Raw genomic sequence first — 67567 nt, 5'->3', positions numbered from 1 at the left:
CTTGGTCCAGCTATATAATAACTAGTAATCATCGCTTGTTAAAAAAAAAAAACTAGTAATCATCGCCTGGCCAAATTTTGAGGACTACACACAATATAGTAAGTAACTTAATAACTTCTTAACTGATTAAAGTTCTGTTTTTGCATATATTAGCTTTTAAAAATTTGGAGATCTATGGATGTTTCAGTTGGTTGTGCCCAAGAACGGTTTTGTTAGTAATAACATGTGGCATAGTCAAACGAATGAATGGTCTAACGACAAGAAAATCTTGAAATTTGGACCACAACTCGTTGCTAATCAAAATGGTTAAAAGGTATTATACTCAAAGCTTTTCGTTTTCATGTATTTGCGACAGAGTTTGCTATTCCAATGGGTTGCGTAGAGCTTCGTCCGACAAAATTAGCATCTAAGATACATTTTTTTCGAACGCGTACGATATTTTAACTTTGTCTTCTTCTTTTTTTTTTTGTAACTAATGTGATTGTAGTTTACTAGCAGGTGTGAACTTTGAGAAGTTAATCAACCAGATTCGGAACAGCCTTCATACTATACGTATGTGACCATACTGATATAAAACCATACTTTGGAGTTCATTAAATGAGAGATGATCGTTGCCAAAAAAAAATGATCTATCAGTAAATTTTATTTTCTTTACGGAATTAGTGAACTTCTTGTATAAGTTTGTAATGACCCAAATTATTAATAAATACTTTTTATCCTTTTAAAACTTAAAATTTTCCACTTCCAAAAGACTACTTTTTTTTACTAAGTTCGTGAACTCCATAAAATTGAACTGAATGGATATTCGTATGTAAAATGGTTTTGTTTTCATATTTCACTAAATTAATTGATTACTTACATAAATTAATAAAAATGTTTTGTTTCAAGTATCTATATATAATAGCAAACCTGCGTAGATTTAATTTGGGCCTAGATCTGTCAGATTAAAGATACAAAAAGCAGAAAAAACTGCGTAGACGAGTAAAAGCGTTGCTGTATTTGAAACGTGTACGGCGTTAATTGTTACTAATTTAGGAAAGAAACGATTCTATGATGGTCAAAGAAGCTGCCCACGTTGAGCCACACGTGCAATTTCGGGAAAATCCAAACAGTCCGATCTTATCTCCAAACTCCAATTGGTCTTTAAGATTTGGTCGTTTAATAATGTATAACCATCACAATCATATTCCCATTTAACAGTACACATATCTACTTAGATATACACAGTTTATCTAACAAATTTTGAACTTTAGTTTTAAGCTTTACGTCTGCCCAAAAAAAAGTTTTAAGCTTTACGACCTACAGGCTACAGCTGTACATGACTTCTTCAAACATTGCGTCTTGGTATATTTCATCGTACATAAATATATGCACAACTATCTCGTGCTAAATTGTTATATGCATATGTTATATAAATAGTTTTTTTTGTTTTAATATAAAAGATATACTAGTGGTTTAGGCTAGCCAGGTTTAGGCTAGCCATCATCACTCAGTGGTGGACCCACGTGATGAGTAATGGTGTCACCACAAGCAAGCTATATTTGTTAAGTGACACTGGTGCATTTGGTTAGGTAGTTAGCTTCTGAACCCACAAACCTTGGTTCAAACCCCACAATGACTCCTTTAATTCTTTTCTTTTGTATTTTATTGATACTATGACCGCATATAATTTTTTTTCTGGGTTCGCCTCTGTCATCACTGATGAAGATATGAATTTGGTCATTTACTCTGGCTATTGTTACTTATTAGCGTCAGCTAAAGATAACAAATCATCTTGTTATTTTATTTTGCCGGCGTTTATAACAAACGATGAAAGATATCCATCTACATCTTCGTTTGTTAGTTACTAGTTCACGGATGTATGTTTATGAATAACGCTTAAAATTTATAGGAATGAAGTGTTTTAAGTGTTAATCCATCACTTTTCTGCATTAAAAAGTGAACGATCACGGTTTCTTGTGTTATAGGTTATTGTTTGTCAGTGACTGTATGAAGCGAGGAGATCAATTATCAAATATCGTATAACCTGTTTTATAACAAATCAGAAATTTGAAAAATTGTATTTTTGAGGACAAATGATATGCAAGGCGAACCTAAGCTGCCCCCCCCCCCAAAAAAAATATATTTACAATTTCTACACTTACTTAATTAATCTGATACACAAAATTACAATTGTTTCTTTTTTTTTATTATGTCACCACTACACAACTAAATAAAACCGAAAGCATCATGTTGTTGATCCGAGTTCGGGAATCCGTTAACCGGGTCAACACTGAAACCCTCAGCTTGTTGCTGATTCCTATCGTCTTCTTCATTTGTCTTGACACTTTGAAAATAACCACTACCTTCGCCGTAACAGAAACTAGGAACGTTATGACTCGGGGTAAGTTGAGGGACCGAGGTATGTCCACCATAACTTGGCCAGTCAAAGCTTGGCTCCCTAGCTAAATTAAGAAACCCGGTTTTCTGTTCGGTCAGGCTTGTTCTTTGACTATGATGAGGAGGTGCGTTTGATGAACCGGCCGCAAACCCCAAACTTCTGTTATCGATCTCGTGTAACGACTCGAGAACATCATTGTATTGATGAGACGAAGATGACGTCGACGAATCATCGTTGCTATATTCTCTTACACTCGTCATTAGATTACTATAAACCTGTTTTTGTGCGCTTGATTGCTTCTTGTATATACGGCATAAAACCCAATCATCAAGCTGATGAAAAAAATATTTTCATAATGTTATACATTTAAATAAGAAATTAGTTTGATATAAATCATATAATTATCTTTTAAGCTTACTTTGGTGCTTCCGTATCTACGAGAGGGTTCGATGAGACGGTACTCATGCATGATCCAATTAGTTTTGGTGCCTTTTGGTGCTTTTCCAACGTAAAACACCAAAGCTTTCTTGATCCCAACTCTTCTTCCCTCCGTTGATATAACCTTATCCGTACCGGTGGCTTTCCAGTAACCCGACCCGGCAACCCGGTTAGGTCTTGACCCGTTAGGATACTTCCTATCCCTCGGGCTGAAGAAATACCATTCTTTTTCTCCGAATAACGCCTTACCTACAAAACCAAACATCAAGAACTAGTTAAATTACATCTACCTAGCTATATATATGTATATATTCTTTGGGTTAAACCAAGCCGGTTAAGGCAACTTACTCGGTAAGACCCACGCGTCGAACTTATAGAGATCGATCTCGGCGATGAGCTGGAGAGAAAAATCGTGACCGGCAGCTTTTCTGCATAGATATTCAACCATCAGCTCTTCGTCCGTCGGGTAAAACCGGAACCCCGGTGGTAAGCTTAGTTGGGCTAACGGGTCCACTTCTTGGATACCCATTTTTCTTTATCTCCTCTCGTGACAAAGAAAGTATTACAACTTTTTTGATTCTTCGTTAAACTTTCTTCTTTTTTTTTCTGGTTTGTTTTGAACGTCAAATTTTTTGAAGCTTTGCTACTTGTGAGTGCGTATGTATATATATATATATATATACGTGGACAGAGATGCGACGCCGCCGCCCAATCTTCGTTAACGTGCAGCCTCGATATGGGTCCCACCTTTGAGTTTATCAAGAAACGTGTATCAATTAGAGCGTCGTGATTTATGCCATCCCTTGCGTTCGTTGAACATGAAACCTATGCAAGAAAGTTTATAATACTGTTTTCAAAAAAAAAAGAGTTTATAATATTACTAATAACTTAATTTATTACTTTCAGAGTGCATGCGTATAATTGTAGGCACTCGAATGATTTTTACTGTCTTTTCCAAGATTCAGGGAATTAATATTCACACATTCAGAATCAAGACAGGGTGATTGTTTAAGACTTTATTTGCCTGCAACTTACGCTGTATGTTTTTCTTGTTTGACAAACTTACGTGCGCTGTATGTAATTCGTTGACAATATAACGAAAAGAAGCAAAAGAAAAAAAAAATATACGAAAAGAACAAAAGAACTATTCATTTTTTTTATAAAAATGGTTATGTGCCAAATTAACTTTTTAGTCAAGAAAAAAGACACGTGTAAGTGAATGATGGGTGTGAGTCACGAGATGGTAACATGTAGTGTAGAGCATTTTTCATACGTATAAAACTACTACGAAATGAAATGTGTTTGGTGACTATAGGTTGAGTTAGGCGGGATATTTTCCTCGTCAGAAAGCCATTACAGATGAGAGAAAGAGGAACACCAAACACGAGCTGATGATTTAGACCCTCCATTTTTCTCTATTGTTTTTTCTAGTACTCCCTCTGTTTTATGTTTTTTAAAAGGTGTCAATTTGGTATTTTTATATAGAATAAATGAGTTTATTTTTATCAGTTACACATATTCAATTGTATTTGAGATGAGTAAAACTATTTATAAGATCAACGATTTTCTAGTTAATGTTAATTTTAAAACTAGTATAAATTGCATCTAAAATGACACTTTTATGTAACTTTTAAAAATTGTAAAATAGAAGGAATATTATTAATTAGATTGTAAATTTTGGTTGAATGCAAAATCAAATATATTTCAAACGAGAGTATATAGGACATAGCTCCGAATAAAGTATCTGAAACCAGTTAACATTTTACTAGGTTCAAAAGAAAAGGTGAACATATGGCTTTTTTTTTCTCTTAGAAAATTAAGTGGCTTTTGTTATATGATTTTCTTATCACTAGAGATTCACTACAATAGTACAATATGAAATTCGTGTATGTGAAAGTTGAAATAAAAAATTATCCAATGTTTTAATTTTATTAAAATCTTGTACTCACAAGTACATGATGCTATATATAATTGAAGCGAATAGAAGAACTAAGGAATATGGGTTTCTTTCACAGAATAGCTTTCGTGACACGGCACATCTAGTGTTAATTAATTATTTCCTTTGATATTGTTTTTCTCTTCGAATAAAAATTCATCTAAATATCTAGTGATAGGTTTGACAAAAAAAAAATCTAGTGATAGAGAATGGGCTGGTCAAAGTTGTTTTTAATCTTTTTTTTTTGTTTTCGTTTTCACGATGAAATCATGCATATCGCATAACATGTGTGTCATGCATATAACATAATATGTACACATAACACACTGGAGACTATGCAAAAAGACTATTTTTTTAACTAAAAAAAAACTGATGACGTGGGATTTCAAAATGGTATAGGTTACAACCTTTTACATGTGGTGTGAGCGTAAGTAATGGCTGGTTAAGTAAACAATGACAACACCAATATACTGTTAATGATTTTCCCAAATTTTGGTTAGTTTTATATATTATAAGGAATTTCATACTTTTTGTCTGGCTGTTAAGTCTAGATTTAGCACAATCTCCACAAAAGTTACAATACTCAGTTGAAATTTGAACACAATCTATGATGCTGCTTTACGTTTCACTGCTTTTCTTTAATATTACTTTTTACCATATAGAAGTGGCTCATCTGGAGCATATATATGAGATCCAGAAGCATATGCCAATATATGACACAAGCATAATCCACTATTTTTTTTGTTCTTGTGTAGTACTTTCTACGAGGGTTTAAGAGGCAATCAGGATCACTTCAGTTCATCTCGTACATAAGGGCTGACTTTCAACATCACATTTTGTGATTATCTTTCTGCTGTCCGACTTTGTTTAAAGGTTACATAGACGCATTCAAGATTCGCCTTGTTTTTGCTATCATCTTCTTGTGAAAATTATCTTAAAAAAAAAACTTATATTGTTGTAGTTTATGTTTGTTGAGACCATGTAGCTGACACTTGAGTTTGATATTCGTTTCAGTTTCATAGGTATCAATAAATTTCGAGTGCCAGAAGAATTATTTAGGCGAACACACTTCCTTTCAGACCCATTGGGTTGAAACACCTGTCTCGGCGATCTTAAGTACAAACGTTTACTTTTAGGATTGGACAGATAAATAATGTCGGAGAGCAAAAATATTGACATAGTGGAGATGACAAGGAACAAAAGAGGACAAGATAATGAGATGGAGTAAAACAAAAGTTCGACAGAGATTGAAGAGATACAAAAACCAGAGAACAGGTGATTGACATAACTCAAATTTTCAAAATACACTTTTAATTTATTTTCGTAAAAGAATGAGAAATTGTTTTTTTTTTCTTCAACTTTTCAATTCTCTCAGACTTTGTTGATTTCATTTTTACTTCATCAACTTTCAAATAACAGTGTTCAGTATATATTTTATGTTTTTACCTTTAACGGGTGTGTACTCAAATCAATCATAAAATATCATCAAAGAAAATGTATCATATACATAACATGTTATATGGTGTATCGTGTTATATATACTTATTCAAGTATATGATTTCAAAGAGAACCCTACTAACTTGGTTCCTCAGGACTTTAGAGAGAAGTATACCATAGACTAATGGAGATTAGATATAGAAAAAATTCAAGAACAATACTATACCGTTTAGGCGTATATGATCTAAATAGACAACTCTTTTGTGTTATCATCAATAAGTTAACCGCAAAAGGAGAAAGAGTTGTGACAAAACACACTCCGTTTCACATTTTTTCAACGATAAATCATTATTTCGATGATGCTACCAATATGGCAATTTTAACTCAAGTTTTAGTAGTGCTGGTATTTTAGGACCCTTAATAAGTTTAGACAACTTGTTTTATCAAATGAGAGTGATTGCCACTATCTCAAGTAATAAAACTTCTCTTGAAGTCCTTTTTCTATTAGCTGACACTTGAGAGTTGGGACCAATAATAGTCTCAACTCTCGACGGAACTAAGTCGCCTCAAAATCTACGTCCAATGTAAAGGACACTATATATGCAGAATATACAGTACCGTAATGCAGATGAGATGCAAATGCATAGATGATAGCCAAACACCGTTATTGGCATATCCACAAGAGACGTATAAAATGATAATACAAACACTTGTCCAATGAATTTGGAGAATAAAAATTTCTATATTATTAAAACTGAAATACGTTTTAATCTATCTTATTAAAACAGAAGTACACATAAGAATTACCCCTTAAATTTACAATTTATTTACAATCATATGCCACTGATGTATTAAATGAAACCATATTTAAGTATGATTGTATTTTCCTAATTTAAATAATAAATTTAAGTATTTAATGTTTTTTCTTAATTTAAATAATAGATTTATTTAATAAAATCTTAACCAAAATATATTTCCTAATATATTTCGTATTAACATATTAAATTTTATTATTTATTACTAATAAAAATCACACATCATAATCAATTTATATAACATATAAATAAAATATAAAATACTTTTTAATATATTATTAGCGTAATGCTTCCATATATAAGTCCAGTTAGTTATAAATATAAGATTTGTTTATATGATACACTGTAATATAATAGACGATTAAATCACAAAATATAATTATTTTAAAGTAATAAATAAAATTGTTATTTTTTAAAATGTTATATTAAAAATTATGTAATACATTTTAATTTACAAATATATATAGTATAACATTAGTACAAAGAAAAAATTTAAAGTGAAAGAAAATATTTATACGGTCACGGGTCAAGTTCTAGAAATAAACAAAAACATAGCAACAATTATGACCCATTTCTATATTATTTTAATTAAGAAATTTAAAATTTAAATTCAATTTATTTTAATATAAATTATAGTTCCAAATATGATTATATATTTTATGTATTTATAATTTTTTCTCTTTGTTTTTGAGGGATGCTAAGATTTTTGAATTATAAAAAATTATAACCCACTTCAATATTATTTTAATAGGGAATTTAAAATTTATATCAGAATATTTTATTAAAATTTTAATTTTAATTTTTATTATAAGTGCAAAAATTAATTTTCAATCTAAATTTATATTTAAATATTATAAATATATCATTTAATATTAAAAGAAAAATTAAAATATAAAATAAATATCTGCCCGGTCGGGCGGGTCAAGATCTAGTACTGTTTGAAAACATGAATAACTGAAAAAATGAAAACTATTTGGAAACAGGGATATAGCTGATTAATTAATTTCTTTTATTTATATGTTTAGCCATTGCATTTACAATAAATTAATTATTTCCTTTTTGTGTTTCTTTTTATTTACAAATTCTACTACTACATTAAAATCAATTTAAATTAATTAATTACAATAGTTGTTGTTTCTTTGTGGTGAAAATAAAAACACAAACTGGAATATATAGTATATATTATATAAAACAATTTTAAATATAGTATTATCTTATTTAGTTTAGTATATAAAAAATTTCAAAATTTCAATTCTTTTTTAAAAAAATATCATAAAATTAATAATAATTCATAGAAAACTAACGTAAAAATTAAAATTTTAGTATGTTGTTTCATTTTAAAATAAATTAACAAAAAACAACAAATTAATATATGAATAAAACAATTACATCAAATTGCATGAGGTTATAAATATTTTAATATAATATTATGTACAAATAAAATAAATTATTATCAAACATCTATATCATAAAATAATATAATCTACTATATACGTAAATTACAAAACATAAAAAAATATACATATGATTTTTTTATAAAATAGCGATTTATGAATTTACATTGAACACAAGTTAAATCAAATACCAGTGCGGGGGTGCGGATCAAATTCTAGTATAAAATTATAATTATAGATAACATTGTAAAATGAAGAGATAATTCTTGTTTTCTTAAATTGAACAAAAAAAAGAATCTTAATAAAACATCAAACCCATACTAGAATCAAAATCAAACTTCTTCCTCATACACAATGACTGATCTCTTCCCTGAAAACCTTCAATATCAGAATCCAGAAACTTTTAGTTCTTCTTCGTAAAAATTCCCCAAACACCCGTTTTTGGTTTCTCTTTTTCCGCAATATCAGAATCCAGAAACTTTGAATTCTTCTCCCCAACTGTCTTTCCGCTAACACTCGTTTTTGGTTTCTCTTTTTTCGCCATATCAGAACTGGCAATGCCAAGATTATTACGTGAAGCTGAATCCTTAGTTATTGAATCCACCCAAGTAGTATTGGTTTGGTAGTTTTGGAAATTTCAAATAGGTTCTCTGGACTAAATGCATCTCTCGGCGTCTTCGTCTCTAGAATCTTCACTATCTCCGAACTCACCAAGTGTCCTGGACGCAAATATACACAATCTTTGTCAAACTCAAGCCCAAATCTTTCAACAAACAAGCTCCTTATGATTTGAAGCTCCTTAAGCTCTCCGATTCTTGATGCGGCAAATATCAGTCCGGCCATTGCTTCTTTAGTTTCTTCTGGTAATAGATGAATATCGCTAGAGAGAGAAACATAAGTGATTAGGGTTATGGAACCATTCAACTTTTAAAATGGTACCGTGTGTTACAAGTCATATGGAACAAGAACAACTAACCTGTGACGATCTAAAGGAGAAAAATTCTGCAATATGGATGTGCAGAAGTACTCGACCTGATTGTAAGCTGATAACCTTTTCTCATCCTCATAGAATTGCTTCGCCTATGGTTTCAATTTAATTATCATGGAAAATTTAATTGTCAGATTTAATTATCATGGAAAAATTAATTGTCAGATAAGACAACGAGTGATCATCAATATATGGATCAGATAAGAATATTTAAATGGTGACTAAAAGTCAGAGCCGATCCTAAATATAATCAAGTGAAATATTAGTACTGGATTACATACCTTAGGAAGTGCTTCCGGTAAGAGATCGTTATTAAGGAGCTTAGCCATATCGGACCGGGAATGCTTAGCCATACACTCTCTTCGTCCCCGATGAATTTTGACAGAACATTGGAGACTCCGGATATGGCGTTTGCTACAAATAAGACATAAGATTAATCAAATACTTTAATAATAAACAAAGCCCTTTTATCGTTTGACGTAAGTAAACCAGGCTTTACCACTTTGAAGCTTGCCGCCATCTTGAAGAACGAAACCAAACAGCAAAAATGTTACTATAACATCCAGGCTCCGGTTCTTTGTTCTTGGCACACGCCGTTTCCTTCATTCGGTGGGAAGGTTGAAAGGCCATTTTTAAAGAGAAATATAATAATGAGATGTTAACGATCTATTGAAAAGACAATCTATTATATATTACCCTTATAAAGTGGAAATTTAAAACTATTTAGTATTATGATTTATTTATGGTACTAAATCTGGGAAACACACATTTTCTTTTCCAGTATGGAATGTGGATATACTATTGTTTGACCAACAAATAAAAGATATACTTAGATTACAGCAGCGAGAATATTATTGTTTGCGGAAATACTCATATGAGCGCGCGTGGTCACTGGAGTATTTAGAGCATCTTTATCGGTGAATTTCAACGCATCTTAGAATATTATAATAAAAGGAAAAAATTGAAACAGTGATCAGAAGCGTTTTGGCGAGATTATTAGAGTGACGTGACATAATTTCTATATCTTCTGCGTGATAATTATTAAGATACAAGTTCTATATCCTCTCACTTATCCCACTACTAATTATTACTAAACTTCACCTTTTACATTATTTTATTAATTTATCCACTTAAACTATATTCTCCCATTATCACATCTACGCTATATCCTCTCCTACTTATCCCATTAAAAATGCTCTACATGGCTTCCAAGTCTTCGATTATCAAAAAAAGGTAAAAATCCAAATACATTTAACGTGGTTGTTTTAATAAATGATACTTCCTTCGTATCATAAAGTTACATGTTTTAGAAAAAAATATTATTTTATACGTTTTCGATGTATGTTTTATTAACTTACTACAAACTTCAAAAAACTTAATTAAACTTATTAGATTCTCATTGGCTTAAGATTATTGGTTTAAGATTATGGAAAAAAAATCACAAAAAATTATGCATATATAAATAAATTAATATGTTTATATACAAACTTAAAAAAACTTAATTGCACTTATTAGATTTTCACTGGCTTAAGATTATGGAAAGAAATAATCACAGAAAATTATGCATATATAAATAAATTTTAATATATTTTATTAATATGTGTGAAAAATCTAAAATATACTGTTCTAGAAAAAAAATGTTTTAAAAAAGATACATTTTTACCTTTTTAATGTATTATTTAATGAAAATTTGTTAACTTCAAGAAAATTAATTGTGTTTATTGGATTTTTATTGGTTAAAGATTATGAAAAATTGTTATTCACAAAAATCAATGCATTTTTAATGTGATTTCTTAATATATGTGAAAAGTCTAGAATATGTATCTTTAAAAAACAGAGGGAGTATATAACATTTAGAAACAGAAAGATTAGTACATTGATACATCTTCAGTAATAATAGGAACACAAAAGCTTCGCATAAGATTCATCAATCAGCGGCAATTCAATCGTAGTTTGTTAAATTAATGAAAGCAACATTGTGTGCAGTGTGTTCTACCATTGTAAATCTGTAATATCGTTGCGTTGAAATATATCTTTTACTTGACTAAACATAAGACATATATATATATATATATATATATATATATATATATATATATATATATATATATATATATCCCACAAAAAGAACATATCTATTTAAATATTTTGTCAATATACCTATCAGGTAGTAATCCGCATCTAACGCAAAATAAAATATCTAATTAAAAAGAGATAAAATTTGTGAAGATGAAATTCTTACATAAAAATATACAACACTTAAAGTAATATATGCTCCTACATTTTAAAGAAATTCTGGACAGATTAATTTCATGTCATTTTTTTTGTCAACAACTTCATGTCGTTTAGTACATTCATTTACATTTATATACTTGCTTGTGTATGTATATAAACTTACATATTATTATGTGGATTTAAAACCAAAACTATATTTTGACCCGCCCCGAGAGGTGGTATATTTTTTATTTTTTAAAGAAATTTAATTTTATATTTGTATCTGCAATTATTTTTAATTAATATTATTTAATTTAATATAATTTTGTAACTATATTATGTCAAGTTGTATAACTATACACTTGTGCCATATGCATTTTAGAAATTATTTTTAAACTATATTTCCAAAGTTTGCAATATATTATATTTTTTTTGGTAGTCAACTATCATAATTAGTCAAGAATATATTCGTATCCAAATTTTTTATTAGGAATTGACCCAAATATCAAAGTCTCATATTCAGTGTTTTGAAACACAATCCAAATCCGCGGTTAAAACGATAAATCCGATGAACCAAGATAAATCTGGTTTGAGGTTTGTAAAAAATATATATTTAAAAACCCAATAGAACCCGCAAAAATCACTAAAACTCGGTTACGGGTTGAACCACTGATTGAATATATATATTTTATGTTTAAAACATAGTAAATACTTAACTCTAGTTTCCATGTATTTGTTTTCATAGCTAATATATTTTATATACTAAATTAATCTATTTATTAATTTGTTGTTCACCTGCGGTCGATCCAATAACGCAGTGATCCAGAAAATCATCTGGTTCAATATTCAGATCGGCTTTAAAAACATTACTCATACTCTATTAGACATCGCCTATATATTCAAATGATTATTAAACTGTCATATTCACTCATAATAATTGTGTTTAATTTCTAAATTACTAAATATACTAAAATACTATCTATTAACCAGATGATACGAATATTTTTATCCATAAATTTAAAAAATAGTTATTAAAAGTTGGTATTTATTTATTTATTTTATAAACATAATTATTGATACTACAAATGTAAATGATATTAATGGTTATTGAAATATATATATATATATATATACAGAATGGTATTACTCATGGGAAAAACAAAACATCCAATAGATGAATTGCTTATTATTTTTTGGTTAATGTTGATTAATTATGTTATGCACAAATATAATAGTGACAGCATTGTAACTATCTCAAAAAACTAACGAAAAATTTTACGAGGAATTCTGATATAGATTCAGTCAAATATTATTTCCACCCAATAACCTAGCTTGGTTGGAGTGGTACATCTTTGTTTCAAACTTTCATGATCTCTATTTAGAACTTTGCCGCATGCGAGTTTAAAGAAAACATTTTTATAAATCAATTCAAAGAAATATCAAAATAAAAAAAGTTCAATATTTTAGAAGAAATCGATTATGTGTAATACTTCATTCGTTTCACAAGTCATTTAAGATAATAATTTTTATTCAAAAAAATACTTTTCTATACGAATTTGTAACCGATATTTTAATTTTGACTTCGCTTTTTGATGTATTAATTGGAGAGAGAATTTTTGTTGTTGTGTTAATAATAGACATTTAAAAAAAAATTGTGTGAAAACTGAAGGATTAATATTTAAAATTGATACTTCTTCCGCTTCATTATAAGTGTCACGTTGACAATTTTCACAGAAATTAAGAAAATTATAGAATAGACTAATATATCCTTATTTAATGCATGATTAATTAAATGAGAATGATTTAAATAAAAATATATTGGTGATGACAAAAAAATAAAATAAAAATATATTGGTGGTTCAAAAAGTAAAATAGATTTAATGTATAAAGTCATATGCAATTGTAGAATAATACTTATTTTGAAATGGAAGAGTACATCTTTGTTTTAAACTTTCATAATCTCTATTTAGAACTTATCCGCATGAGAGTTTGAAAGCAAATACTTTTATAAATCAATTCAAAGAAATATCAAAAAAAAAATTCAATATGTTTAAAAGATCTCGATTATACGTAATACTTCATTCGTTTCACAATTCATTTTAAGATAATGATTTTTATTAACAAAAAATAAATATTATTTTTCAATACAAATTTTTAAATGATATTTTAATTTTGACTTCGCTTTTTGATGTATTAATTTGAGAGAGAATTTTTGTTTTTTTTTTTTTTTTTTTTGAATGAATGTTAAATTTTATTCATCAAAAAAACCTTTTTACAAACTAATGCATACTTTTTACTTGAGAACAAGAGAAAGAGAAGCAAAACAAATCATAAAAGAAACCAAAACTTTAGAAAAAAAAACCAAAATTTTGTTATTGTGTTAATGATAGACAATTTTTTTTTAATTTGTGTGAAAACTGAAGGATTAATGTTTAAATTAATACTTCTTCTGTTTTATTATAAATGTCATGTTGACAATTTTCAAGGAAGTTAAGAAAATTATATAATAAATTAATATATTTATATTTAATGAATGATTAATTAAATGAGAATGATTTAAATAAAAAAGTATATTGGTTGTTCAAAAAGATAATAAAAATAAACTTAATGTATAAATTTATATGAAAATATAAAATGACACTTATTTTGAAATAAAATAAAAAATAAACTGATACTCATGAGTATAAAATAGAGAGATTAACTGATAAGTAAATCAAGACCATCATTATGCGTGCATGACTATATAATTGCAATCAGGAAGTACTATTGACCATCTATCTTTGTTGGGTTATTGTCCAAGTTATTTCTGAACACTCCCAGCTAATGCAGTGAACAGCAGGTTGTTGTGTTGGTTTAGTAAATTAACAACATTTAGTCATTTACTGTACAAATCGGATATTCAGGTTTATTGTTGTATTCATTATCCCATTCGTTTTTCCGAATAGTTAAATATCCGATTCGATCCGTCACCATTCAGATATTCGGCATCCCATATATCCATAAAATTTTAGATTTTTGATTGGATATCTGATTTGATCCATAAAAATAAATCAAAGAAAAATTAAATTAAAAATAAAAATAAAATAAAAAATACAAATTAATATAAAATAATAATTTTTTATTGCAAAAATAAAATTTTATTTACTTTTATAAATTTAGTAAATAAAAATACTAAAAAACTTATATTATATAACTTATATATATATAAATCTTCAAATATATGTATGCATATAACTGATCAGATCGGATATATGTTCTAAGATATTGGTATTTGTCGGATATTGCATTTTAGCATTTATTTTTTTGAAACTTCATAAATCTGTCCAAACAAAGAAATTTATTGAAAAATATTAAGAATTTTTCGATTCGAATTTTTGCTTCATACAATTAAGGATATTAGAATTTTTCGATTCGAATCGAACGAAAACCGAATCGAATCAAAATTTACTGATATTTTGTCCACTCTATCAACCTTTAGCTACCTTGAAGGGAAAAAAGATCAAAATAATCAGGAAGCTGCATGCCCATATATTTGAACTTTAAAAGAATCGAGAAGCGTTGGTGGCCTAGTGGTTACCAGCGAATCTTCTCACACATGCCTGTCCGAGGTCGCCAGTTCGATTCTCGGAGACAGCAGGGTGGTACTATGCCTCTCCAAATAAATCCTTCTTCATACGAGTAGGGGCAAGCGGTGTATACCAACCGTAGGTCCAAGCCGGAGGGGTTTCCCCATACGAGTAGGGGCAAGCGGAATATACATTAATCCGTAGGTCCAAGCCGGAGGGGAGGGATTTCCTGGATTTGGGGCCGCGCAAGCGGTGGGGCTAGTCACTATAAAAAGTTAACCCTAAACAGTTTTACAGCAGGTTGTTGTGTTGGTTTAGTAAATTAACAACATTTAGTCATTTACTGTACAAATCGGATATTCAGGTTTATTGTTGTATTCATTATCCCATTCGTTAACCGGAGCTCCTAGCTCAGTTGGTAAAGGGTTCACAGCTGTGAGTTCCGCCACCTGGGTTCGAATCCCGGCCACTGGGGAATTAACATTTCGGCATCGCCAGGGACAGAGGACCGACATGTGGCAACACGTGACTAGTCTGGACCACTTCGGTGGGGCCAGGATACCTCTGTATAATTCAAAAAAAAAAAAAAAAAAGAACTTTAAAAGAATCAAAATAGGGTAGGGAAGGGGTATCTACTACTAAATGTACTCTTTGTTAGCCTTTTACTTGCCCATATCTTGTTTAGCTTTAGGCCCATCGTATAACATCGAAACGCTGTCGTTTTGACTCGCCAAAACAAGCTCAAGCAGCTTGTCCCGTAGGTTTGACTTCTGTCCTAAAACCCTAAACAGAATTTAGCTGCTGTTTTACGCAAAAAACAAAAAACAAAAAACAAAACAAAAAAAACAAAATGGGGAAGAAAAGAAAGCACAGCGAGACAGAAGCGGCGGCGCCGGCGAAGAAGGACGACTCTGCTCCGGAGAGACCTAAAAGGACTCTGTCGGGTTGGAAAGACAAGAACGAAGATGCTGAGGAACCTAAAGCAGCGTCTGCGTCAGGGTTCAGGAACAAAGAGAAGGTTCTCGTTACTTGCTCCCGACGGATCAGTTTCAGATATCGGCACCTGATGTTGAACATTGTGTCGCTTCTCCCTCACTGTAAGAAGGATAGTAAGGTTGAAGCTAAGAGCAGTAAAGGCGCCACTCTTAATGAGCTTGTTGAGCTTAAGGGCTCTTATTCGTGCTTGTTCTTTGAGGTAAAGTTTCAATCTTTATCACTTCTATGGGCTTAGTAAACTGTAAAGTCAATATCTTTTTGTTGTTGGGTTCAGTGTAGGAAGCATAAAGATCTTTTACATGTGGATGGTTAAGTCTCCTAGTGGTCCCTCTGTTAAGTTCTTGGTTAATGCTGGTAACTTCTCCATCCCCTCCTCGTACATTTGTTACAAGACGAGATTGGTTTTAGCTTTATATCTGACTTTGTGTTTCGTTGATTCTGTGTGTATGGGTGAAGTTCACACAATGGAGGAGCTGAAACTCACTGGAAACCATCTGAAAGGGTCACGCCCTCTCTTGACCTTCTCTTCCAATTTTGATAAAGATGTACACTGGAAGCTTTTGAAAGAGATGTTAACACAGGTCAGGTCATTCCCTTATACCGTTGGACTTTCTGTTTCTAAATTCATTTTGTTTCCCATCTCTTGCAGGTTTTTGGAATCCCCAAGGAACATAGAAAGTCTAAACCGTACCATGACCATGTGTTTGCTTTCTCAATTGTTGATGACCATATATGGTTCCGTAATTACCAGGTTGGTTAACCATTCGTTATTAGCATCTCAGAGATCATTTCCTTTTTTTGATTTTTACCTTGAGTTAGCTAGTGAAGGTCTGTTTTTTTTATTGTCACATTGTAGATATCGGTACCTCATAACGAGGCAGACAAGGTTGCAAGAGGTGGTCTTGATAAAATGACTCTTGTAGAGGTATGACTATGTAACCTATAACTAACAAGAACACTCATGATTTTGATTAATTGTTTTTGATTGAAATATAATTTTGTTGACAGGTTGGTCCAAGGTTCTGTTTAAATCCGATTAAGATCTTTGGAGGAAGCTTTGGAGGTCCAACTCTTTACGAGAACCCATTCTACGTATCTCCAAACCAGGTACTATAGGCTTCTCTCGCCACATTTTAATCACATGAAAGTCAATACTCATTTCTTTTGTACTGTCAGATCCGAGCATTGGAGAAAAGGAATAAAGCTGGGAAGTTTGCAAAGAAAATAAAAGCAAAAACGAGAAGAAAGATGCATGAACTCTCCAACCCATTGGAGCCTGACGAGTTTGCAGACATGTGGAAGGATGAATGAATGATAAAAGTTCGATCAAGTTCACATTTTTGTCTCTAGTTTTTCATCTCTCCCTCTTATGCATCAAAATTGTGTACTGTTTTATTTGCAATATAAAGTGCTTTTGCTTCTTCATTGATGTAACACTAAAGATGCTATTTACACAAAGGAAGTAGGTAAAAATAAAATGCAACAAAGACAAAAGAACCAACTCAACAACTGAATCAACAAAGAAGAAGACATTTAACGTGAATTAGCGAGAGCCCAGTTAGCTTCACTTCCTCTCCTAGGGATGGCATTGACCTTACTACAAGCATCCACTTTGAAGTTAGCTCCACATATCACACCTTCACTGTCAATCCTCTGCATCGCCTTCATCTTGTTCTTCGGATGCTCAAAGCTCTTAAGCCCCGTCTCACTGTGAAACATACACCCTACAACAAAAATTACACAAACATCAAACACTTCACATCTCACCTCTCTCACTCTCTCTCAAATGTTGTTTCTTGTGTCTTTTGCACTTACCAGTAGGGAAAGGAGCAAATGACTTCGCACATCCTTGCTTTATGATCTTCACATCATCAGACATCACAACAGATCCGTCGTCCCCGGAGATTCCCCAGTAAAGACTCTCTCCTCCATCAGAGCTCAAAGCTGAGAAAACAGAGGAGGTTTGAGTATCGTAGACGACAAAGGCGTAGCTTCCTTCTAAACCTCTGAGGACTTGATCTGCTGGGTAAGGACCACGGTCACGGAGTGTTCGGTATGCTTCGATCACAAACATGGCCTCGCTCGTGTTCTTCCCCGTGAGTCCGTACTGGCGGTTCAACGTGCAGAGATTGCTTAACCTCCCAAGAAACATACAGTAGACTCCGTCTATCCCACAGAACAACCTGAAACACAGATTGTAAGAATGTGTTTACATTTTTTTTTGTTACATTAATAATTTCTGTTATATATTTTGAATAACAACATACATTATTCTTTTCAGCAATTTATTCATTCTAAAAAACTTTGGTTAGGAAAATGTATTCCTTAAAAACATAAATGCATTTTAATAATTTTTTAATCTGTTTTAGAAATGTAAAATGATATTTTTTTTCTTCTTGAAACAGAGTGAGTATATATATACCTCTGGCGAAGAGAATTGTTGGGGCGGGAGTAAGCTAAGACGGCGGAGGCGCCGAAGTTCATGGAGAAAGCTGTGTCCTTGTGGAGGGAGAGGAAGTCGGAGAGAGTTTCTCCGGGAAGTTTTGGGGTTTTGCCGGAGAAGTGAGACGCCGGGCTGTTGAGCTCCTCTGGTGGGCAGGCCCGGCTCTAACCCATGGCAACATGGGCAATTGCCATGGGTCCATGGGTCTAAATTTTTTTAATATTAATTTTACTTATTAAAAAGGTCTATTTTATTTGTTAAATTATCAATTAGTTGGTAAAATTATAATTAAAAGGTCCATGATTAACTAAACCTAACTGAAATACAATAAAAACAAAAAAAATTACCTTTCACTTTTCTCATTTTCCATTAACAAAACCTAATTTACACACAGAAACTTATTTTCCAAAAAAAAATTTGAATACCACAATTTTTTTGTTTTAATTTACAGAAGTACAATAAATAAAAGTTGATTTTTTTTTATAAAAGGGTCTTTATTTAATATTTTGCCTAAGGCAAGAAAAAAATTTAAGACGGCACTGCTGGTGGGTGAACAAACGCTTTCTGAAATATTGCCAACATTTTGATCAAAGTTTGAATCTTTTGTTGTTGGTTTGTTGTTGTAATGAGGAGAATGTGTTTGATGTAAGAAAGTATTTATATGGGGTAATTCCACGTGATGCTGACTTGGATTTTAGTTTTGGATAAGATCATTTCTGATTCTCTGACCTGTCCGACGTGTTCTTATCCGTCTTAATTTATTCTATAATCATCTGTCTTTTCCAAAATCTAGTAAATAATTAACTTGTAAATCCAACAACTTATTTAGATGTGATCTATCTTTGTAATGATATGATCTCTTACCACGTTAGAGAAGTACCAATAGTATATATGATTATATATGATCTCTGTCAATTGCATCTTTTGATATTTGTGTCAAATCTTGAGGTTATGAATCTTATGATATTAAAATATATTGTTATTGGCAGAGCATTATTTTCAAGTTTTTTTAACCATCCCTGTTCATCTCATATTCCTTTTTAAGCAAACTGCAAAACAGTATGTTTCTATCGAAAACGTCACTAGTTGATATTTGATACAAACCGGCACTATGCTAAGACTATTATTTCTCTTTGAGATTTGCGCTCTAACCAATTCAAACTGGAAGTATCGTCGATACACCAAACCGGAAAATCTTTGATACAGACACAAACATATAAAAGAATACACATAACCAACATACTTTTTTGCCGTGACTGTTCCTTGTTCTGTTTTCTTCTCTACATAGAGGAAACTTATTGTGCTCTATGCTTCTCAGATCGGAAATTCCGTAGATGCGGTATGTGGTTGTAGTGTAGTATAGATCTGACACTACATCTTGAAGATGGTTTGCTTTGTTAGTTGGATGTTTGATATGTTGTTTGCTTGGAAAATCGTTCAAGTCAAAAGACTGATTATTGCTCTCTCTCTCTAAGAGAGCTTATATAGTGGATACCTTGCTTCATTCATGTTAACCTTTGGACTATGTTACGCTACTTAACAGTGAATTGTCTAGTTACTACTGGTAATTGCTATAAATGTCAACATATAAATTAATTTATTTTTCTGACAGCAAATCTTCACATAAATTGGCTTCTATTGCATCTTGAAAAATGTTTTGTAGCATTTTCCTTTTTTTGGGATCTTTTCCTTGCATAACATGTCTCTTATGTTTTGACAGACGTCATACAAACAACCACTCCAGTGTCTCCTGAGAAATTATCCAAAGAAAAAAGTAAACCAAACTGCTTTCCCAAAATGGTATATGTACAAAGGATGTACTTTCCAATCACTTACTTATGGGCCATCGGTCAAAATTTATGTCCTAAGGCAAATCATAGAAACTCCAAGATAATTATTGTTTATGCAGGGAAGACTACATTTCTAAATCACCCTTGATATAGAAGCGACTCCTACACCTTTGCTACACCTAATGTTATATGATCAACCATGGCTAACTCTTTTGGTGGGAAGCATATAATGAGTACCACTGGGCCTGAACACGATTTTGCATGTTTGTATCACCACAACAACATAGTTTATAATTTACAATTTACAGTAGAAACCCTTCTCAAACTCGAGGCCTTTTATGTTTAGTTAGAAAATGAGATATTCTGTTTTTCTCTCCTTTGAACATCAAAGTAGCGAGAACTTCACCAAACAAGACAATTTTTTTAAAAAAAATCTACTGTTAGTTTGATTTCAACTTGATATATATATATTTGGAAAGTTAACAAACTATTTAAATATATATATCGAATAAATAGAGAAAATAAAATAAATACAAAATTAATAGAAATTAGATTAAAAAGAAAATCATAAAGAAAAAGTAAATAAGAGTGAGTCAATCCCGTTTGGTTAGTTTTCAAATTCGCGATGACTCCTCCCTCTACTCTCGGTAGTACGCACTCTTCTTAAGTGGATTGAATCCTTAATTGTGTTAAATCAGATAGGAAAAATTATACATTTAGCTGGAATTCTAAGTTAATTTAGGGTGGGGGTTCTCTATGCAATTTAAAAAGTTGATAGTTTTCGGTAATTTGTCTCGAGTTCTAAATATTAAATATCTTTATATTAAAAGTTATTATATTAATCAAACAAAAAAATTGTCTCGAGTTCTAAATATTAAATGTATCAATTATAAATAGTTGAGTAATTTGACTAATTTCCCATCTCATAAGTAATAACTAATACAAAAAAAATATTCAAACTAAGGTGGGACTGAGAGAAGGGGCTACACACTTCCAAAATTAATTCAAAAGCCACGACCGTCAAATTTTCCAATTTCCAGTTTTCCAATTTTCCGGGGTCTCCCTGATCAGTGATCTCAATGCCTCAAAAATTCACACCGTAAGTATCTGCCATCCACCGAACCGGAAATATCTTTGATACAGTCCCACATGACTCAAATTAAAGAAAAATTTCAAACAGATACAGAATCATATAAAATACACTAACCAGTTAATCCAATCTCAAATCCGGTTCATACAAACATGTTTGATTATTTAATTAACAAAGTCTGTTACGAGAACGGCCATAATGAAGAAAGATCTCAGTAGGTTCTAAGCAGGTACGTAGTGAGTCATGACCAAGCTGAGCTCTTTCGTTATCCCCAAACCCGAAAATGCGACCACCTTCAGTAACCACAATGGTATGGTACAAACCGGTGCTAACTTGAGAGACACGGTGTTGTTTCAGACTCTCCAACACTCTCGGCCTGAGAACTTTGTCTGAAACTCCTCTGTCCGGGAACCCTAGGCTTCCAAACCCCATCCACCCAAACCCATATAACACTCCACCTTCCACTAATACAAACGTCTTCCTCTTTCTTGCACACACCTACAAGCCAAAGCAGACTCATGGTAAGGACATTTGTAAACCGGTTTAAACCGATCCAAATTAAATCAAAACCGTACTAAAGTAACCCAAAATAACATAATCTAAACCCGTATTGGGCCCTGCTAAACCGGATTGGGCCCTCTTAAAACAATCTTTTTCAAACATAGAACATAGTAGGAAGAGTGTGTGACCTGGAAAACAAGACTCATGGTAAGGACATTTCTAAACCGGTTAAACCGATCCAAATTAAATCAAAACCGCACTAAAGTAACCGAAATAGCAGAATCTAAAACCGGATTCGGCTCTCCTAAACCGGATTGGGCCCTCTTAAAACAATCTTTTTCAAACATTTAGAAGGAAACATAGTAGGAAGAATGTCTGACCTGGACAGCAAGGCAGTTGTTGAGACTAACCAAAACCTGAGGAGTGATCTTGTCGTTTTCATCTCCATGGCCTAGAGCACCACAGTAACCTTTACCCCATGTGTATACCTAAACACGTTTTAAAAAGAGCAATCAAAACAAAAGACTCTTCTGGTTTCCTCAAAAACAAGATTTCTTCTAACAAAAGCAATCAAAACAAAAGACTCTTCTGGTTTCCTCAAAAACAAGATTTCTTCTAACAAAAGGAACTTACACGACCATTCGAATCAAGTGCCACGGCGTGTTCATCCCCTGCAGAGACACGGAGTACATGAACACCTTTTCTCTTAAAACCCTGGATCACACGCGGCTGGTGCTCGTCCTGCTGCTCTCCATGACCAAGACAGAAGCTAGAACCAGAGCCAAACGAGTAAACCGAGCCATCCTGCGTCACAGCTAGAACATAGCTCGGTCCCGTCGCAATCTGCACCACAGGGCCAACGCTTTGATCAAAAAACTCAACTTCTTTGGGTACTGGACTGTCCAATGTATCTCCATGACCGAGCTGTCCGTGCGTGTTCGATCCACATGTAAACACACGCCCTTCCCTCGATAGAAACACAGTGAAGTGCAGCCCAGCAGCCACCTGCTTACAAGGAGTTCCCTTCAAAGCCTCAACAAGCTTAGGCCTAAATATTGGACGGCTAACATCTAAGTGACCACAGCAATGCGATGAGTTATCCCCACATGTCAGAACCTCTCCAGATTGCAATATAAAAGCAGAATGGTTCTGTGTGGCTGAGACGTGAGCAACTTTAGCAGAGAAAGGGAACTCTATAGGCGTAAACGCTACGCACTGAGTAGTTTCTGGACCATGAGCGAGAACACCAGACAAACTCGAACCGCAAGAGTAAACCTCTGAGTTGTTGATCAGCAACGTGTGATACCTTCCCGTTGTAACTTGCATCTGCAATAAAAAGAATGAAAAGAAAAAATGCATTTGAGAGTCTTGTAAATAAACTCAAATGTTTCGAAGATTGAAAAACCATTACATTGCCTGAAGAGGTTTGAACCGTGTCTGAAGACTGCTCAACGGACTGCAAGAACCTCAAGAGCCGCTTCCAGTTCCCCTCGCAGTTAGCAAAGAGCTCTTTCTGCGTAGTCAAACCCATTCCCGCGTAGACGGGGTGCACAGAGCAGAGCTGAGACGCGGCGTAATCAGCTAGCGATTGGAATTTCAGAGGGTACAACGATCCAGAGCTTCCTCCAAACACCTTAGAGGTCAGTTCTAGGCTGAGTAGATCAGCCGCGTTAAGCCGGCCGGAGGTTAACACCTCCAAGATCAAATGTGAAGGGAGATCCTCTAACGAGACCAACCACTTCCTCTCAGCCAACATTTTATAAGAAACAGAGTTTCCAAAACAGAGAAACACTAAGCAAACCAAAAAAATAAAAGGAAGAAACTTTAGATCGAATATACAAAGGAAATGGAGAGGAGCAGAAGAAGGAGAAGAAGTAATAATGTGAATGGGTGACAGCTAACCTGGAAAGCAAAAGCTCTTGACTTTATCTCGGTGCCGAAACTTGCCACTAAATGTTAACCAAAAGTCTAATAAGAGCTTCCTTTTTATAACAAAATGGTGAGAAGACGTGTGAAGAGGAATATAAAAAAAAAAAAATCTTGCTTCTTAAGCTTTCTTCTTTTGTGGCGATTCCTTCTTCCTCTCTGTCATAGAGCGAGTTCGCAGAATATTTTAAGAGGCTTGGTCGTTGTCGTGACACTTTTTTGTCTATTAAACATTATTTTAATTTTTCTTCTTCCATTTCTGTGTTTATAATTAGTAACTTGTTCAACTGAATAATAGATGTTTGGTTTCACAAATTTTGCCACTATTTTTGTTTTTTTTTGTCTTAAATTAGTTAATGATGAAACTATAAACTCCAAAAGATTATGTTTATTAAATTATTATTAATTTAAATTTATTGAAAATATTAATCATAGTAAATAATGCTTTTGTAATTTTCTAAAATTTAATGTGTAAAAAACTAACAAAATTTATCAAACTAACTTAAATCTCATAGCTCTTCTAAAACTATATTTGATTATCAAACTATTTGACATTAAAATTTAAAATTTTAATATTTCTAATTATTATTCAAAAATTTTAACATTGTAAACAAAATATATATTTCTTTGTATAATATTACCTAAGTATTCTTTAATTGTATTATATTTAATTTTAACTATTTTTAATAATCTTATGCTCAGTTCATCCATCTATTAAATCCACCACACACTATAATACAAGCTTGGGGCCTATTAAAAACTCATTATCAAAGATACATCCATGAAAATGCAAAATACAGCTTCTTTACATGATAATACTATTTCTTCTCCACATTTCACTTATTCAGAACTTTATTTGGGAAAAGTTGGATTATTCAACTTAACGTGAAGCTTTTACCAAACCAAAATATACTTTAATCTCATCCTCAGTGATCTTATTAGACTTTGTATTTTCCATGGACACAAAGTCTAGTTGTGCATCTCGTTTGACATGGGTGCAAGAGCTTCAGTCATGGTTCCTTTATCTGACATGTGTTTGTCTTGTCCTGCAACGAAAGGAGGACAATGTGGACACTCTGGTGGCTGGTATATAGGTGGATGGTAGTATGGCACGCTTGGGGTGCACCCACCGGTTTGGCATCCACCAGTACCATAACCAGGAACCGTCACTCCTGGAATCACAAAACCGGGAATATGGGTGCCTGGTACTGTTATGGGAGGGATTGTTGTGCCTGGTACATTTATGGGAGGGACAACTACACCACCAGTAGAGCCACTTCCTCCTATACCGATACCAATCCCTTCACCTGAACCACTACCTCGTCCAATGCCTTCACCGTATCCGCTACCTGGAGCTCCTGTGACAGGACCGCAGTTAGGTTGGCCATACCCTGATCCTCTTCCTTCTCCAATGCCAACACCTGAACCACCACCAGAGCCAATCCCTTCTCCAAAGCCACTACCACCACTAGAGCCAATCCCTTCTCCAAAGCCACTACCTCCACTAGAGCCTATCCCTTCTCCAAAGCCGCTTCCTCCACTAGAGCCTATCCCTTCTCCAAAGCCACTGCCTCCACTAGAGCCTATCCCTTCTCCGAAGCCACTGCCTCCACTGCCATAACCAATGCCATAGCCATATCCATAGGCTTAACTGCGTGATCAGGCTTCTTTATGTCATCAATCTTCTCTTTGTCACCATCATTAAGCTTCTCTTTGTAACCAGGCTTTACTTTATGATCAGGCTTCTCTATGCCATCAATCTTCTCTTTGTCACCATCATTAAGCTTCTCTTTGTAACCAGGCTTTACTTTATGATCAGGGTTCTCTATATCATCAATCTTCTCTTTGTCACCATCATTAAGCTTCTCTTTGTAACCAGGCTTTACTTTATGATCAGGCTTCTCTATGCCATCAATCTTCTCTTTGTCACCGTCATTAAGCTTCTCTTTGTAACCAGGCTTTACTTTATGATCAGGCTTCTCTATATCATCAATCTTCTCTTTGTCACCATCATTAAGCTTCTCTCTGTAATCAGGCATTATTTTATGGCTAGGCTTGACTTTGTGGTCAGGTTCTACATTGAACAAGCCATGATCTTGCTTGCTCAAACTAAACTTTCCAGGCTTCACTACATGGTCAAGATCCTTAAGAATCCTTCGTGCGAAAGTTGTTGAACTGAAGAAGCATAGTAAGAGTACGAATCCAAAGCATTTGCCTTGGTGTCCCTTTCCCATTTGTTTTCTAGAAAATAATTTGATCTTGCTGTACATTCCCGAGTAAAGAACCACCTCATGGTTTTATAGTATATGAGACCTTTTTACTTTTAAAAGAAAAACACATCCTCATAAACGCAAAATGCATCTGCTGAAAATACGCATGAAATAAAGGTGATTCACAAAGTTAGCATGATGAAGAACATTAATGATATTTTCTTTGATAACACAAATTGTATGTTTAGCAACTTCAAGTTTTGAAAACTTATTAGGATGATTTGCCCAAACTCCATCCACTATGACTAAAAGTTGGTAGAACCTCCAGACAAAGGTCACAAAGCACGTGCCATGTTCCTTAAATTGCATTGTTATTAGGTTTATTGATTTTAACATAACTTAATAAAATTCCTTATTATTGGTTTGAGAATTTTAAATTTTATTAAAATCTTTTATTAATCAAAAAATAACTATTATTGATTTTCTAATTCTAAGTAAATCTAGTGTTACTAGGAGATAAATTCTTTTCATTTTTATTCATAAGATATTATATTTGTCTTATAAAATAAATGATAGAAAATAAAATATATATATATATATATATATATTTTTAATCCACGTAACTTTTAAAATTTACAAACTCTACACAAATTTATCTCTTAATAACCTTCCTAAAAGTATGGAGACTTAATGAACAATAAAACAAAACATAAAGGACCTACATACAATGAACAAACCTTTCACACTCTCCTCAGTCCTCCTCATGCAACCACCGTTCTACATGTCTCTCTCGTTACTGAAAAATTGTTTGTCATCGCCGGCAAATTCTCTCTCCTTTCTCCAGTAGACATTGACAAGTTTCGGCCTTTCGATAACCAAACCCCATTTCAGAGTCTCGATTGAATAGCCCTCTCCTCCTCCTCCTCCTTCTCTGTACACTGTGCGGCTCCGGCGTTTTTAGGTAAAAGCGAACTCTCTTAAACATTCGTCTCCTTGGCATTGCTGATTTGTTGCAAAAAGGCATTTCCTTTTTCGTCTATCTCCCCTTGATTATAGTTAAAAGTCGTGTCTTTTTGTGGGACATAGTTACGAGTTATGTTCTGCTTTTTAGTTCCTCTACTCAAAGATTGAAACTTTTGCTTTCTTGAACACTTGTCACTTAGCATTCTGCATATTAACACAAACACTGCTGATTATGCTTTTTTATATTAACAGAACCGTTTGTTTTGTAGTGTGATTCTAGAAAAGAGAGATGTCAATGATGATTGCAAGCTCTTCACAGAGTGATCAAGATTCAGTAAGCTTCCAAGTGCTTCTCGATGCTTTTGGTTCTCGTTTCTCTCTAGACGACATTACTGCTGCCTTCCACGAAGCTAGCCATAATGTTGACGTGGCTGGTGATATTCTCTTTGCCATGACTGAAGAAAAGACTCCTCAAAGTGACCAAGTCGGAGCAATCTCAGAGCCAGCTAATGTCTGTGTTCAACAACAAGAAGAGGGCAAAGCCAAAGTATTGAAGCCGAAAAGGAGTTCTGTATCTGTTGGCAGTGTTTCGAGTGTTATCGGTAAGGAGTATGCTAGAACCAGGCCTGTATCTAGTCCTCGCCGAGAAGCGACTAAACCGGTGAAGATAGACTCAAAGGATATACCAGAAACTGAGATATGGTGTGATGAAAGGCCAAAAAGAAACGAGGGGAACATCATCAAAAGCAGGGCTCCAACTGAGGTTGAGGAGTTTATTGTTAAGATGCTTGGTGAAGGATTTCAAGCTAGCCCAGAGCTCATTCACCACATTCTTGGTAACCACTTCTCTTCTTTCTTTCCTTACTTTTCACATCTTTTTCTTCTTTAATGAAACTTTATGATCTTAGCTGCTAAAATTTTTATCTTCTTTTCCACCAAACTATCAGGCATATGCGGCTATGATGTGAAGAAGGTAAAGCCAATTCCCTTTGGCTCTTAATTATGACATGTGGCCTTTATAGCTGCATCACTTTTTTTATTTTATTTTATTTGAGCTACTTTGACAAATCCTTTTTAGTGTCTTAATACTATTTGCTGACTAAAGTTTGAGATAAAATTGACTTTTTAGTCCTACTGTCTCCTCTAGTTGTGTTCACTTTGTTTGGTATCTCTATAGCTCTTAGCATATGGCTCCTGTGAGTATTTTTTTAGATCCTGCGGTTGGATCTTTGTGTGTTTAACCTTCTTCTTTTATATTCTTTAATTATATTGCAGAGTACCGAGAAACTACTTGACTTGTCTGATACCAAGAAGCATGCTGATCTTGGAATTTCAAATGAACTTGTGAGCTTTTGCTATATGACGACATTCAGTTTTGTGGTGGTTGTTATAGAATTTTTTTCTTACTAAATCTGACTCTGATTGGTTACTTGATTTCTTCTTAAAGATGTCAAAAGTTGATCCTCAAAGACCAAATGGATCTACATCCTGCAACCAAGTGGAATTTTCTCAGAGGTACATGCTTTTTCCTTTTGTGCAAAACCCTTCCCCTTGGCTATCCTTTTTGATATCTTTCTCTCTGTGATGATGCAGTGATGGATCAAGAACTTTGACAGGTTCAGAGGAAGGACGCAAGGACAATTCTGGTCTTGAAAAGGAGGTTTTAGAAGCTTTATTCTCATGTCCAGAAAGATATGAGGAAGCGCCAAAGCTAACTCGGCGATTTGTAGAAAGGAGAGGAAGAGCTGCTGGTCGTCCTGTTATTAAACCTCTGGAAGACCCTTTTCAAGAGAGAGTTGTCACCGTGAAACAATCGTCACATACATCTAAACAAGGTTACCGTGTCAGAGTCCTTTACATGTACGTTTGTTTGAGTTTAAATCTCAAGAGTTTGCTAAAAACTATGTCTGTCTCTTGACTTTGATTAGATGAAGATGATGAAAATGAATACAAGGCACATCGCAAAGCAGTGCACGAGAATTTGAATGAGATGAAAGAATATTACGGAGCTGTAAGTCATTGGAGATTATAAGGATTCATGTGAATGTGATTGTTTCATAACTAAAACCTCTTTCTGTTTGGCAGGCTGTAGAGGCATTTTCCAAAGGAGAAACCGAGCGAGCACAGAGACTTGTGGAAAAGGTACTGCATTGTGGTTGAATGTATCTCTATGCCGTTTTCTTGTGTTATTTGATATCTTCCACAATGCGTAGGGACACTTCTTCGGACAAAAAGCTCGAGAGGCAGATGACAAATCCATAGCAAAGATGCTTCAAGTCAAGTGGGTTAACCTTTTTCTTTTCAGTCTTCTACTGTAAAAGGTGTTGAGAAAAAATCAAAAAACGATAATATAGGGAAGAAGACAATGGTTCCACTTATAAGGAAGACGAGGTAGTCATAGTGAATGTGAATGAGCTCGAACCAAGGGAAGCTCTCCGTCTTCTCAAACTCCAACTTAAGAACTTCACTGGCATTCCATGTGCGTTTTCAAACCTCTCTCTAAACCTTTTGTTTTTGTTAAACGAATCTTATCTCTTTGTGTTTTCTTTGTGAATTATGATTCAGCTATCAAAGTCCTCAGAGTCAAACTAGGTGACAACAAGGAAGATTCCAAATGCAAACGAAGGGTACCTAACTATCTTTGCTCTCTCATGTATCTCCATCTCTAAAACAAACTTTGAGTTGATTTGGTTCGCTTTGTTTTCTTAGCATACTGCAATTGCAAAGCTGCTGGATGGAGAATCCATTGCTTGGTCTAAAGAAGATGATGGCCTCGTGATGATGATTCGTATTGATGAGATTGACCCTGAGAAATTGAGTTTTGCCAAGAAATAAAAACACACCATTGGTTCTATAATCCTTTTGCTTAGTTCCACTACCAAAATTTGACTATGCTTGTTTCAAACAGTATTCGTATGTAACAAAAGCAAAGAAGCATTTTGGCAGAAATATAATCTTTTTGGTTTTCAAGTCATCTGACATTACAATATAAACCGGCAAAATCAAAGAAGAAACAAAACTTTGAACTTATACAGTATGAATCTATCAGTATGTGAGTCTATTAATGAACTTCTTCATCATTGCTATCTAAAGTTTCAAGCAGGAGAGGTGGTGCATGCTGAACATTCCCTTGATTCTGCTCTGAGTCCTGACAGAAGGAAGGAGAGAATGATTGAGTCTATGACATCTCAACCACCGCAAAGAAAAGTGTAGCCACTATGTACCCCAAAGCCCAACATACCTATGCAGTATCTCTGGCAATGCTTCCCCTTGAGGCCAGTAATAGAAAGCAACAGAACCAGCAATCACTGTGGCAAGAGATGCAATGAAAGAACTGGGTGGCCCAATAGGGAACCAAATAGATGGAAGAATATGGCAATGGTGGTGATGTGAGGAGTGTAACGTATGCTGTAACCGCAACAACTGTCACAGTTCACTTTCTTTAAGAAAAGATCATAAAGCGCAGCAGTTAGTGTTGTTGCATTTGTTCTGAACAACCTGACCAGAACTGAATAAATGGACGGCCAGAACCTGACCAGATGATGGCTATTGTAAGGTCTCATTGCTGGATTTTTGATGGTTTTGTTAAAGTAAGTTGATGGATTTATGATGATTACTGCCGTTGAACTTGGATACTTGATCATCTGACTTTAGTTTATTTATGTTCAAGTGTAAGTCTTTTACCTCTTAGATTCGTCTCCTTCAGTTGTTTTGGTTTCACATTACTATTAGTGTTCACCGTTTTTCTTGAAATGGATGTTTATGTTACAATGCTCTAGCAAGTTCTTATTTAGACTGTTGAATAGGTTTAAGGTTTTAGCTTGGTTCGTTACTCTGTTCAGTACATGTGCTTTTTACTTAACTGCTGAATATATGTTAAAAACTCTTTAGTGAAAGTTTTGCTCATCTGACTAAATATAGCCCAATATTTTAGTCTTTCCTTTGTTCTTAACTTCTAATTATCAACATCGTTCTTATCATCAATACTGATCAGTATTCATCCCACTGTTATATGAATATATTATTTTCATACTTGATAATCATATGAATATATTATTTTCTAAATACAATAGTTAAAAATCATCTTCATTCTCTAACAAAAGATGTCAATATGATGATAATTATCTGAAAAAGATAACTGTACATATGAGAGTACCCTCTCAATAAAGTCATGTCATTTATAAGAAAGAAAGAGGATCCATGATATATAATAAGAAAAGGATCAACTAACTCCTCTGTGATCTGTTAACATTGAAGAAATCTCGCCTAAGAAGAGCTTAAGCTACTTAAAATAAGAAAATGATCAAATAAGAAAAGGAAGCAATGAAGCTCTCAACTGGGTGGTCTGTTACTGCTCTCTGCAACGTTAGTGTCCGAGGGTTTGCCTTCCTCTTCCGGTTCCAGACCAAGGACACCTAAAAGAATGAACTCCTTCAATAGAAGTGTGTCCACAATGTTACCCACATCTTGGCTAAACTTCTCAGAGCATTTCTCGCTATTCTCTTCCCCTTCTTTGACCTTTCCCCTCACCAAAGATGCCACTGGAGCTCCGTTCCTATAAGCAGTACACGCCCTCAACACGTCGTGAGCACAGCTGAAGAAATGCCCATACGAAAAGTCTTCAAAATACTGTAAAAAAATCCAACAAAACCCAATCAGAACAATCACAAACTCATGTGTATGTAAATGGATGAGTTAATAGTTTTTTTGTTACCTTGGGTGGTCTCCTCATGTTGTAAACCATCGTCTTCAAAGAAAGCAAGAATGTGTTTTCGCTGTAAGCTTTAGACTGAGCCTCCCCGCCTGCAGAACCCGCCGTTCTCTCGTAGCCAGGCTCGTTGAAGTAAGGCTTTTCATTCAAGATTAGACCTTGGATTGAGACAAGAACCTGTAACATTGTAGAGTTGTTGGGGATCCACTTCTCCTTCGGGGCACCACTCCAAGTGCCCAAAAGACTCAGACACACTTTCCCACAGTTGTACAGATTCGGGTTGATTCTTAGCCCACCAGACTGGTAATGAACCATCTGAACAAAACAGAAAAGAAAATCCACAATCTCACAAAAGATACAAAAACTCACACACTTTTGAGACGGTTCCATTGGACTTACCGGTGGCACAGAAGGGTATGTATCAGGGAAGAAGATATCGAAAAAGAAGAGACCGTCATGGTATGGAGTTCCATCAGCTCCAACAATCACAGCCCTCATAAGATCCATCCTAGACTCATAAGCTCTGACAAATATCATCTCTGTTGCAATAACAAACAGAGAATGTAAAAAAAAAAGTTGCTAACATCAAGCAACGGAAACTCATGAGTGTCTAATAGTTATTAATATTAAACTGACCTGGCAAATCATTCTCAAGAATTCTCCACTCTTCTTGGATCCTTTTCATCCATTCTTTCGAATGCTGAAAGTAGGACAAAAGATATAATCAGTTCTCGAGAAAAACAAAACAAAACATACAAGAGTAGTGTGTAAAACTATAAGGTGGCAAACCTGCTTTACAGTTGTTCCCTGAGCAGCGTATTCATGGTCCCCCAAATCTTCAACAATGTCAAACTTTTTGAAAAACAAATACTTGCCAAGATAATCCTCCATGTTCCTCTTCACTCTGGAAGAGCTCTGACCTGCAATAACCTCCTCCACTCTAGGCCGAGCATGAGGGTACATCTTATGCCCTTTGTACCAGGACGGGTTGTTTGGCACCGGAAGCCCTAAACCAGAAGGAGCTGTAGCTAGAACAACAGGAGCCTCCCCCATCACGGTATCAGGAGTCTGAGGCTCAAGTTGACCGGAGGAAGAAGAAAACTTGAAAGCTTGTGCTGCAGAGTAATGGTAAGTCTGGCTTTTAAGCGGCAACGCGTAAGCAGAGTTCGGTATCACTCCTTTAGCGTTGTGAGGCAGAGCATTCCATGGCTGAGCCACAGGAGGAGCCGAGTGGATCCCACTCCCCGTCGTCGCCTTCTTCGAGCTGCTGCTGGGAGCTTCAGGTTTGATCCCGTGCTCGTCGCGAGAACATTTGCCGGATTTACCAGCTTCCGTGTTTGGAAGCCAGTCCATTGCCACCTCGACACCGGCAGGGATGTCCTTCTCCTTGGCATCAAAAATGGCTTGATACTCGGAGACGTAGTCATCCTCCTCCTCAAGCTCATCCTCCATCTCATACCCGTACTGATCAGAATAGTCATCGTCGTCTTCGTATATCAAGGAATCAGGGTCTAGCAAGCTATTTGATAATGGAGAGGAACCAGGATATGATTCGTCGTTGTTGGTTGTGTCATAACAATCGCTAGCAGACCCCTAGAGTGAAATACCGTTTTTTAGCTTGTGAAAAGCATATTACTAAATAAAATAATATGGAACACTTTAAATTACCTCATCTTCGTCTCCCAATTGAATAGCCTTCCCTTTGTTCTTATTATCAACAGTGTTGTTATTAACAACACCTTCGTATTGCTCCACACCATTAGCTTCTGGAGTTGTCTCCTACAATACAATGAATGACACCCAAGTAAGATAACATAATCTCTAGCAAAGACCTTAGAGACTGGTTATAGAGATTGGTTCAATCATTTAAGCAGTTGAAGACACAAACAGAGAAGGAAGTGAATAGTGACGAAGAACCAAACACAAGTATCACATTACATAGCAACTTACAGAACACGATCACAGTGATCAGAACACGAAACAAGAAATTACAATTGGCCAAAAAACACTACGATCAAAACCAATCCAACAGCAAACAGACACGGACAATGCACGTGATCGACCTTTAAAACCAAAAAAAAAAAAACCTAAACGATTCTTCACTAAACCCTTAAAATCAACAAACTGTGGAGAAACCCAGACGATGATCACACAGAGAGAATAACGCAATTCCCCAAAAATCAAATTCGACATGTGAAATTAATAGTAAGAACCTGGTTTGGCGTAAGAGTTTGCGAGCAAGAAGCGATCTCGGGCTCCATTGAGACGATCTCTCTCCACTACTAACCTTGGCGCCGTATTCACACACAAGTGAGAGAGAGAGATTGCGCAAAGGCGATGATGAAACACTTTCTTCTTAACACCAAATTCTCTTCTCCTCTATTTAATCCCCCTCTCTTCTCTTTAATTATAAAATTAATTATTTTATGGAAATTTTCGCGTTTTATTTTTTTTCAACAAGTCAATACGTACAAAGTCTACAAGATGGGGCCCAGTTTTAATCTCACGGTTCTGATTTTACCTTATGATGACGTGGTTAAATCGACGGTTCTGGTAACAGTTGTGGTATAGTCTGCTGCTGTAGAGGAGACGAGCCAAGCTTACATAACACGGTTGGACCTGGTGACTGGTGGTGGTGACTAGGCTATGATTTTCCACTGTCGTAGGATGTCAGATAATAAAAAGTTGTTGGGTGAATCCAACCGATGGGAACTCTTCTATTAATTAACTTCTTTTTTTTTATAATAGAGTAAGATATTTTAAAAGATCTTTTGGGAGAAATCATTAATCTAGAGTTAATACTCTTTTATAGATATGCATGCAAAAAAGAAACTATAATTGGATGATTCTTTAATATGTTTATGAAGTATATAATAATTATGATTTCGTAATAAATATGATAAAAATGACTTGTTATTAGTTATTTTTATATTTAATAGTAGTAAAAAGTATTAATTAATATGCAGCATATTGAAAAGCTGTGATAAGTAATCAAAACCTTGTTAATTTAGAAAAATAAGAAATATTTATGTTATGTTGAAAAGCTGTGATAAGTAATAATTAAATGATTCATTTCTAACTGTATATGATTTGTTCGTGTGTGTAACAATTAGTAAAATCAAACTACTCGAGCTTTTTTTCAGCTAAAAGACATATCCAGGTTTCGTTCATTGTTGCAAGCCTTTTGAATTTTGACATTTTTATCGTGTGTAGTATAAATATTCATAAAACATAAAAATAAAATATCTACCCAATTAGAAAATATACCTCCACATAATAAACAATACTAATAAATGAAATATAACAAGAATCCCTAAAACATAAAAAATAATGTTGTTAGTTGTATCAACCATATTAATCGACAGATATACAGCCTTTTCAAAATATATATTTTTAAAACAGAAACTATAAGTATTTAAAGAAAATATAATTATATTTAAAATTTAAAATAAAATATAAAATATTATGAAATGAGTTAAATAAATAAACTTCAGTTGTAATGTTAGATAAATAATACCGTATGCTACTTTATCAAAAAAAAAATAATACCTTTTGCTATAAATATATAAAAGAAATTATGGGCTTCTTTCATTTAAGTTTTGGCGGCATAAGTGATTTTTAGGTTCCCGCTTAGTAAAACTCTATAACAGCGTCTATCTAATGATATTATATAATACAAGAAAAAAATTAAACTCATCTAAGATATTAGTTCAGTAAAACATGATATAACAATATGTTATGAGTGTAAACTTTTTTGTAGTGATGTCTTTTGAATTTTTCAAAAGTATAAGTATATATTAATCGACAGATATACATCCTTTTCAAAATATATATTTTTAAAACAGAAACTATAAGTATTTAAAGAAAATATAATTATTATATTTAAATTTTAAAATAAAATATAAAATAATATGAAATGAGTTAAATAATAAACTTCAGTTGTAATGTTAGATAAATAATACATTTTGCTATAAATAGATAAAATTTGTTCGGGGCTTCTATTATTTTCACTTAAGTTTCGGCGGCATCAGGTTTCCGCTTAGTAAAACTCTATAATAGCGTCTATCTAATGCTATTATATAATACGGAAATTTCAAACTCATCTAAGATAGTAGTTCGGTAAAATATGATATAACAATATGTTTGTAGTGATATGTCTTTTGAATTTTTCAAAAGTATAAGTATATTTTTGCACAATCATATAACTTAAGTATGAACTGAAACTATTGCGATATATTGGATACGAAATGAGCGTTTTCTCAATTTTAGGCTCTATCTCAATTCTAGGCTCTACATAGATCACTATTAAGAATGTTATTATATATGGTTACCCAACTTAACTCAGCCCTAATAACCCTTTTGGAACCATCAAAATGTTTTAATTTTTGTGTAAAAGTATTAATCTAATCTATTAAAACTGAAGTACAAATTAGAATTAATCCTGAGTTTTTCTAAATAATTACTATTCTATGCCACTGGTTTAAAAAACTGTGATTTTGAATATTTCCTAAACAACAACCTAACTTAAATGACATCTCTTTTTTAATTGGAAACCAAACCGATTCGTTTATTCCTCATTAAAATTTTTAGTAAATCTTTTTTGTCTTCTACTGCATATACATTGAAATTCTCGAAATGATGTCAAATTTCAAATCATTTATCGTACCATTTGAAGTACTTCAAATAAACTTGGAATAGAATCATAAATTCACAATATGTTATCTTCACTATGATTTGATCATACTCTCTGTAAATAACTATGGCTTGAAGTTTATTGCATATGTAATGTAAAATAAAGTAATAGCACTGTTGGTTATTTTTCTTATACCAAAAACTTGCGTGAAAAAAATAAATAATACATTAATGGTTAGTCGAGCTTTTTATCTATTGTGTTAATGTTCCATGGAATTGGTGTTTGGTTTGTGTGTTTAGATTTATCTTTTTAACCATGTCAATTTATGATTTAGAGGTGGACTGACTTCACGTTTAAACTATAGGTATTATATCATATGTTTTAGGATATCACGTTTAGACTTCACGTTTAAACTATAAGTAATGCATAGATTTTTTAAATATATTTTGTTAAGTATAACCAACCTAAAGTAAAGTTTGGTTTAAATAATAGAAAAATTACAATATTCATTACTTCCACAAAACGTTCCTAATATCTATGATATTGTTGTTGTATAACAAGGGAATTAAAGATTGCAATCTTTTAACAATATTCTACTTCCTAAAAATATTTATAACATGGTTAATGTTTAATTTTTGGTTTTCTGAAGTTTAATTCTACTATAAATGTAAAAGGCTCCAAATCTTTTTGTTCGCACAAGAAAATCTAATAAAATCATAAATCAAAATATTATTATACTAATATAAAAATATATGAATATTTTAATGCATTTTAGTATTCTTCACAAACACACTATAATATACATTAGTTGATAGGTTGACAAAAAAATACATTAATTGATAGGAGTAATAAGAAATGAAAATAACTTAAATACCTTTTATAAACCTTACACATACAATTTCCAAAAATTCGTATAACTTTTTATATGAAAGGTATATTCTCTAATAAGTTAACACACCAAACAAAAATAAGTGTTCAGTTTTCACTTTTAAATAAAAATCAAAATATTTTCTACACTTTTATTCGAATCCGCAAAGATCTGAATCGAACCGGAACCAAAATTTATAAATACCCGAATATAGTTGGAATCTTTAAACTTGAAAATCTTAAACCCTAATAGGTTTTAACCGAATTCGAGTGGGTACCCAAATACCTACCCCTAACTTAGTCAATGTAAAACAATCAAATAGTATAAATACATCATTTAGTATAAATATATAAAAAGTAAAACTGAAAATTAATACCCGTGCGGATGCACGAGTCCAAATCTAGTTAACTATTTAATCGTCTTACACAGATTTTTAGAGCTTGTAGTTATTGAACGAAATTTCCCAAGAGGAAGTGGACTCGTTTACAAGTGGGAATGTGGAGAGACCTAATATTATTTGCTTAATACCTTTTGCTATAAATTGAAAGATAAAACGTCCTCTCTTTTCAGTTGTGATACAGAATGAATCAACCTTGGAGAATTTCGTCAGTGGATCCCGACGTGGTGGAGATCCCCCCCTCCTCCAATAGCTTCGGGTTCGAGAACTCGAAAACCAAGACAGGTTCGATCTTTTCGTCCTTTTGTCCTGTTTATCTAACTTTTTTGAAGTATTTTCATTTTTGTTGAAACTTGAAATCAAGTATGATTAAAAGAAAGTATTCTAAAATAGAGTCATGGTTAGAGATGTTATTAGGGTTTCATTATGCGTGATGATCATCTATGGCCTTTTGGTGTCCTAGGGTTATGTTTTGATTTATGGTTTATGTGAGTTTTGGTTTATTTTACTTTGTTTTGTTTGCTCACGTTTACTAGCTATGCTTCTTCTGTTTTTCTTTGCCGTTGTACGTGGACAGCTCTTGACACCCCTACATATAGACAAACACATTTCTGTCTTTTTATTTCTTTCCTTATTTTAAGAAAAGTTAAAAATTTCTAGAGTGATGCGTTTTCTTTTATTCGTTCCTGTTGAGTCGTATTCGTCGTATTGATATCGTAATTTGGTTGTATAATTTTTTGCTGCTTTTATCTTGTCCTAGGCTATAATTGCTGAAGTAATTGATGTGGAACAATACGAGTTCCGCAATAATGTTGCTGATAAGAAGAACAAAGGAAAAGCTATACAACATATATCTTCTTCTTATGATCATAACCCATTTAGTCATCTAGCTAGTAGTGAAGCTGTGCCGACGGAGCTTGATGACTACGCAATGTTTCAAGCCATCCTAAATTCTCAGGATATCCCAACTGATGTAGAAGTGGTGATGCCTACTCAACCTAGGTCTCCTTATACAATTATGGCGCCATATCTTCCTTCAGGACCTTTCAAAGTTGATGATTGTGCTAGTAGCTCTTCTCGCCCTATAGCGGCTGAGGTTATTCCTTCAGCTCAGGCTAATTATCTGCGAGACTTTAAAAGATTTGACACTGTTGATGATTTCTCGGATCACCACTTTGCTTCCCAGGGAAAAGCTTCAAAGCAGGTGATGTTTGTATCTATCATCTCCGAGGTTGTTTCTTTAATCCTTGTTTGATATTTAAACTTGTAGTTGCCTTTTTTTTTAATCTTTATCAGCATGCAAAGGGTTGGGTGAAAAAAGTTCAGTCAGATTGGAAGATTCTTGAGAATGACTTGCCAGGTTAGTATATATTACTAATTCAGATCAATGCATGCATGCAACATTTTTAATACCTTTATTTTTAAAAAAAAAACATTTTTAATACCTATCTGTTCTTAATCATAAACAGAGACGATATTTGTCCGAGTCTGTGAGTCAAGAATGGATCTTTTGAGAGCTGTAATTATTGGAGCCGAGGGAACTCCTTACCATGACGGTCTTTTCTTTTTCGATATTCAGTTCTCAGACACCTATCCTTCAGCGCCACCTGTATGTCCTTGCCAACTTTCTTAATTTTTATTTTTTTGCTTAGAACCCTTTGCGACTGTAAGTTTCAATTTGGTTGATGACAGAAAGTTCATTACCATTCCGGTGGGCTTAGAATAAACCCGAATCTGTACAATTGTGGTAAAGTATGCTTAAGTCTTCTCGGTACCTGGACTGGTAACACGAGGGAGAGTTGGATTCCAGAGGAGTCCACAATGTTACAGCTTCTTGTCTCAATCCAAGCACTCATCTTGAATCAAAAACCATACTTTAACGAACCTGGCTACGAGCAGAGCAAGGGGACTCAATCAGGCGAGCTTCTTTCTGAAGCTTACAGTGAGAATGTATTCATGTTGTCGTTAAAGACTATGGTTTACAGTATGCGAAAACCACCCAAGGTAATATATTTAGTCAAAACATTCAGCTGTTTCTTTTTATTTTATTTTTATTTTTCCAAAATTTTTGGGGTTCAAACTATTGGTTGTTGGCTTGTTCATGTTATTATGCGCAGCACTTTGAAGAGTTTGTTCGTAGCCATTACTTCATGCGGGCTCACCACATTGTGAAAGCCTGCAATGCTTATAAAAACGGAGCTCCTCTTCGATCTATGGTTAAAGGTGGTTTCCAAGATGTCTCAGAAACTAGTAGGAAGGGCTCAGACAAGTTTAGGGCCGAAGTAGCTTGCTTTATGAAGACAGTGGTGGATGAGTTCGTCAAATTAGGAGTCAAAGAGCTTCAAGAAAAGCAGAAACCGTAAGAGCAGCAGATTATCGAGTTGAAGCCAAAGCCACCGTTGTTTTATGTTTTATATTCATCTCAAGTTAAAGAGGGAATGGATAGTCTTTGTTGCTTTCCACAAATTTCTTAGTAGTAGTTATGAAATTAAATTTCTGAATTCATATGTTCTTTAACATTTTTATTAATTGTTGTTTCTTTTAAACATTTTTTATTTACATGAATAGTTATTAATATAATTTCCAAGTTAACAAAAAAAATGTAAGTTCTAATCCATTGATGGATAAGTCTATCACATGAAACAATTGTCTTCCTCTTTAAACACATTTTCTTATAATTTTTTTTTGATAAACAAAAGCTTTTTTGTATAGCTATGTTGCTCTCCATTATGATTTACTTCAGTTAAAAAAACCAAACTAACCAAACCAAACCGTACCCGAACAAAGAGAGGTTTGATCAACTAATCAGAACAAGAACTGAAACAACCTTGGAAAGATCTATGCTTGTTTATTCTTTCGACTTTTATTTTCAATAACAACAAAATGGGGACTATGTATCCAAATACAAATCCTCCGACTTCGGATCAATATCTTGTTTTTGAGGGCAAAGAACTGCTCTCATTAATTTTGACCCATCAAATTATGTATTCTAAGAAAAAAAACGAAGACTTTTTCAGACGTTGAAACCTTCAGCACGGAGACACATCTTATGAGCTTCGATCCATTTAGCGCAAGCCGACTCACCATGCTCGACGATGCACTCATCTCTCAGCTTCTTAGTGTCAGGGCAAGCACAACATATCTTCTTCTTTGGCTTTGTCTCTGCAGCGGCAGCAGCCTTGCTATCTGAAATGGGTGGAGAAATAACACCGTTTTTTGCTGGTTGGTCACTCATCCTATCAGTCACAATACAGAGAAAAACAATCAAAACGTGAACATCGTATGAACAACATAGTAATAATATGAAGTGCAAACGAGAAAGACAAACCATTCATTATTCAATACATGCTATGATAAATCAATATATTACCCTCAAGAAGTAACATCCAAAACATACACAGTACAAGCATTGATAAATTCATAAGGACTTAAACCCTGGCATACATATGCTCATCACAATTGAATACTAACAAAGATGGAAACAACATACTTGGTTCCATAATAAAAACTAAGCTCAGTTCGAGTTAACAACGCCGTAGAACCTCCATAATCACCTTCTATCAAGTAAGAAATCTAAGATAAGAATTGCATTAATCTAACCACAAAGACATAACTGAGAACTTCTGATCAGGAGTGGCTGAAAAGTTTTTAAAACTGGTTAATAATTTCCAGATTCTCTAGGTTTATGTGAAAAAAAAAACATGGGAAAACTGAATGATATTAATTATTTATTTTAGACTAAAATCTGATAAACCCTATAAACCCTGAACTTCAAATTAGGCACGAATTCTCAAATCTATAAAGATAACCAAAAATTCCAAAATCATAAACCAATTTGGTAGCAACTGAAATCAACGAGCAAGCAAGCAAATGAACCCAGGAAATTACATAAAGATACACACTTTCTAATTAATTTACAGAAATATCACAGTTCTTGATAACAACATTCCTCAGAAAATGAAAGAAAAAAAAAGCTAAGGAAAAGAATTAACCTTTTGAATGGATTTGCAGATGAAAAATCAAAGAGTGGAGAAAACCGGTGAAAAGAGAAGAAGACCTTTAGGCTTGAAGAAGAAGGCGGCGACTTAAATAAAGAAAATGAGAATTGAAAAGTAAAGCCACCTATTTAGAATTTTTTTGTTTTTTTGAATGTGTCTGTATCCACACCACAAGTACACAAAAGGCATCAGATTCAATTATGGACCCGTGTTCTTCGTCTATAATGGGCCTATTACGGTCCAGGCCCATTTGTTAAAAAAATGATAATTGCACATCAACTTCCCAACACAACAGATTCATGGTTAGCCTGTGGAGTCATACAGTAAATGTTTGTGTAGGTATTGATGTTGAAGACAAGACAAGGAAGATGAAACATGATGTGCCACCCACCACTTGCTTAGAGATTTTACTCGTCTGAAGGAGTTGACTTTTGGTCAAGAAGCATTAGGGAAAGGCTTCACCTTTTCAATACCTTCTCAATCATCATTTGACAAAGATGAAGAAGCTGAAAAAGATGGAGCTCCTGTTGAATGGGATATAGTCTCACCAACAAATTATTTACAATGTGCTTTTCAGATGAAACAACCAAATTATTATCATTGACAATTTTTCTCTAATTTTCAACTACAAAATCCAATTTTTTTCACACTTGATCTTCTTCTGACAAACTATGAAACTGACAATAGTAATGATCTACACAAGCTAGTGGTTCTCTTAAATCTCCAGTTTTGCATAAAAGCCCTCATCTTTTTCTTTTTTTTGCATCAATCAATCATACTTCTCCCTCCAAGTATAAACTAGGAAGAACACCCAAGAAACAGCCAAAGCAATATCCCCAAGCGCTTGCTTAGGACACTCAAACGCAAGATCTTCGATCTTCCACTCAAACACAACTCTCCACAGAGCCATAAGCACATAGAGAACCACAGATCCTCCGGCGAAGAAGCCGTGAAACTCTCTGTCCTTAACAAACGACACCATGAACAGCACCAAACCGATGGCAAAGAGGAGCAAACCGGAGAAAGACTGAGAGATCTGGATTAGCAGCTCGTCGTGAGGCGTCGAGCCTTTGAGCTTGTTGGCTATGTCGCTGCCGTGGCCAAAGATGGATGCTTTCTCTGTGTAGAACATCATCAGGGTCCCACTCGTGAGTGCGATTACCGAGTGGAGGATACAGATTACGCGGAAGAGATGTGAGTTCATCTGATTTTTTCACCTGGATAGCGAGAAAAAAAAAACAAAAAGTCAAAGACAGAGATGAAACTGAAAGATTGGATCTTTTAATAAAGAAGAGAGCAAAAAAGGCAAACACTTGACTGTGGTGAGGGGTTTAAGCTTTGCCGGAAAGATACGGTCTTGAGAGAGAGAGAGAGAGAGAGAGAGACTTGTCTGAATAATTCTGAAGATTGATTTACGATGAACACTTTTAGTTCTTGTCTTGATGCAAAAGAAGATCTTTGTCTTGATATCTTGCTCCTCTTTGTCAGCTTCTTTATTGTTCAACAGAAATTCAAAACCCACCGTATAAAGATTGCTTTCCGATTTTAAATGAGAGACTATAATTTATAAATATCTCTGAGATAATTGTCAGGAAAAAAAAAAAAAAAAACTATGTCAATAATCAATAATGTTATATGCAAGTTTGGAAGAGAACGTTATCCATTAGGCATGACATTCTTTTGTAAAAAAACTTTGAAAATTATTAACCAGTAGAAAAATAAAATATTATTTATTAGAAGAAACAAGGCAACTTTGTGATTATAATTATAATCAAGGGGGATCATGACATTTTCAACATTCAAGAAGACTAATCCTTTAACATCACAAATGGATAACGCCGTTTGTGTCAATCTAAAGACTACTGAACTGAAGGTGTGTCCTTCAACGTAATCAGCGACCTGATAACACTCGGAGGAACACTATCAGCAAGAGCTCCAAGTTCGGATAACAAAAGAGTCTTCTCCTTCAACAAACTCTGCAGTTTCTTTGATTCAAACTCCATTCTCTTTTCATCTACACAGTTCAAAAGAACCACACACTTAGACTACTTACTACTAGTATATTAGGAAAAGTAGCAAAAGTAGTCGAGAAGAAGAAAGACAAAAACCTTTCTCCAGCATTGTATGAACAGCATGAAAAGGGACCGCAGCGAAAAGGTCAGTTCCTGGGAGCATCATCCAGGTGGGTTCACTAGAGTCGTGAGATCCACACGTCGAGCAAACTTCCTGAACCAAAGCTTTGGCTGAGCTCCTCCCGTGCGTTGTAGTATCCTTCATCATAGAGTCGAAAGGAGAAGGGACGCTAGTCTTTGTTGTCTTAGCTCTCTTCCTTAGCGCTGTGAGAGCCTCTCGGTTCGCATTCCTCTCCCTGTCATTCTCCACCATCTGTTATTTTACAAAAAAACTCCCATGAGTGGTTATTTGTAACCAATCAAAAAGCAAATGACTATATTCAACCAACAGTACCTGGTTTCGAACAAGTAGAAACTGATCACCGACAGCTTCGTATCTCTCGTATACTTCAACAACCTTCTTTGGGTCCAACTCCATCTTAGTTTTAATAGATTCCGACAATCAACAATGCTCGAGGAACAGCTAAAAGACAACATAAAACAAGTCCTATGTCCTTAGCCTGGTAAAAAAAAAAAATGCTTCCAAGCTATGGATGCTTGTGTGCTTCTAAACCCCACATATCTAATCCCAGTGGCACCACAAGATCTTCACTACGGTGTCAAATTACCCTAAATCAAATTAATCGCATCCTTACGGACTGAAGGCAAACAAAAACACCTAAGCATAGCTTAAAAGGTTCACTAGTTCCTTTACACCATCATAGCAAGTAAGTCAATACAAAGATTCTCTAGACAGAACAAAAGACTAACCTTTACAGATGAAAGACCAGAGGGGCGAGGAGGACCGATGAGAATCTCGGCGAGGCTGTGAAAGGAAGGGAGAAAGTGCTGATACAAAAAAAAAAAAACTAAATAAAAGAGATTTTATATTAATGGGTTGTCTATAAATGGGCCAGGCCTAGTTGTTAGATTTATAATTTCTTCTTTTCGATTTTAAAAAAAAAAGTTTATAACAAAAAAAGAAAGCGACGCCGTCTGTGGGGATCGAACCCACGGCCACGGGATTAAAAGTCACGCGCTCTACCACTGAGCTAAGACGGCATTTGATGATATCTGTTCAATACTAATATGTAGAATTTTATACCATAGACAAGTGATTCCCTCAGTGGATGATGAGGAAAGCCAAGGAAGAATCACCAACATTTGTTGACAGCTCCAGGTTGATGAGAAACTTCAAGAAACTAGAAACTGTCTACTTTCTAACAAGGTGCAGGCAAATAGTGGGGAAATCGTTAACTAGACATTCTCTACCTTTGAGTAGTGAAAATGGGAGACAAGGCGGGAGGATAGGTCCATTCCTTGAGGGTTTGTGCAAATACTTATCGTTCAGTAAGCTGAGAGTGAAAGCAGATCTGAAACAAGGAGACTTGTTGAACACTTCTAACCTACTTTGCGCACTTGCATTTGACCGAGATGGAGATATTTTTGCCACTGCTGGTGTCAACAAGAAGATCAAATATTTGAATGTAACTCCATTGTGAACAACAACAGGGATATTCACTATCTGGTTGTGGAATGTCAAAGCTAAGTAGTGTGTGTTGGAACAGCTACATAAAGAGTCAAATTGCATCAAGTAACTCTGAAGGCGTTGTTCAGGTAATTAGTCCATAGATTCAGCTTATTGTTGTTACAAGAACTTCAAGATTTTGATGACATCAGTTTTAGGTATGGGATGTTGCAAGAAGCCAGTTAGTTGGTTACAGAGATGAAGGAGCACAAGAAGAGAGTATGGTCCATTGATATTTCATCACAAGAAGAGACCCTACTTTGCTAGCTAGTGGAAGCGATGATGGAACTGTTAAGCTATGGGAGTATCAATCAGGCAATTCTAATTTGAAATTTCGGCTATCGAAAACTGAAAGTAAGTTTTCTCCAAATTTTTCAGACATGTTAATAATCCTCAGGATTGTATGATTTAAAGAGTTTTTTTTTTTGTGTTGTGAAACGTTTTCAGGGAGTTAGTATATGTTGTGTCCAGTTTCCATCAGACTCAGGCCGGTCTTTAGCATTCCGTTCTCCACATCACAAAGTGTATTACTACGATCTAAGGAATCCAAAGATTCCTCTGATCAGCACAATGGTTGGTCATAGCAAGACAGTGAGTTATGTTAAGTTTGTGGATTCATCTACTCTTGTGTCTTCTTCAACTGACAACACTGAAGCTTTGGATTTATCGATTTGTTGTAAACATCTCAATAAAATAGATCATAACTTTTATTCAGTTCAAACAAGGAAAAAACTAACCCTATTGTGAGACCATTAGGTAACGTGGCATCTACGCAATCAGAACAATGTCTAAAAGTCTTTTCTAAACCCCCGAACTAATAGCACTGCAACTGCAAGATTCTCTGAAACCATCCCTATATGTTATGTGTATATATGATCCGAACAGTCTCAATCTATCAAAACGATTTATTTACATTGATTAACTCCTGTTTTAGCCTCACTGACTAACCTCTCCACAAGCCCCTGAAGCCTCTTAGCTCCAGGACTAGGCTTAACGTTAGCCACATCACCGACCTGTGAGCACTTTGGTTTCCCACCGCACCACCCACCAGGAGTAAAACCGTCTTCATCGTTCCTCCGTCTAAGGAACGCCTTGTCGATCACGTCAAGCACCCTGTCGTCTCTTTTGAATTTCCTAGCAAACGCAGCGCCGCTTGATATCATCCGCATCGTGTCGTTGAGCGTCAGCACGTGAGGGTGCTGCTGCGGCGGCGTGTCCCACGAGATGTAGTGGAGGTCGTGGTTCACCGCGGTTTTCGAGAACTCGGGGACGTTGCAGATTACAGTGTGGAAGTAACTCTCAGGCGATGAGACGAAGTTTGTGTAGTACATTAGGAGGGTTCTTGGTAAGTTGTCCCATCCCCATATGCAGTACTCTACAAAGGAACGTGATAGAGCCATCCAAGCAGATCCTGTAACAGCAACAAAGAGTCTTATGGATATACAGCAACAATGGAGCCAAGAACCGGTCTTGGAAATAGTCAAATGAAACTGTGACAATTCGTCCTGCAGATCCAGATTCCCAGCTCTGCATGGTACCGATCCTAACCTTTTATTGTGGGAAGAAATGCCTCTACATCCACCGGTAGGTTGTTGGTGCGGTTGTCGTTACTCGAATACAATACCTCACCCTTTAACAATTCTCCCACATGACAAGTTGTCACAAGATCAACTTGTGACGAGTAACGACAAGCGCACCAATAACCTACTGTGAATGTAGAGGCGTTTCCTCCCACAGTAAGAGGTTAGAATCGGTGTCCTGCAGGACTGTGAATCTGGGTCCGCATGACAGATTGTTACATAAACATTCTCCTTAATCCGGCTCACAAAATTTGTAAAAGAATTTTTTTATTAATCTCGCCTATATCCTCCAAAATCTCAAAAGGCCAGCCAGTTTAGAGGACTGACCAGTGAATAACTTAAAGGCAGTTGGCAAGCTTCTACGAGGTGTGACCCAGTAGATATCTGATTTGTTCAGCAAGTAAAGTCCAGGATCAATCATTAATGGCATTGCTCGCTTCTCCCTTCACCACAATGATAACAAGGAATCAGTACATAACAGCAAAAAGATTAAAACTAAAAAAGAACTTACTCTTTCCAGCCTAGTTCACTTGTGTGTTCGATGAAGTTGAGGTTCCTGTCCAGACTCGAAAACGTATGAAGCAAATCTGCATATATATATATACAGACTTAACGTCTTGATGGAAACAGAGAAACAAAGAAAAAAAGTGAGTTATATTACCATCTTGTGTCACCAGGGGATAATCTGAAGCGCTGAGATTAATAAACCAGTCCCAGTTAGCGCTTCTCTTAAGAAGAAGAGCACAAGCGTGAAGGGTGTTTGCAACCATCGTTGGTCCTCTGTACGTGACAAGATTCGCCTTGGTTATCATATACACATTCCCTGTTTTGGAATAGATACGATCCTTGTTAATCCGAGAAGCCAGCTGTAGTCTCTCATCAACCGGTGATTCAAGATCCAGGTGGACGACGTAGTGGTTTCTCGGGTGGTACACCGCTCTGAGCGTTCTCCAGAGCTTTTCCACGTCCCCTTTGGATCCGGAGACGAGGTACGCAAAACGTGGGAGCTTGTCTTCAACGACACGGGTTTGTTGTTGTTGTTGTTGTTGTCGTCTAGAGAGTTTGGACTCTGCGAAGTAGAGACTGGTTTGGTTGGTGGCGTGGTGGTGGTGGTGACGGGAAGGGATGATGGAGAAGAGACCGTTGATTTTTTGGAGGGAGGAGACGAGGCCAACGTTGAAAGAGGTTGCAAGGAGGAAAAGGAAGGCGAGAGATGTGATGACGAGAGGGAGAACCCATCTCTTCTCCACGTTTACTACGTACCCCATTGTAGCAAACTAGTTGATGATCATGAGACAAAAAGAAACAAGCTTCTGGAAGAAATGCTTGAATCTTTGGGAACCAGACACAATCTTGAGTTCAGAGGCTTAAAGGCCTATCAGATATGAGAAAGTTTTAAGAGGCAAGATAAAAGAAAGAAACTAAACAGTAGAGACAAGAAGTTGCCAGATTCTCTCACACAATATAAAGATGATTCAATCAAAAGATTCATAATCAATCAATCATAACATTTTTAGCAAACTCTTTAAACCTCTCAAAAATGCAAATTAGCGATTACAAAAATGGACACAGAGTTTTATTACCATCTTGAGATTTAGATCTAGCCGCACTGTATACAATATACTTAAACTCTTCAGACAGAAAAACAAAATCTAGAGATTTTTAGATTAAAATAAAAGATCGAAAAAACGAAACCTTTCTAATCTTGGTTGATACGTAGAGGATGATGATGTTGAAATCTCACAACGCAATGAAGTTTTTCTTTTATCTTTGCGCTTTGTTCTGGTCTACACCAGTGCTCAAGAACACGGGACTCTCCTGTGGGGGAGTAAAGAGAGTTATTATAGTTATATATAGATGAAGAAGAGAGTAAAGGTTTTTTGTGGGATGCTTTCACAGTGTGGTACTCTCATTCGTTGAAATATTCTCCCCCAATCAATATTTTTCTGTTCTTTGAGCTGTAAATTTCGATACTTTTTTGTCATTCTGTTTCCTTTATTACTGGAATCTAATTCAATTTTAGGTTTATTTTATTTTATTACAAACGCAGACGAGAAAGAAAAGCCTTTTCGCTGACACGTTTTCCAAAGCCAGACAGTGAGTCAGTGAGTGAACCAAACCGTGATGATCCATTATACTGAAAATTGTAACAGACGGACACGTATGGTTTTGTGATGATAGCAACACTTCTTTGTTTTACATTTACTAAAGTATCCTCTATGTCCATTTTGTAATCAAATACTATTTGAGTTCCATTTTAATTATTGTTTTATATTTATACACACATATTAAAAAAAATACTTGATTTTGTATATTTTCAAAATAAAAATATAATTATCTATATACCTTATAATATTTCAATCAATAAAAAATTTTATCAATAAATATTACATTAAATTTTTAAAACGATATTGATTTTTAAATGAAATTTGTCTTTGTACGATAGTTAAACAGAAATAGAAGAAATAATAAATACTTCTTTTATTTAATCTACTTATCTTCTTTCTAACTCAAGCCTGATAACAACTTTAGAGTTCAGACTCTATTTGTTCACCAATGCAAGAGATAAACATAGTGTAACTTTCAAATAAATTTGTATTCACAAGAATCATTGCTTTGGCTAGGCATTGGCACAAAAATCGGATCCGAGGATCCGAACCGGAACCGACCCGGAAAATCAGGGTATTGGGTTTATTCGGTTCTTCAGAAATAACCGTTTGGATCCTAAACTGTTGTATCCGAAGAACCGGTATCCAATCTGACTCGAACCGAAAACCGAATGGGTATCCGAAGATATCTGAAATAAAATATATATTTCAAAATATTATTTATAACTATATGTATAATTATTTTAATTTTAATTATAAATTTAATATATTAGTTATTTTCAATAATTTTGTGTATTTTCGGATAAAATATTGTAGTTTGGATAGAATTAAACAAAATTGTGTCAAATGAGTATTTTTGGTTATTTTTTAGTACATTTGAGTAGTTTGGATACAAAATACCCGAACTGAATCGGATAATATGGTTATTTTGGGTACTATTATCCGAACCCGTTACAGATACATTGGTTATTCGGTTATTTTCATTTTCAGGTTCCTTTACATCAGAACCGAACCCACCCGAACCCGGAAAGATCCGACTCGAATCCGATCCGAAATTTTATAATACCCGAATGGGTTTTAATTTTTAAACCCGAAAACCCCGATACCCGAAAGAACCGATCCGTACCCGGATAGGTACCCAAACGCCCAGACATAGCTTTGGCAGCTTTGCATCATTTTTTAAGTGGGGACCACCATAGCAAAGAGTCTCCAGAAGATTTGCTTTCACACATGAAATCCGACCTTATGTTGTTGTAATAGCCAAAAGGTTGATTTATGTCGCGGTAATTACGTCAGTGGCAACAATCTACGCGCTTAACCATTTCACCAGCCACATGGAGTGATCACGAGATCACAGTTAGCTTCACTGGCTTGACTCAGAAGCTCGACATGGACCAAGGCACATACTATACCTTGAATTAATTGAGCCTTGACTGTAATATACATATTTGATGGGCTTATACTTTTTGTCAATACAAGCTGGTTCGGTACATCCGCTAGGAGTAGCATGTTTAATCTTAAAATGTCCTGAGTTTTCAAATGGCCAAGGGTAAGAAATAAGTCAACTAATTTGATCGGAAACTAAGCAAGATATAGTCAAAAGAGGTAGATATTAATATGATAGACTTTATGTGTTTGGCAATTGGGAGAAAAAAACTGTGTGAAATTGTATAGGAGTTTTTGTTATTTTAATTTAATTGATTCCGTGTATTAGACTTGAGAGAATCTGATCTTGGTTCTGTCTTTGTAATAGGTTGATAGATTCATGACTCGTTGGAACAAGGACAAGGCTTATAGGGATGATTACGTGAAAAAAAATCTCACATTCACTCTAGGAAAGATCACACTGAGCTGAGATGGAAGGATTAGAGATCCTGGAGGTGAGCTTGTTCATGAAAAGCAAGCCCTACTAAAGACTAGAAAGGAAGTTGAGGCAATTCACAAGATGAATGTAATCAATCACCCATAAACAAAAGAAAGAAGCAAGGAACAAGGAGATAGGTTTCAACAGCAAGTCAAGTGCTGAGGAAAGTGATGTTACTAATTTGGAGTTCCCAGTGAATGACAAAAAGAAGAAGAAGAGACTGTGAAGGAGATGAAACGAGAATAGCAGTTAGAGAAAGAAAGGTTAGCTATGAAAAGGAAGAAGAAACTACAAGAGAAAGCTGCTGCTAAAGCTGCTATAAGAGCTCAAAAGGAAGCTGAAAAGAAATTCAAGGCAAATTACATTTACTATGTTTGTTATCTTATTCATTGGTTTGTTTCTAAATTCTTTGTTTTTTTTTTTCATGAGTGTGAGAAGAACGCTAAAAAGAAAGCTGCAGCAAACTCTTCTTCTCCTCCAGAACTGGACCAAACAATCAATGAGCTGGAAGAGGTTAGGACTTTAGCAGTCTCAGGGAAAGAGAAACAGAGATCAATGTTTTCAAAGCATAGACGTTTGAGGTACAAACAACGTGGAAGAGGAACCCAAGCTCTCCCTAAAGCCAGCTTAAACCGTAGAAAAGCTCACAAGCTTTGGCACTCTTCCTCCTGTTTTTATTTCTTCGGTGAATTGAGGATGGAAAGAGTCAGTAAAAAGTTTTTTTGACTTTACCTAACTGAAAACTGAGTGTGAGAGAAAGAGAGAGAGAGACTCTTACAGTTCTTGTTAGCTTCATAAAACAAGAACGTCCTAATTGTTAGTAGGAGCTTCTAAACCTCAAGCTGTCTTTTAAGTGAATGTTGTGGATTGAATCCACTTTATATAGTTACAGTCAAGTCTCTTGACTGATTACATCTCCAAAAGTTTTTTTTTTTAAGATAAAAAGTGTAGATAAATAAATCAAATTTGTAACGGAAGAAATCAACATCCATGTGGTTTGAAAGGACCCTTTATCAACAACCTAACGTCCTTTGAATCCAACTCTTCTTGGACGTCACAGCTAAAGAATTCATTGTGAATTTCCTTAAGGAACTTCAGAAGGTTGGCTAATGCTCCATTACTTCTACTCTCGTCTGTCTTCCTCTCAGCGTACGACATACCAATACCATTGTGTTTGAAGTAGAAGTACCTAGTGATCTTCAACAAGTTTCTCATGTGAAGAGGCCAAACCTCAACCGTATCATCCACAATCACGATTCCACGCTCATCAGCCAAGACATGATCAAGTGTCTTCTTGTCAGGACACTCTCTTCTGGTTATCACTCGGTCTCCAAAATAGGTTTTGATCGGATCAATCATCTTCACAATTTCTTGACCGTAGCGCAGATCGCCTTTTGTGTAAACATACATGTTGAATAGCTTGTTGGCTTCTTTAAGGAATGCTTTGACAAACGGTCTAACTTTTATTAACCTGCTGTCATATAGCTTCAAACATCCTGGTTTCTCACCTTGGATGATTAGGTATTTCTCTGCTTCAGAAAGATTGGAAACCCTAACGGAGTGGGCTAGCGTGTGGTCCAAGTCAAGGACTAAGTGAAGTTTCTTGTGTGTGTGAAGTGAGATTAGGGTTGTGAGACGCTTTGTAAAAGATACAGCTTCTTGGCTCAGACGTAAATCGGAGAAAAGATAATCGAATTGTCGGGATCCGACAAGGCTTGGCTTCGTTTTGCAGGCGAGGCAGGTTCCGTTACGAACGTACCAATGACCACAGTTAGAATGAGATGGTGATGATGATGATGATGATGATAACACGTTCGTGTTCATCGTCGTCTCTGGATTGAGCTTCCGAATTTTCTGTCTTGGTTTCTCATAAGGTGTTTGTAAATATATTTCGAACAAAAGTTGAAGGAAAAGGAAATAAAGCTGAACTTGAATTACAGACAGTAACATAGCAATTGGGTTTTGACTTCTCCAGTTCCGAAGAAAGAAGCAGAAAGGAAAAACCTAAACTAATTATTAGAACTGAGTAATTTAATTTGGCAGAAAATTCACTAAAACCCTTTACCTTTAGTCGAGAGAATCTACTAAGGAATAAAATCTGATTTTATTGAAATTAATAATAGATAGAAAAGAGGAAGTCGTAATGATCTTATATCGAAATAAAAGGAAATGCAGTTAAGGGTATCGAATATAGGAAAATCTCAACAAATTCCTTTTTTTTTTTGAACAAAAACAAATTCCTTTTTAATGCCTGACTATTTGTGTTCAATTTAAAAAATCGCGATGATCTTATTTATAATGTCTGACTATTTGTGTTCAATTCAATTTTCCTGAGTTTTTACATCTGATATACAGTAGAACCGGCAGCCAGACTAGTTGGTAGGAGTTGGATCCTAACTAAACTCACAAAACCTACTCTCTTTTACAGGTAGAACCCACAAATGGATATAACTTATGAAAAATTTAAGAGTAGACCTGAAAGCTAGTACTCAATTCAGCCTCTATTGCCCACAATCTAAAACACGAAACATGTATGTTCCTTGAAAGATATAACAGACCTACTAATTAGTCCTTTAAGTTATAGACATCGATACCTGTTATTTTTCATAACTTGTATAAGAAAAAAGATGGAATCCAATATTTTCGAACAACAGTACTAAATATTTTTTCTAGTTCGTTGTTACATATGTATACATAAAGGTTAATGATACTGTAATACTATGATGTTCAAACTCATCAGTGATGCTACTACAAAATATCGAGGTTAGTGAAAAAAAAAGTGCAAAAGCTAAAAGAACAGCAGGTCAGAGATGACGGAAAGCTCTTACATCTCTAAGATGAATATTGTCTTCATCATAGTCTTATGCGACACTGTGCCAATAGAATATGTTCACATGTTTTGTTTTCAGGCAGTACTAACAAATATTTCAACGAGATGACGAATAACTAATTTCCACTAGTTATGTTTTACATATATTCACGAAGAATCATGGTGTGCGTATGCCTATAAATCTTATATACGAAATATATACTTTTAAATTTCTGCATGATAATACAACACTCTTCAAATTATCACATAACCTTCCAATTATTTTTATAGTCGAAAAAATCAAGCGTAACCACAATATCCATACTCGCATCTAGCCCCAGATTTACATTTCTTGTTGCATTTACCACAATGGTCAGGATTAAACCCAACATAGGTGCATACGCCTCCGCAACATCGTTGCCCGAATCTGCATTTGCGACTGCACCGTCCACAATTATTCTTGTCACCTAAGATATTACGACAATGCTTCTTGCAACAATACAACAAGCTTGTCCCCTTGTCTGCTTTTACGCCATTGCAAATGTTGTGACGGGAGACATGACATTTCATCCCTTTTCTGATCTTTCTGTGGTGGGAAACTAGTAGTCTGGTTTTGGATGATATTGTTAGGTTTGAAAGTATTGTGGGGGTTTCGTCAAGAATGTAGAACTCCGAGTCTTCTTCATTGGTATTTTCTTCGGCTACAACTGAATGGGGATTAGACGTTGCGGCTATGAGGGAATAGAGGACTAAGGAGATGAGTAGCATGAGTTTAAAGAACGTATAAGAAGGGATCTTAATGACCATTTGGTTAAGGTGATGAGTTTATTCTGGAAAGCAAAACAAAACGGCAACGTGGAATTTAAGGAAAGATGTCCGATGTGTATTTATAGTGTCATTAGAGGTTTTATAAACTCTCTGGATTTGAAGTATACTTATTAAATTGTTCAAGAAACTATAAAAAAATCCTTAGAATCAGCCAAAACAAGTGATACTTGCTGTCTAATTGTAACGGAAGGTGAAAAGAAAATCAAATGCAATACCTTAAGCTACAAGTATCTTTTTGCCACTGTCCTCATCATTGTTACAGCTTTTTAGTTGCCGTATTGAGCAAACTGCTACTTTCATTTTCTTTTTGGTTAACGATTAAATAAAAGTTTCAAAAGATGTTATTTTACAGAGGACGATATAAGCTCGAGATAAATAGAAAGTTCGTGAAACTCAAGATTTGTTTAATGTTTAATTTGAGATGTATTACTTTAGTTTGTTTGTTTGTTACACACTTTCTTAACAGCATCTCATCATTAGTTTTTTTTTTTGCCAAAATATAATTTTTAAATTAACACTATATACTTACATTGGAATTTTGATGATTTAACTAATATATGCTTCTCAGATAATCATCTCTAAATACATACTTTTGCTAATTGCCAAGGTCTTTCTGGTGAAAATTAATGTGTTTTAGTCTTCAGGTTGAAGTAAGTATGTTCATTAACCAATAAGTCACGAGATCAACACCACCCGTCTACTAAAATCAAAATGTCACATTTCTTTCCTAGTTTATTTATTTGATAATGAGATTTCTTCTGCACTTAGACAATATAATCAAGACATTTTAATACTATGCTGAGAACTTGAGAAGTCATGCAATTCATGCATGTGTTGTCTCACAGCCAAACCTACGCAAACCTCCACGTGTGGTGACGATAGGAGTGCCACGACACTCGGTAAGAGTCACATGCCCATCATGCTTGCTTGCATTACGCGATCAAAGACACTCTAATGTTTTCCCTCCACGCGTTGTTCACGTCTCACTTCCAAAGTTTCGTTACTTTTACTGCTTTCCGTTGACTATTTACTAAACGTTGACCGGTGACCTTCACAGAGCCGGTGGATATTACATTGATCATGCACAATCATTGCTAATCATCAATACTATTAAACGTAGGATAATTTCATTACTATGCAGAAAATGTATTGTTATTCTCTATTCAATGATCCGAGACTATTACGCACATGACATTTTATAAGCCTAGACAGTATAGTCAGTCTATACTCTATACCAAGTCTCAGATGTCGAGGATTCTATTTATTTTCTAACTGAATTATATCATCAATACTAGTACTATTAATGTAACTAAAGATATTCATGTTATGGAGAGATATAGAGGTCACGCCTTGTATTCTAATGGGCCAGATTTGCCTAATTTGAAACTACTTGCATGTTAAGACCAACCTTATATAAACAACTATAATAAACTCGTAGTCTTTAATATCTGAGTAGATGCGAGAATTTGTTTTGCTTATTCGTTTGTTAATGTTTGAACTTTGTCCGACGAACCTAGGCAGCTGTTGGCCATGGGCAAAAGTCGACTGTGATTTTCTTTTTCTTTTTACTGTTACATTTTACTGTTACAGCCGATTAAAAATTGGTGGAGGGCACTTGAACTTGGATTTTTTTTCTTGCCGTGAACGATGCAAAAATAAACATCATCAAATATATATCATATAATAAACCAGCACTCTGACCAAGAAAAGAAATAGGAATGTACATGGTTTGAATGAATTGTTTATATAGATAGTCAAACTCGTCTGTCATTCTTTTGTATCAGAATTTAGGTAAAAATAGGAATGTACATGGTTTGAATGAATTGTGGTGATGACTTAATACTAGCTTAAAATATAAAATTTGACGGGACCTAGCTACTTAATGATTATGACAAGTGAGCATTTGGTAACCACTAATGGAAGCATCTTTAGGTTAATTAATATAGTTAATAGAAACTCAATTTGAAGTATTGTGAATATATCCCCCAGCACATTAGCAACCGAAATAAGTAAAAAGAAAGAAAGTGGGAAACCAACCATGGTTTGGCAATTTAAAACAAAAACTATGGGTTAGGCAGTAAAGATAAAAGGCTTGTATTTTATCCGTTAAATTTGATTCGATTTGTTATTCGTTTCGATTCGATCTAAAAATTTGGATATCCGTAAGTTTTCGAAGCAAATCACAAATACTAAAAAATTTAGAGACGGATATCAGATCCGGTCCAACTTTTATATAATATGTATATCTATAATTAAATATAAAGTTTTAAATATATACTTACATAATTAATATATAATTTTATTGATTTTATTTATAAAAATATTTATAAAATATCAAGTTAAGAAAAGAATAAAAAAATCTGTATAGAAAACTACAATTTTTCTAAAAATTTCAGTTTAGAATTATAAGAAAATTTTATTAATTTTAAAAATCTATTAGACATTGAGTTTCATTATTTTTTACTTCATATTTTATATTATGTAAAAAAGACTACAAAAAATATATTTGTAGTCTTTCTTACTTTATTCTACATTTACTTTATTGAACAAAGTATAAAATATCTGTGAATATACAGCAAATATTATAAATTTTCTGGTTATCTAGTTTTTTGGATATTCATATTTTTCTAAAACAAAACAAATAAAAATACGGATATTTGTGAAATACGAAACAAATCACAAATAATGAAAATTATGGTACTATTTGATATGTGTCTAGTATAGATTCGTTTTCTTCTTTAATAGTGGTATTTAGTTATTTAGTTTAATATTCTCTCTGTTTTATATTAAGTGTTATTTTATCATTTTTTTGTTACATTAAAAGTGTCGTTTTATAATTACAAATGAAATTTATACTCACTTTCAGCTCAATATCAATTGTAAAATGCATTAATTTATAAATAGATTTATTTATCTAAAATACTATTAGTTAAACTGATGATATTAATTAAAATATAAATATATTTTAATTAATTTTTTAATATGTGTGGAAAATGTCTAAATATATTCTCTCTGTGAAATAGAAATAGTATTAATTAATAGTCTTTGTCTCACCATCTTATTATTGCAATTGACTTTCAACTACATGCTATGATAAAATATGATTTGCTTACATTTAACCAAGATAAAATCATTATATCATCCCAAATTTTTCTCTCTCTATTGTCATCATTAATTTGCTTATCTAACTACTCAAGCATATTAAAGATTAAAGCAGATCCAACATCACTTTTTCATCAACGATTTATCGTTTTAACTAATTAGTTTTCAAGCATAGTAAAGAAGAGAACATTATTTATTGGAAACTAACCAAATCATATGTAAATCTTTTTTTTTAATGTAAAATCATTTTACCTTCGAATTAAAATGTATCGTAAACACGACACATACTATATTTCATCACATATAGTATGCTTTTTATGGACAATCAAATACACATATACTTTCGATCAAAAATACATATATACTAATACTTGTTTATTCTAATTAAAATTGGACCGGCCAACCTGAAGTTAATTATAAATTTATAGTTAGAGGTAGACTAATATGAGTATTTGCTCGTTCAACTAAAGGAAAACCAGCCAATCTGAGGCATACAAGTGTCCCGATGGTCAGACGAGTTTTAATTTAAATAAATATTCACATTAGGGTTTGAGTCTCGATACATGCACGCCTGTCGCATCTTTCTTTTTTCTTCGTTTCTAAAAGGAGCCAGTCTAAACTGTATCTTGCACAAAAGATTTTTGTTCAAATTAAGAAATATACATTGACAAGACTTATTCTGGTGGAAATTAATAAGAATTTTTCTTTAAATTTGTTTTAACAAAAGTCCACTTCTGCGAACGAGTCGTAGAGAAAAAGGAAAATGAACAATTATTATTATTATTATTTTTTTGAATTAAATGTTAAATTTGATACATGTACTTAGCATTATATGTCTTCAAACTTCGACTAATTCATTATTTGTCTATTTTTCATTTATGCTAAATGTAGTCTCTACCTTTTTCTTGTAAATGTACATGATTTTAAGACTGGATATTTTATCCGTTAAATTTAATTGGATTCATTTTTGCTTTGATTTGATCCGAAAATTTCGAATATCCGTAAACTTACGAAGCAAATCAAATATTAAAAATCAATAACCGTTGAAATCGAAGCAAATCACAAATATTAAATTTTGGAAAGCGGATATCCGATCTCATAATATATAAAATTGTAAATACATATATATCTTGATTATATTTAAAGTTTTTAAATGTATAAAATTATATTATTATTATTCTAACACATGATTTGACAAATTATATTCATATTGTTACTTATATTAAAGTATCACATAAAAAGAAAAAAAAAGTTATGATAATTATAACTTTTTAAGTTTCGTGTTAACTATAATTGTTAACTAAGTTTAAAAAAATTAGAAAATATGTACATTCACTATTTCTTTTAATTTGTATCTTATATATCATGTAAAAAAATATTTTACAAAACAAACTTGTATCAAATTTTCAAGATTATTTGTGTAAATCAAAACATATGAAATATCCGTAAATATCTGCAAATATTAATTTATTTTCCGGATATCCGTTTTTGCGGATATCCGTATTTTTTGAAACAAAACAAATAAAAAAATAGATATCTGTAATATACGAACCAAATTACAAATACTTTAAAAATTCAAATATCTGATTTGTGTCCAGGTCTACATAGTTTTATCAACCCGTAAATGTATAATGATATGTAACATCGCATATGGTTTTTGATATATATATAGTCCACAGTTTCCACTAAGAGAAAGAACTCGAAGTTTCTTTCATTTGTAATCACAAACGAAATTTTGATACGTCGATGTCATACCCACACGCATACATTATGTACAAACACAACACATGTGTTTGTGTACGACTTTGATTGGTGTATGTGAAACATTTCCCGAATACGATAATCCTTTATATTCATAATATCATATACGTGTATCATGTATGTATGCATACACAAAGATTAATTACATTAGCGGAGAGGTGTATTACGAATGAACCTCCTTTTTTGTTTTTGCAAAAAGAAAAGACATTTTTTTTTTGTCAGCTATCCATCTTCATTAGATCAAGTGGTGGTTAGATGTTTATGTTGCCAACTTTTCTTCTTTTATGTTGCCAACTTTTCTTCTTTTAAAATAAACCTCTTGAGTGTATATCAAATATAATTTGTTTATTCGATAAAGTTTTGGATTTATTTATGCGGCCTTCTCTGAATAGTGTATAAAAGAAGGTAGCATCGAATCCCGATATTAGACAGAGTTGAGGATGAGATATAGAAGTACAAACCTAATTTAACCCATGAGGAAGATGTTTCGCAGTGGATGAATGGAAATGGAAAGTATAAAAGTAGATTCTCTACTAAAGAAACGTGGATGAATATAGAGAGAAGTATCAAGTCTGTGATTGGTATCAGGTGGTATGGTTCAAGTATGCTACTCCCAGTTCTCATTTATCGTTTGGTTGCCCATGAAGGGGAAACTCTCAACGGGTGATAAAATGAGGAGTTGGAATGTAAACACAAATGCATCTTGCAGTTTTTGTCAGGAACCTTTGGAGACAGCAAAGCACTTGTTCTTTGAGTGTGTATACTCGTCACAAATATGAAGAACTCTTATGAAAGGTGTGATGAAAGTTCGTATACAGCTGATTGAGATAGTATTGTGAGGCTTGTTGCGAGGCCTTCAAACTAGAGCAGGGTGACTCTGTTCATTGCTAAGTATACGTCTGAGTCTACAATTCATGCTATTTGGAAAGAAAATAATAGAAGAAGACATGATGAAACTGCATTTCCTGAAACGCTGTTAATCAGAAGTTTGGACAAAAATACGAGGAACAGATTTACCACTATACAGAGAGGAGCAGACAAGGAGTATGAAGGCGGGATGGCTACTTGGTTCTCTACCAAAGAGAACTAAAAAAATTTAGGAGGAGTAAAAGATTTTTGATATTGTATTTCGCTTTTGAAAACAGTTTTAGATAAGGTTACACTTGATGTAAAAATAGTCTTTTTCTTTTGAATTCAATTTAATATTCAATTAAAAAAAAGAATAGTATATAAAATTATAAAATTCAATTTTTTTTTTATAGATTTCAATATTAGTCTAGTAAAGACAAAATTCACTTCTTTCATTTTAATTTGCAATTACTTTATGCGCTATGGCATACAAATTCAAAGTAAGAATTTTAAAATTGCCTAATAAAAACATCTTTTGATTCCCTGGGCACAAATCTTCATGTCAACTTTAATTTGTTTGTATATTTTATTACAATATTTTTTTTTTATTTTCCATAAAGAAAGATTCCAAATTACAAAAAAACCAACCAATCCGCTTCTTTTATAATCCCCAAAACCTTAAGAAGGAGACATCCATTTAATTCCATCGTCTTCTTTCTCTTTCACTCAAGCTCACACATAAAAAACGTTAAGAGTTTCCAAAAGGATAAAACACTAATGGAGATTGCAACAAAACAAGGAGACTCAAGAACGCCATCTTCCACTTCTTCTTCATCAGCTTCCTCTTCCATCATCAATGGGTCTTTACATCAAAACATCACAACCAGATCTGATCATTACCCGACAACTTTTGTCCAAGCAGACACTTCCTCTTTCAAACAAGTCGTCCAGATGCTCACCGGAAGCTCCTCCCCTAGATCCCCGGACTCGCCGCGTCCTCCTCCGACACCTTCCGGCAAAAGCAACTTCGTGATTCCACCGATCAAAACAGCACAGCCGAAGAAACACTCAGGAAACAAACTCTACGAGAGGAGATCTCACAGGAACAGCCTCATGATCAATACGCTCATGATCGGCGGCGGGAACGGTGGTGCGGGGAGCCCGAGATTCTCTCCGAGAAACCAGGAGATTCTGTCGCCTAGCTGTCTCGACTTCCCGAAGCTAGCACTGAACAGTCCCGTGACGCCGCTGAAACACGGCGGCGGCGAGGGGAACGACTGCGACACTTTCGACAGGATGTCGCCATTGTCGGAGGAAGAGAGAGCGATGTCGGAAAAGGGCTATTACTTGCATCGGTCGCCGATTACAACTCCGAGAGAATCTGAGCCGCAGCTTCTGCCGCTGTTTCCGGTGGCTTCTCCGAGAGTATCGGCGGCGTCGCCGGAGAATCGAACTTCTTGAGGAGAGGCGAGAGAGAATGTTAATAAGTTTTACTGCCACTGTAACTTTCGTTTTTAACTTTGCTCTGTTCAATCTTTGTTTCGTCTTACACTTTTACTGTGTTGCCAAGAATGTGTCAATTCAGAATAGTATAAAATAAAATGAAGAATATGAGAGAAGTCAAAGATAAGAAGATGCTCTCCAGTTTTATATATATAAACCAACGTACAGTTTAAATTATACAAAAGTATATAATAAAAAGAAAAGAACGTTCAAAGGAAAATACAATTTTAAACAGGGCCTTCTACCTCTAGTGATAAAGGACTCAAAGCTTACATGTAAGTTCTGTCACTTAGGTTTGAATTTTGGCATTGCCAGGAACAAGAAAATACATAACTAATTTGGATCACTTATGCGGAGCTAAAATACCTCCGTATAATTCAAAAAAGAAATACAATTTCAAAAACAACCTATTATTAATCCGTTTGAAGATTAAACTTTTAATTAAGATAATGGCTTAATAAGTAATTATTGATTAATCTCAGAATTAATCACAGAAAATAGTTGAGATATTAAAATATTAATTAAATCACAAAAAGTTTTTAAATTTGTGGAATAGTAAAATACATATTAAATTGATCAAACTATTTTATATGGTATTCAATTTGTTATAATAAATAAAAATATAATAATTAAATTAATTATTATAAAATGTGAAAACAACCAAAATTTTTAAAAAAAATTTTAGTTCTTATTATAAATATCTAGCTTATCTTTTAATCTGTTTTAATAATAGATTGACATTTAGTAATATACAAATTATAATATAATTTTATTTACAACATACTATTTATCATTAAAAATTTATTATTATGTATTTTAAAATTTAAGATAATATTAACATATAATTTATTAATATGAAAAATGTTGATTTTGTAAAATTTTCTACCATAATTTATTAAAACTCACTGTTCCACACTTAATGAACTTTCTATTTATGTTTTTGTTCTTTTATTCCGTAATATTTTATTGATCGGTAAAATATTTACGAAACTGTGTTCCAAGTGTCATTCTGTCATTCAAAAGTTACCGACCAAACACACTAAATAGACTAATAGTAAATGTTGCAAATGAATTGTCTTTTGCTATTTTGTTTTGTCAACAGAGATTTGTCTTTAGCTATTTGACTAGTTATTCTTTGCATCATCAACTTATATATAAGTTATCATGTGATGATTTTCATCATTATCTCCTAAATATCTTCGTCACATTTCATATCTATCAAGAAACAAAAGGAACAATATACATCATTTAGCGTTCTTGTATTAGAAGTCACATGATCCTCATTTTTTATTGATTTGATTTTATCCTAATCTTCCAGCATCAACGTATTGAACGACAAGAGGACAAGGTGCGTTAACGTTGAATCCACAAATCCCTGATGCAGCACACGTCAATCTAGACCGATCAAGTCAGCTAACTCCAGAGGACCCATCGGGTGGCTTGTGCCATGTTTAATTCCACTGTCAATGTCTTCCTTAGTAGCCAGTAGCCACCCTGTGTTACTGTGACCCGGTTCATTTGCCAGCTTTTCTTCATAAGCGGGGCCTGATCTCTAGTGACCCAACTAGTTTCAGTGGGAAACATTTAGAACGGCCTAATAACATGGACAAGCTTGGTCTTTAGTAGGTCAATATGAGCACGTGTCAAAACAGAACACATCAACTAGTAAACGTGTCGTACACTATCCACGTGTCGTTGGACTAGTCATCCACATTCACCTTTTCACTAACTTCGGAAAGCTTTGGATCTTAGCTGACTTCATAAGCAGTTGAGATAATGTGGGAAGGCAACAGTTTAAGTAAAAATCAAGTACACAAAAAGTAACAAGATATCTCCGGTTATGTCCTCCGACAAGCTACCTCCCGGTTCGACCGCTTCTTCACCGCTTTTAGGCAAACGGAGGCATGTCCATTTAATATTTCATTTTGAGTTTAACATTTTGAAATTTTGATGATTTCATATACCAAAAATTAAAGATAATAGCTATGCTTCTTCCAAAACTTTGTTATCTAAGAATGCATCATTTTTTTCTTTCCTGATATATCTTGAATTGGTATTAAAGCTAATCATCCGTAGATTAATTATCTATAGAGCATGAGAGACCGTCAGAACGAGCAAGGTTCAACAAACATATAGGTCTACAACGACTTACGTATCAGACAAGGCAAAGGAAGGGGTGAAGAAAGCGACGGATGCAGCCTTGAACGCCGGAGAAAACATGAAGGACGCGATGGACGGCGCCTGGAAAGCGGCCAAGAAAACAGGTCAGAACATCAGCGAAGCGGTTGCGGGGGATGCGACGACAGCGACAGGATTCAAGAAGACAAGGTGGCGGTGGAATTGAAGGATGTTAGGCAGCCTGTCGACACTACGGAGTATAGAGGCGTGGAGGAGCTGGTTCAGCAAACCTGCGGCGAAGATAAGTCACCGTGAAATAATTTGTTAGGGTGACTATTGTCTTTTTATTTGTTTGTTTCAGTGGGATGTTACTCGTGAAGGTGTTGAATTATGATCTGCACAAGACTTGAGAATAAAGCACAAGACTTGAGAATTGGGCACAAGACTTGAGAATTGGGCACAAGACTTGAGAAGCTGATTGTGAGCAATTTGGTCATGTTTGGTTGGGCCTTATTATGGTCGAAAGCCCATTAGTGATTAGGTTTAGGGAGACACTTATATAGTCTCTAAACCTAATTTCTTGCCACTCTAACACTCATTTGTCTAAAGGAGAGATTAGCAAAGGAGAGAGGCAAGAAGCAAGAGCAAAGGAGAGAGGCAAGAAGCAAGAGCAAAGGAAAGAGCTTGAAGGAGTATCTACAGAGAGAAGGCAAGGGAGATCCGGTCAAGAGTCTCAGGCTGTTTCTTCTCCAAGAAGAGTGGGTTTTTCATCTCTTATACACACAGGTTCAGTGAGTTTAAGTCTTTAGCTCATTGTTGTGTTGTCTCTAGGTGAATAGAGAGACACAAAGGTTGTTGTGTAAAGAAAGCTCTTGTAAACACTTGATACTAGTGAATCGTTGAGAGTGCCGTCCTCTCCCCAGATGTACCGAAAGGGAACTGGGTCAAAAAATCTCTTGTGTCTTTAACAACCTCAAACAACAACAAGAAGTGTGCTAGGTTAAATTAGTCAAGCGAGATATAAACCGGTCAATTGGTTTAAGGAATTATCTCAACAAGTGGTATCAGAGCATCAGGTTCAGCAAGGAGAGGTTACGGTTTCAGTTTCTGATCTGCTGTTGGTGTTTGGCTGCACAGGTTCAGGGGTTTCTGGTTCTGTTCAGCGGTTGAAGTTGTTTGAAGAAGTTAAGGGGTTTCTGGTTTGGGTGTTCAGCTTTAGCAGAGGATAAAGTCTTGAGTCATGGAACCAGCTCTAGCTAAATTTAAGGTGGAGAAGTTTGACGGTCAAGGAGACTTTGGATTATGGAAGTTTAAGATGCTTATGCTGCTTGAGCTTCAGGGTTTGGATTTTGTTCTTGAAGAAGAAGGATCCAGCAGTTCTGTTAAAGGAAAAGAAAAGGAAGGTGAGGTCACAGAAGCTATGAGTTCTCCGGTTGATCTGCTGAAAAAGGAGAAGGATAAGAGAGCAAAGAATCTGATATGCTCTTCTCTTAGCAACATGATCTTACGAAAGGTTATGAAGGAGACAACAGCTCTAGGAGTATGGAAGGCTTTGGAAAGGGATTATCAAACTAAATCTTTACCTAACCGGATTTATTTGAAGCAGAGGTTTGCCAGCTTTAAGATGGAAGAGCACAAAAGCATAGAGGAGAATCTTGATGTGTTTCTGAAACTGGTAGACGATTTGGCGAGTTTGAACATTAATGTGAGTGATGAGGACCAAGCTATCCAGGTCCTGTCGAGTCTCCCAAGGCAGTTTGACTCACTGGTTCATACACTTAAATACGGTAATGGAAAGGAAACACTGACTCTGAATGAAGTAACTAGTTCTGCATATGCCAAGGAAGTTGAGCTAAAGGAAAAGGGGCTCATTGGAAAGGCTAAGTCAAATGCCGAAGGTTTGGTTGTGTCCAGGGGTAGACCTGAGAGGAAGAGTTCTGGTCAGTCGAGTGGAAGATCCAAGAGCAGGGATTCAAGGTCTAAATCTAGGCTAAGGAATCAACCCAAAGCTAGAGAGTGTTGGGTATGTGGGAAGGAAGGACACTTCAAGAAAGATTGTCCTGAAAGAAAGAATGGGAGAGCAACTGATTCTGCAAATGTTGCTCAGGAAAAGGAGTTTCCTATGATCTTGACAGCAAGTGAAAAGGACCCCAAGAGTGAGTGGGTCATGGATTCTGGTTGTACATTCCACATTACACCAGATAGAGATGCCTTATTTGATTTCAAGGAGTTTGAAGGTGGAAAAGTATTGATGGGTAACAATACTTCAAGTGAAGTCAAAGGTATTGGCAAGCTGAAGATCATAAACTCAGAAGGAGCTACAGTTATCTTGACTGAGGTGAGATATATGCCAACCATGAGCAGGAATCTCATCTCTTATGGCCAGTTAGAAAAGAACGGTTGCAAGTATGAAGGGGAAGACTTCATGGTTACTTTCTACAAGAATGGTCAAAAGGTGATTTCTGGGAAATATCAAGATGGGCTGTATTATCTGCAAGGATCAGTGGTAAAGGGAGAAGCGTCTGTAGTCAGAGCTGAAGTGAACTTGACGAACAGATGGCACTCAAGGCTAGGACACATGAGTCTGAAGAACATGAATCTTTTGGTCAAAGGAGGTTATCTAGACTCAAAAGAGGTCCACACACTAGATTTCTGTGAGGAGTGTGTACTTGGAAAGTCCCACAAGCAAAGCTTTCCAGAGGGGAAACACACTACTAAAGGTATTCTTGAATACATTCACAGTGATCTATGGGGTTCAGTTTCAAATGAACCAACTCTGTCGGGATGTAGATACTTTCTTACATTCATCGATGATTACTCAAGGAAGGTCTGGATCAGATTCTTAAGGAGTAAAGATGAGGTGTTTGAGAATTTTTCAGAGTGGAAGGCACTTGTGGAAAATCAAACAAAGAAGAAGATCAAGTGTCTAAGGACAGATAATGGATTGGAGTTCTGCAACAATCTGATGGATAAGCTTTGTCAAGACTCAGGGATTAAACGACACAGGACTTGCGTTTATACTCCACAGCAAAATGGAGTGGCTGAGAGGATGAACAGGACAATAGCGGATAAGATCAGGTGTATGTTGGCAGAAACCGGGTTAGAGAAGAAGTTCTGGGCTGAGGCAGCGTCGACTGCAGTTTATCTGATAAACAGGTCTCCTAGTGCATCTTTGAGGTTTCAGATTCCAGAGGAAGTGTGGTCAGGGTCAAAGGTTGATTACAGTCATCTCAGACGGTTTGGTTGTGTTGCTTATGTACACAGAACAGAGGACAAGCTAAGTCCAAGAGCTGTTAAAGGATTCTTCATGGGTTATCCACAGGGTACTAAAGGTTACAGGGTGTGGTTACAAGATGAGGAAAGGAGTACTATCAGCAAGAATGTAGTCTTTGATGAGGAGAAGCTGTATAAAGATCGAGATCAGAAGGAAGCGACTAAATCTAAGAAGAAGAAGAAAGTCACTTTTAGCACTGATCTGATCCAAGGACCGACTACAACTGGTTCAGTTCAAGAGTCTACCGGTCAAGGTGGAGAGGCTTCAGGAAGTGGGGATTCTACTGGTCAAGGTGGAGATACTTCGGGAAGTTCACAATCAGAAACTGAATCAGAAGAGGAAGAGGAGGAAAATCAGAGCCACGTGGAGTCTTTTGATGATTATCTGTTGGCAAGAGACAGAGAAAGGAGAGTCATCAGACCACCATCGAGGTTTGAG

The 67567-nt window shown here is 34.6% G+C and overlaps 14 protein-coding genes, 1 non-coding gene and 2 pseudogenes across 17 annotated transcripts; 4 read left to right on the top strand and 13 right to left on the bottom strand.

The window, feature by feature from the left end:
* Positions 1-2128: 2128 nt before the first annotated feature.
* On the bottom strand, positions 2129-3469 carry LOC108809896 (NAC domain-containing protein 55-like). Its single transcript, XM_018582032.2, has 3 exons — positions 3167-3469; positions 2799-3067; positions 2129-2712 (listed from the first exon to the last, which is right to left on the bottom strand). Exons 1-3 carry the CDS (start codon positions 3345-3347, stop codon positions 2209-2211), a joined length of 954 nt encoding a protein of 317 aa, XP_018437534.1. The 5' UTR covers positions 3348-3469; the 3' UTR covers positions 2129-2208.
* A 5334-nt stretch (positions 3470-8803) lies between these two features.
* LOC108807647 (uncharacterized) lies at positions 8804-10016 on the bottom strand (annotated as a pseudogene).
* Positions 10017-15973: 5957 nt separating this feature from the next.
* On the top strand, positions 15974-17541 carry LOC108811665 (ribosome biogenesis protein BRX1 homolog 1-like; annotated as a pseudogene).
* A 13-nt stretch (positions 17542-17554) lies between these two features.
* On the bottom strand, positions 17555-19256 carry LOC108811664 (stem-specific protein TSJT1). Its single transcript, XM_056988013.1, has 4 exons — positions 19148-19256; positions 18587-18750; positions 17980-18347; positions 17555-17888 (listed from the first exon to the last, which is right to left on the bottom strand). Exons 1-4 carry the CDS (start codon positions 19187-19189, stop codon positions 17698-17700), a joined length of 765 nt encoding a protein of 254 aa, XP_056843993.1. The 5' UTR covers positions 19190-19256; the 3' UTR covers positions 17555-17697.
* Positions 19257-21561: 2305 nt separating this feature from the next.
* Positions 21562-24027, bottom strand: LOC108811915 (ultraviolet-B receptor UVR8). Its single transcript, XM_018584029.2, has 5 exons — positions 23891-24027; positions 23400-23779; positions 22622-23314; positions 22369-22476; positions 21562-21985 (listed from the first exon to the last, which is right to left on the bottom strand). Exons 2-5 carry the CDS (start codon positions 23742-23744, stop codon positions 21656-21658), a joined length of 1476 nt encoding a protein of 491 aa, XP_018439531.1. The 5' UTR covers positions 23745-23779; positions 23891-24027; the 3' UTR covers positions 21562-21655.
* Positions 24028-24666: 639 nt separating this feature from the next.
* LOC108812297 (uncharacterized) lies at positions 24667-26196 on the bottom strand. The gene is given in 2 exon segments (XM_018584524.2): positions 24667-25557; positions 25560-26196. Coding segments are annotated over 2 exon segments (1299 nt in total). The 5' UTR covers positions 26185-26196; the 3' UTR covers positions 24667-24883.
* Positions 26197-26845: 649 nt separating this feature from the next.
* LOC108812296 (putative nuclear RNA export factor SDE5) lies at positions 26846-30061 on the top strand. 2 transcript variants are annotated; one of them, XM_018584521.2, is made up of 12 exons: positions 26846-27085; positions 27357-27923; positions 28035-28060; positions 28363-28431; positions 28535-28602; positions 28681-28922; positions 29016-29098; positions 29173-29229; positions 29301-29368; positions 29442-29566; positions 29653-29714; positions 29797-30061. In XM_018584521.2, exons 2-12 carry the CDS (start codon positions 27377-27379, stop codon positions 29920-29922), a joined length of 1473 nt encoding a protein of 490 aa, XP_018440023.1. In that variant the 5' UTR covers positions 26846-27085; positions 27357-27376; the 3' UTR covers positions 29923-30061. The 2 variants fall into 2 exon arrangements, with proteins under 2 accessions (XP_018440023.1, XP_018440025.1); XM_018584523.2 differs by lacking the exons at positions 26846-27085; positions 27357-27923; positions 28035-28060 and adding an exon at positions 28197-28283.
* Positions 30062-31189: 1128 nt separating this feature from the next.
* Positions 31190-34208, bottom strand: LOC108812293 (probable ubiquitin-conjugating enzyme E2 25). Its single transcript, XM_018584517.2, has 7 exons — positions 34012-34208; positions 33467-33577; positions 32588-33391; positions 32435-32498; positions 32198-32337; positions 31802-32113; positions 31190-31716 (listed from the first exon to the last, which is right to left on the bottom strand). Exons 1-7 carry the CDS (start codon positions 34057-34059, stop codon positions 31420-31422), a joined length of 1776 nt encoding a protein of 591 aa, XP_018440019.1. The 5' UTR covers positions 34060-34208; the 3' UTR covers positions 31190-31419.
* A 3673-nt stretch (positions 34209-37881) lies between these two features.
* LOC108807642 (probable ubiquitin-conjugating enzyme E2 26) lies at positions 37882-40110 on the top strand. Its single transcript, XM_018579907.2, is given in 8 exon segments — positions 37882-37932; positions 37934-37981; positions 38457-38572; positions 38666-38900; positions 38993-39056; positions 39166-39305; positions 39389-39700; positions 39814-40110. Coding segments are annotated over 8 exon segments (1212 nt in total). The 3' UTR covers positions 40060-40110.
* Positions 40111-40537: 427 nt separating this feature from the next.
* On the bottom strand, positions 40538-41848 carry LOC108809743 (cytochrome c oxidase copper chaperone 1). Its single transcript, XM_018581891.2, has 2 exons — positions 41689-41848; positions 40538-40932 (listed from the first exon to the last, which is right to left on the bottom strand). The coding sequence occupies exon 2, from the start codon at positions 40929-40931 to the stop codon at positions 40710-40712; it is 222 nt and encodes a 73-aa protein (XP_018437393.1). The 5' UTR covers position 40932; positions 41689-41848; the 3' UTR covers positions 40538-40709.
* A 406-nt stretch (positions 41849-42254) lies between these two features.
* On the bottom strand, positions 42255-43237 carry LOC108812094 (uncharacterized). 2 transcript variants are annotated; one of them, XM_056990021.1, is made up of 2 exons: positions 43006-43237; positions 42255-42911 (listed from the first exon to the last, which is right to left on the bottom strand). In XM_056990021.1, the coding sequence occupies exon 2, from the start codon at positions 42896-42898 to the stop codon at positions 42464-42466; it is 435 nt and encodes a 144-aa protein (XP_056846001.1). In that variant the 5' UTR covers positions 42899-42911; positions 43006-43237; the 3' UTR covers positions 42255-42463. The 2 variants fall into 2 exon arrangements, with proteins under 2 accessions (XP_056846001.1, XP_018439755.1); XM_018584253.2 differs by having other exon boundaries at positions 43013-43236.
* Positions 43238-43411: 174 nt separating this feature from the next.
* LOC108812093 (uncharacterized) lies at positions 43412-44692 on the bottom strand. Its single transcript, XM_018584252.2, has 4 exons — positions 44577-44692; positions 44161-44289; positions 43803-44079; positions 43412-43708 (listed from the first exon to the last, which is right to left on the bottom strand). Exons 2-4 carry the CDS (start codon positions 44242-44244, stop codon positions 43554-43556), a joined length of 516 nt encoding a protein of 171 aa, XP_018439754.1. The 5' UTR covers positions 44245-44289; positions 44577-44692; the 3' UTR covers positions 43412-43553.
* A 103-nt stretch (positions 44693-44795) lies between these two features.
* TRNAK-UUU (transfer RNA lysine (anticodon UUU)) lies at positions 44796-44867 on the bottom strand. Its single transcript has one exon. It is a non-coding gene; the product is annotated as a tRNA-Lys (tRNA).
* A 1149-nt stretch (positions 44868-46016) lies between these two features.
* On the bottom strand, positions 46017-48766 carry LOC130496953 (beta-glucuronosyltransferase GlcAT14A-like). The gene is made up of 5 exons (XM_056989700.1): positions 48609-48766; positions 47575-48288; positions 47425-47500; positions 47241-47356; positions 46017-46744 (listed from the first exon to the last, which is right to left on the bottom strand). The coding sequence occupies exons 2-5, from the start codon at positions 48179-48181 to the stop codon at positions 46239-46241; spliced, it is 1305 nt and encodes a 434-aa protein (XP_056845680.1). The 5' UTR covers positions 48182-48288; positions 48609-48766; the 3' UTR covers positions 46017-46238.
* A 3100-nt stretch (positions 48767-51866) lies between these two features.
* Positions 51867-52897, bottom strand: LOC108807646 (RNA polymerase II C-terminal domain phosphatase-like 5). Its single transcript, XM_018579910.2, has one exon. The coding sequence runs from the start codon at positions 52833-52835 to the stop codon at positions 51867-51869; it is 969 nt and encodes a 322-aa protein (XP_018435412.2). The 5' UTR covers positions 52836-52897.
* Positions 52898-53994: 1097 nt separating this feature from the next.
* LOC108811371 (protein GRIM REAPER-like) lies at positions 53995-54501 on the bottom strand. The gene has a single exon (XM_018583418.2). The coding sequence runs from the start codon at positions 54499-54501 to the stop codon at positions 53995-53997; it is 507 nt and encodes a 168-aa protein (XP_018438920.2).
* A 6418-nt stretch (positions 54502-60919) lies between these two features.
* Positions 60920-61864, top strand: LOC108811577 (VQ motif-containing protein 19). The gene has a single exon (XM_018583639.2). It carries the CDS (start codon positions 61012-61014, stop codon positions 61693-61695), a length of 684 nt encoding a protein of 227 aa, XP_018439141.1. The 5' UTR covers positions 60920-61011; the 3' UTR covers positions 61696-61864.
* The last annotated feature ends 5703 nt before the right edge of the window (positions 61865-67567 follow it).

This window comes from Raphanus sativus, chromosome 6, assembly GCF_000801105.2.
Source record: "Raphanus sativus cultivar WK10039 chromosome 6, ASM80110v3, whole genome shotgun sequence".
NCBI lineage: Eukaryota > Viridiplantae > Streptophyta > Magnoliopsida > Brassicales > Brassicaceae > Raphanus > Raphanus sativus.
The sequence above is the reverse complement of the archived record's forward strand: the minus strand, read 5'-3'. Positions and strand labels throughout refer to the sequence as shown.

Coding starts and splice junctions, on each gene's coding strand:
- LOC130496953 (XM_056989700.1), bottom strand. CDS start 48,181: ATGGGGTACGTAGTAAACGTGGAGAAGAGATGGGTTCTCCCTCTCGTC. Junction 47,501..47,574: donor TCCCCTGGTGACACAAGATG/GTAATATAACTC, acceptor ATATATATGCAG/ATTTGCTTCATACGTTTTCG. Junction 47,357..47,424: donor AGTGAACTAGGCTGGAAAGA/GTAAGTTCTTTT, acceptor ATTGTGGTGAAG/GGAGAAGCGAGCAATGCCAT.
- LOC108812093 (XM_018584252.2), bottom strand. CDS start 44,244: ATGGAGTTGGACCCAAAGAAGGTTGTTGAAGTATACGAGAGATACGAA. Junction 44,080..44,160: donor TTCTACTTGTTCGAAACCAG/GTACTGTTGGTT, acceptor GTAAAATAACAG/ATGGTGGAGAATGACAGGGA. Junction 43,709..43,802: donor TCATACAATGCTGGAGAAAG/GTTTTTGTCTTT, acceptor TGAACTGTGTAG/ATGAAAAGAGAATGGAGTTT.
- LOC108809743 (XM_018581891.2), bottom strand. CDS start 40,931: ATGAGTGACCAACCAGCAAAAAACGGTGTTATTTCTCCACCCATTTCA.
- LOC108807646 (XM_018579910.2), bottom strand. CDS start 52,835: ATGTTACTGTCTGTAATTCAAGTTCAGCTTTATTTCCTTTTCCTTCAA.
- LOC108812293 (XM_018584517.2), bottom strand. CDS start 34,059: ATGGAGCCCGAGATCGCTTCTTGCTCGCAAACTCTTACGCCAAACCAG. Junction 33,392..33,466: donor AATTGGGAGACGAAGATGAG/GTAATTTAAAGT, acceptor ATTTCACTCTAG/GGGTCTGCTAGCGATTGTTA. Junction 32,499..32,587: donor AGGGAACAACTGTAAAGCAG/GTTTGCCACCTT, acceptor TCCTACTTTCAG/CATTCGAAAGAATGGATGAA.
- LOC108812094 (XM_056990021.1), bottom strand. CDS start 42,898: ATGAACTCACATCTCTTCCGCGTAATCTGTATCCTCCACTCGGTAATC.
- LOC108811664 (XM_056988013.1), bottom strand. CDS start 19,189: ATGTTGGCAATATTTCAGAAAGCGTTTGTTCACCCACCAGCA. Junction 18,751..19,147: donor CGTTTGTTCACCCACCAGCA/GTGCCGTCTTAA, acceptor TGCCCACCAGAG/GAGCTCAACAGCCCGGCGTC. Junction 17,889..17,979: donor ATTTGCTCCTTTCCCTACTG/GTAAGTGCAAAA, acceptor TTTTTGTTGTAG/GGTGTATGTTTCACAGTGAG.
- LOC108811371 (XM_018583418.2), bottom strand. CDS start 54,501: ATGGTCATTAAGATCCCTTCTTATACGTTCTTTAAACTCATGCTACTC.
- LOC108812296 (XM_018584521.2), top strand. CDS start 27,377: ATGTCAATGATGATTGCAAGCTCTTCACAGAGTGATCAAGATTCAGTA. Junction 27,924..28,034: donor GCTCATTCACCACATTCTTG/GTAACCACTTCT, acceptor CCAAACTATCAG/GCATATGCGGCTATGATGTG. Junction 29,715..29,796: donor ATTCCAAATGCAAACGAAGG/GTACCTAACTAT, acceptor TTGTTTTCTTAG/CATACTGCAATTGCAAAGCT.
- LOC108811577 (XM_018583639.2), top strand. CDS start 61,012: ATGGAGATTGCAACAAAACAAGGAGACTCAAGAACGCCATCTTCCACT.
- LOC108811915 (XM_018584029.2), bottom strand. CDS start 23,744: ATGTTGGCTGAGAGGAAGTGGTTGGTCTCGTTAGAGGATCTCCCTTCA. Junction 23,315..23,399: donor TTCAAACCTCTTCAGGCAAT/GTAATGGTTTTT, acceptor TTTTTATTGCAG/ATGCAAGTTACAACGGGAAG. Junction 21,986..22,368: donor ACAACTGCCTTGCTGTCCAG/GTCAGACATTCT, acceptor TTTGGCTTGTAG/GTGTGTGCAAGAAAGAGGAA.
- LOC108809896 (XM_018582032.2), bottom strand. CDS start 3,347: ATGGGTATCCAAGAAGTGGACCCGTTAGCCCAACTAAGCTTACCACCG. Junction 3,068..3,166: donor CGACGCGTGGGTCTTACCGA/GTAAGTTGCCTT, acceptor TTGGTTTTGTAG/GTAAGGCGTTATTCGGAGAA. Junction 2,713..2,798: donor GTAGATACGGAAGCACCAAA/GTAAGCTTAAAA, acceptor TTTTTTCATCAG/CTTGATGATTGGGTTTTATG.